Below are 72089 nucleotides of genomic sequence, written 5' to 3'. Positions count from 1 at the left end.
CAGCTGCGTCCTTTGAATACAGGCTAGGCGATCGTCTACCGTCATTTGTAGGAAGCGTGGACATATACGCACGGGGTGGTTCTTCTTCGAGCACAGATCGCAGCTTTTGGGTATCGAAACTAACCTTGTGTTGAAGGAACTTATTTTTGGAAATTCTGCCACTCGATTTGTGTCTTTGGACTGGACGTCGAGAAAATTGGCAGATCGGAAACTATCGACGGCCTAAAGAGTTCAATGGCGCTCCGTCAAATAGGAATCAAGCTCAAGCCACGTAGGAATTTCGGTATTATTATACCCGTTACTCGTAGAGTAAAAGGGTATACTAGATTCGTCGGAAAGTATGTAACAGGCATAAGGAAGCGTTTCCGACCCCATAAAGTATATATATTCTTGATCAGGATCACTAGCCGAGTCGATCTAGCCATGTCCGTCTGACCGTCTGTCCGTCTGTCTGTCCGGATGAACGCTGAGATCTCGGAAACTATGAGAGCTAGGCTATTGAGATTTGGCGTACAGATTCCTGAGCTTCTTACGCAGCGCAAGTTTGTTTCAGTAGACTGCCACGCCCACTCTAACGCCCACAAACCGCCCAAAACTGTAACTCCTACTGCTAGAAAGAAAATTTTAACTGAAATGTATTGTTCTCATCAATACCTATCGATTGACCTAAAAAAAAGTTTGCCACGCCCACTTAAACGCCTTCAAACCGCGAAAACCTGTGACGCCCACAATTTACATGCTAGATAAAAAATTTTAACTGAAATGTATTGGTGTCGTCAATACCTATCGATTGATCCAAAATAATTTTGCCACGCCCACTCTAACGCCCATAACGCTTAAATCTGTCTACCGCCGGTAGGTGGCGCATTTTAATTTCGCTTTGCTGCTTGCATATCTCCATTTCCCTTTGAGTAACGGGTATCTGATAGTCGAGGTACTCGACTATAGCGTTCTTCCTTGTTTTGTTTTATTTTTATAGTTTGTATTGTATTTCCATTATAATTATGGTTCTTAATTTATGTATGGCCATACGTGATATATATATATAAGAGAATTAAAGTGATTAGGAATTAAAAATTTTTAGTCTATCCTTATGTACTGTTTGTTTCTTATTTTTATTATTTGAAATTACTATGTTATCTTTTTCTTCTATACTTTCAACCTAATAGGGTCCAGTATATTTAAAGTCTAACTTATGCCCTGCTTCATTTTTCAATAAAGCCTGATCTCCTATTTTTAAATCTGTCATAGCTAATTATACCCGTTACTCGTAGAGTAAAAGGGTATACTAGATTCGTCGGAAAGTATGTAACAGGCAGAAGGAAGCGTTTCCGACCCCATAAAGTATATATATTCTTGATCAGGATCACTAGCCGAGTCGATCTAGCCATGTCCGTCTGTCCGTCTGTCCGTCTGTCCGTCTGTCCGTCTGTCTGTCCGTCCGGATGAACGCTGAGATCTCGGAAACTATGGGAGCTAGGCTATTGAGATTTGGCGTGCAGATTCCTGAGCTTCTTACGCAGCGCAAGTTTGTTTCAGCACAGTGCCACGCCCACTCTAACGCCCACAAACCGCCCAAAACTGTGGCTCCTACAGTTTTGATGCTAGAATAAAAATTTTAACTGAAATGTGTTGTTCTCATCAATACCTATCGATTGACTCAAAAAAAAGTTTGCCACGCCCACTCTAACGCCCACAAACCGCCCAAAACTGTGGCTCCTACAATTTTGATGCTAGAATAAAAATTTTAACTCAAATGTATTGTTCTCATCAATACCTATCGATTGACCCAAAAAAAAGTTTGCCACGCCCACTTTAACGCCCACAAACCGCGAAAACCTGTGACGCCCACAATTTTCATGCTAGATAAAAAAATTTTAACTGAAATGTATTGATCTCGTCAATACCTATCGATTGGTTAAAAAAAAAATTTACCACGCCCACTCTAACGCCCATAACGCTTAAATCTGTATACCGCCGGTAGGTGGCGCATTTTAATCTCGCTTTGCTGCTTGCATATCTCTATTTAGCTGAGTAACGGGTATCTGATAGTCGAGGTACTCGACTATAGCGTTCTTCCTTGTTTTTTGTTTCTGTTTATGAAATTCTAACATTAATTTAGCTCTCTTAAATGCTTGTTCTAGTCTAAACTTGGATTCTTTAGCGTAGTCATCTATATTATATAGCGGTTCTATTCTATCTACGCTATTAAAATGTTTTGGTAAATTCGAAGTTCTACCAAATACTAACTCATATGGACAATAATCATGTGCCATAGACGGTGTCGTGTTGAAGCAGTAAACAAAATATTTTAGCCATACATCCCAATCCGTTTAATCAGTTGAGATGTATGTACGTATAAATTCATTAAAAGTTCTGTGGCTTCGTTCCACAGTTTGGACAGTCTGATGATGGTGTGCTGTCGATGTTATATGTTTAATATTTAAGTTTTTGCACAGGTGCTCGATTAAGGAATTTTTGTATTCTGTTCCCATGATCGTAATGAACGGGTTCATTGGACCGTACTTTAGAACAAATTCTTCCAATATAGCCTTTGCTACTGTTTTTGCAGTTTTATTTGGTGACTGCATATTCATTTCCTTGATCTGATTTCGGCAGTGGACCGATCGTGTTCACAATTACCTTATCGAATACCATTTCGACATTTGGCATTTGGGACATTTACGTATGTACTGGGTTATGTCTTTAATCATTCCTTTCCAATAATAGTGTCTTTTGACCTTGGCCAAGGTTTTTGTTATACCTGAATGTCCTCCTTGAATAGGGTCGTCATGTAATGTAGACAATATTGCTTTTTTTCATTATTATTTGTTATTAGGGTCACCGGGCTGAGTAGCGCTACTCTTAATGATTTTAATATCTTGTTGCCCATTTTTTTAAATTAATCTATTGAAATATTTTCAAAGATATTATCCCCTGGTGCCACTTTAAGTTGGTTAATTTTTTGTTTACCAGCCTGCAGTTCAAGCCTTTGGAAAAACTGACCTAAGCCAAGGGTTCCATTAGTATACAAATCTCCAACATCAGATCTTGCTGTAATATTTGTTCCACGTTTGAAAAAACGTGGAAAACGTCACTACCTTACGTACTTCATCATTTTTAATGATTTCATATATGTTGGGCTTAGAAGCTTTTATTTGAGATTGCCTAGGCAATTCTAATTTATCTTTTCCTGCGCAGGAATTTTGTCTACGTTTTTGTCTTGTAGTGACTTGTAATATATTTGCCGTAATATTTTTAAGGTCTTTTATTCTGGGTATTCCCTAAACTGTTGAATTGCTGAATTGTTGAATTTTGATCAGCTTTTAATCAGCTGTCCCATACAAAGTGAACTGTCAAAAATTTCCGCAATTCAACAGCCTCGGGGCTGTTGAAAATTTTGTTTAATTGCTGAAAACCAGAGTTGTCGCTGTCCTCGAATAAAAGTTAGAGGGTAACTCTGGTCACTTGTTAACATGGAGCAATTGCAATCGTGTAAAATATGCAAAAAAGGATTTCTGATAGGATTCTGCCTGTTAGCAGTTCTAATAGTTTAGTTTTTTGGCTTATTCTCGGCATATTCCTTAATTTAAAATATAATCTTTGGTAAACACAGCCTGGCAATTTGACAATCTGACAAACCGCAGACATCTTAAAATTGAAAATTCAACAGGGAACTTTTAGGGTCGTTCCCTTATTTGCTGAAATTTTCTGTTGAATTTTTCAGCAATTCAACAGTTTAGGGAATACTCTGATTGTTATTCTAGAGAGCGCGTCGGCTATATGATTGTCTTTTCCCTTAAGATATTCCACAGTAAAATCATATTCTTATAAGTCTAATCTCATTCGCGTTAGTTTTGAGCTCGGATTTGTCATTGAAAATAAGAAAGTTAATGGCCTATCTTGACTGTGAAATGTCTTCCATAAATATATGGTCGAAAATGATTTATCGCCCAGTGGATAGCTGCTGAATCTTGTTCAGTTGTATTTTGGTTCCTTTCTCCTTTAGTAAATGATCTTGATGCATAGGCTACTGGTAGCTGTGTGTTATTGTAATCTTGAGTAAGAACAGCTCCACACGCTTGTTTGCTTGCATCTGTTGTTATACAAAATTCTTGATTAAAATCTGGATATTGCAGTAGTGTAGGTTTCATCAATTGAATTTTAAGGTATTCAAATGCGTTTTGACATTCATCTGTCCATTCGAATTTAACATTTTTTTTACATAATCTAGTTATGTGTCGTGAGTAATCGGAATTTTTTTTAATAAAACGTCTGTAATAATTGCAAAATGCAACGAATCTTCTAGCGCTGGCTGCGTCCGTTGGGACTGGGTATTTATACCCGTTACTCGTAGAGTAAAAGGGTATACTAGATTCGTCGGAAAGTATGTAACAGGCAGAAGGAAGCGTTTCCGACCCCATAAAGTATATATATTCTTGATCAGGATCACTAGCCGAGTCGATCTAGCCATGTCCGTCTGTCCGTCTGTCCGTCTGTCCGTCTGTCCGTCTGACCGTCTGTCCGTCTGTCCGTCTGTCTGTCCGGATGAACGCTGAGATCTCGGAAACTATGTGAGCTAGGCTATTGAGATTTGGCGTACAGATTCCCGAGCTTCTTACGCAGCGCAAGTTTGTTTCAGTAGACTGCCACGCCCACTCTAACGCCCACAAACCGCCCAAAACTGTAACTCCTACAGTTTTGATGCTAGATAGAAAATTTTAACTGAAATGTATTGTTCTCATCAATACCTATCGATTGACCTAAAAAAAAGTTTGCCACGCCCACTTAAACGCCCACAAACCGCGAAAACCTGTGACGCCCACAATTTGCATGCTAGATAAAAAATTTTAACTGAAATGTATTGGTGTCGTCAATACCTATCGATTGATCCAAAAATAATTTTGCCACGCCCACTCTAACGCCCATAACGCTTAAATCTGTCTACCGCCGGTAGGTGGCGCATTTTAATTTCGCTTTCCTGCTTGCATATCTCCATATCCCTTTGAGTAACGGGTATCTGATAGTCGAGGTACTCGACTATAGCGTTCTTCCTTGTTTTCTATTACATCGTATACTGTCTGGCAAAATACCTTTGTCAGTACACTTGTGGCCAAGGAAGGTCACTTCATGTCTGAAAAATGTGCACTTTTCTGGGTGCAATTTAAGGTTGTGCTTCCTAATCATATGTTTTTCTGAACAACCGATGACAGTTAGGTAATCCATATATAAGAATGCCTGTGAAGGTTCGATACCTGAAAATGCAATTGTCATCATTCTTTGGAAAGAATTGGGCGCTGTTTTTAAACCATTGCGTGAAGCGATAGGAGCCATTGCTCGTGGAAAAGGACGTTATGTTTCTAGACGTTTCTTCGAGTTCTATTTGATGAAATCCTGACATCAGATCTAAACATGAAAAGTATTTAGCTATACCTAATTGGTCAAGAATATCGTCTATTCTTAGTAGAGGAAATTTATCTGAAAAAAATTGTTTGTTAATTTGACGGTAATCAATTACTAAACGCAATCTTTTAGTATCGCAAATTGGTAATGATTTTTTCGGGACGATTAATAATGAACTGTTGTATTCAGAAACTGAAGGCTCTACTATTTTGTCTTTAATTAATTTGTCTACTTGTTTTTCTACTTCATCTTTTTGACTGTGGGGAATTCTATAATTCTTTATGTATACCGGTTCATCATCTTTCATTCTTATTTTTTGTTTGTAAAAATTATTAGTTGATATCGATTTGGATTTCTTTTCGAATATATCTGTGTATTTCGTGCATAATTCGTTAAGTATTTCCTTGAACTGAGGTGAAAAATTTTTGTTCAGTTTGTCTAAAATTTCATCTTTGTTTTCGGTTTTATTAGATCTAATTATGTCGTAATCATCCAATGGTTCAACTTTAAATGTACTTAATTGAATGATTGCAGTTCTATCAGTTATATTCAAAATTCGGACAAAAGTGTTTTTAGAATCTGCAATGGAATTTCCAATAAATACACCATTTTGGATTTCTTGATTTGGTATTAATATATACCTGGTTGCTGAATTTATAGCAATTTTTCGGACTACTTCGGATCTTGCTGGTAGAATTGTCAAATTATTTTCTAGTGTATGGTTTATTGGAATATGAATTGGATTATAGAGGTTATCTGGTCTCAGTATGAGCCAATTGTTTTCTGGTTTTAAATCTATTTGACAATTGTATTTTTTCATAAAGTCTTTGCCTATAATTCCATCACATGGTATAGGAAAATTTGTTGTTACTATATGAAAATTATGCAGTATAGCATAGTTGCTTGAAAGAAGTTCTATTGATATTAATCCCTTTGAGTTGGTTGTTCCTTCACCAACACCTGATATTTGGGTAATATTTTTATAATCAACATTGGTAAAGGAGTCCGAAGTTTTTTTTATTAAAGAGATGTCTGCACCTGTATCAACTAATAACGTATATAATTTATTTGTGTGTTCATTTTTAAGAGAAACAAAAAGATTGAAGTTAAGATTAAAAGTATGACCCGTATTCTTTACTGGGTTTTTTACCTTAAGGGTCTTTATTGGTTTTCCGACGTGGTTTGTACCTGTCGGACAGTATTATTATTATTATTATTATTCTGTCTGTTGGTATTCGTATTTGAATTGTTGTTATTATATCTGTTGTTATTGGTGTTACCACCAGGGTTGTTTCCTCTATAATAACCACGACCTCTATAATTGTTGTTGGTCTGATTATTATAGTTTCGGTTATAACCGTTATTTTGGTTATAAGCATTATATTGGTAATATCCATTATGCTGATAATTACCTCGGCTATTGCCCCTACCGCGGTAATTGTTTCGGAAGTTGTTACCGCGATAGTTGTTTCCTCTTTGGGTGTACAGTATTAAATTTGCATTGCCTGTCATTTCAGTACTGCATTGTATGTACTTAGTGACGGCTTCATTCATAGTTGTGAAGTTGCCTGCCTCTAAAATTGTTTTTAGGCGGCCATGCTCACAATTTTTAACCATTGTGGTAATGGCTTCTTTTGTGCTGAATTTGTCAGCGTGTTCGGCTGGTACGCCTTCGTCAATGTACGAAGCTTCAAGAAGCTTTCGTAAGCTGTCTATTTCTGATGTAAATTTCTCGGCCTTCTTTCTTTTCTGGCTGGTTTTCGCCATTTTCGCTTTGACTACGTCGGATGTTTTGCCGACCATAGTGTCTTGCAATTTCTTTATTATTGAATTTATTGTTGTTTCGTTCTGTACTTTGTAAAGTGTAGATCCTATTATTTTGGATTTAATGACTTCTACAGCCAAATCTTCGAATCTTCTTGATCTATTGTCAAAGGTGTATTTAAAATGTCGGTATCGATATAATTAAATTATACCTATTTTTGACAGTTATTAAATTTGTACGTAATTTGATCAGTAATTAAGATAAATTTGACTAATTCGTTTTATTTATCGCTGCCCTATTTTCATGTACTAAAGTTCTTGCAGTATTGAAAGAATATACAAGAATGTTTGCCTTTTGTCTTTATGTATTGGCCTATTTTGGCTTATACATTTGTAAGACTTGTCAAATGTTTCCTTTAATTCTCGTATGTGGAGAGTTAATTGCTCCCATTCCATACTAAGAATTTATTTGTTTTAATTTTTTTTTGTATTATTTGTGCATAATTTTTAGTACATTTATATGTATGTCCTAGCACTGGGTGTATGTCTACTTCAGAGAATACTTTACAGTTTCTTACTGTAGACAGTACTATTGTTTTTTGCGTAGCTAGGCCGTACCTATTCATATATTCGTCTTCAAAATCTGAAATTGATAGAGGCTCTGCTCTGTTTCTAAGTAAGTCTAATACCCTATTCTCAAAATTTGCTTGGTTGGCTATAGTACTTCTGATACAATCTGTGGTATTCACTTTAATTTGTTAATAATTATACACGTTACTCGTAGAGTAAAAGGGTATACTAGATTCGTCGGAAAGTATGTAACTGGCAGAAGGAAGCGTTTCCGACCCCATAAAGTATGTATTTTCTTGATCAGGATCTCTAGCCGAGTCGATCTAGCCATGTCCGTCTGTCCGTATGAACGCTGAGATCTCGAAAACTATACAAGCTACAATACTGGGATTAGGCATGCAGATTCCTGAGATTGCTGCGCAGCGCAAGTTTGCTTCAGCAGAGTGCCACGCCCACTCTAACGCCCACAAACCGCCCAAAACTGTGGCTCCTACAGTTTTGATGCTAGAGTAAAAATTTAAACTGAAATGTATTGTTCTCGTCAATACCTATCAATTGACGCATTTTAGTTAAAATTTTTAATCTAGCATGAAAATTGTGGGCGTCACAGGCTTGGGCGGTTTGTGGGCGTTAGAGTGGGCGTGGCAAACTTTTTTTTGGGTCAATCGATAGCTATTGACGAGAACAATACATTTCAGTTAAAATTTTACTCTAGCATCAAAACTGTAGGAGCCACAGTTTTGGGCGGTTTGTGGGCGTTAGAGTGGGCGTGGCACTCTGCTGAAGCAAACTTGCGCTGCGCAGCAATCTCAGGAATCTGCATGCCTAATCCCAGTATTGTAGCTTGTATAGTTTTCGAGATCTCAGCGTTCATACGGACAGGCGGATATGGCTAGATCGACTCGGCTAGTGATCCTGATCAAGAATATATATACTTTATGGGGTCGGAAACGCTACCTTCTGCCTGTTACATACTTTCCGACGAATCTAGTATACCCTTCTACTCTACGAGTAACGTGTATAACAATAGTTCTAGAAGCTCGAAAAGAAAAGCTTCTGGACGAGGTTCGTTAGACAAGAGCATGAAATTAATCTGGCACTTCATTTTCGAATGAGATTGGAATCGGTCGAATAATAAAATAATAACTAATTTTTCAAAAACGTGTAACAGGTAGTCAACAATAAAATATTTAACACCAAATTAAAAAATATCAATTGATTTTTTTTAACTCAACCAAAAATGATTAACTTTATTTGCATTTGTAATTCAAGTCATTGCCCTAGATTTGAGATTGTGGCGTAAGCTTCCTTCGCTACAATGGTACAATTATACAAAATTTTAACTTAAATGTATTGCTCTCGTCAATACCTATCGATTGATCCAAATAAAGAGTTTGCCACGCCCACTCTAACGCCCACAAGCCGCCCAAGCCTGTGGCGCCCACAATTTTCATGCTATATAAAAAATTTTAACTGAAATGTATTGGTGTAGTCAATACCTATCGATTGATGCAAAAAAAAAAATTCTCAAGCCCACTCTAACGCCCATAACGCTTAAATCTGTCTACCACCGGTAGGTGGCGCATTTCAATCCCGCTTTGCTGCTTGCATATCTCCATTTCCCTTTGGTCCCATTAGCTGAGTAACGGGTATCTGATAGTCGAGGTACTCGATGAGATTGAATTTCAAAAATAGTTCGATTAATTCCATAAGTGACATCGTTTCATGGGCTGGGTAACTCCAACCGTCTTGAGTATTTGTCTACCCAAGTTAGCCTTGAAGTGGCTTTTTCCGCTTTTTCCATATTATTCTTTTGTTGGCGCTGTCAAATTTGCCTACGAGCCCAATTCGAGTGGTCTGCAGGCATGGCGATTTAAGTTACGGCGGTATCATTCAAATAAGCGAAAAAACGCATTATGGTTTTAGGATCCTGGACTTAGGATTATTGCATTAAACTGTTCAAGACTTACAACCACTTGTGGAAAACCCTTGAGCTTGGCAAAAAGTTCGATTTATTTTGGCATTAGGAAATATAATGGCCTTGAGATTCCTTAGCCTTTGATAAATCAAACAAAAACACCTCTTAACAAGCATAAAATAAAGCTAAGCAATTTTAAATTCGGGTAAATAATTACAATATCTGAAATTTTTTCAGCTAAAGGTGGTGCATGCCAAATCTCTCTCTCTGAGTATTACGAGCTCTGTTCCCGGGGGTAGGAAGTACATTTACGGAGTTATAAGTTGCTTTAATAACTGATTTATTCTTAAACAGATATATGCTTAAATACTTATTATAAACATGCATCTTTGCGACATCCTTATCATATACACGGAAGTTAAGTGTAATGAAAGGGTGAAATGGGATGTTTTCTACAGAAGGTAATTTGCTATGCTGACACTGCAGAATGTATTGATCGATTGGTGGGTGAGTGTACCATCGAGTCGTACGGTGAGTTACTGAGACTTCGAGTCATGCGTTTGCCTGGCAAAACTGGGTGCCTGGTACTGTGACCAACTTGACTACTTGGGTGCGGGTCATGTTGAGCAACCTTGGGTACGAAATTTCTCTTCCCCCATGGAGGGGTGCCCTCAATTTAGACGTGATATCGGTCAGCCCTTGATCGAATTTCATAGTATGCAGCTAACAAATAATTGACCATTGCGGATCCTTCATACAACTGCGGGGGGGTCTTGTTTATGACTAAAGTCATTCATATCTTCTTGCTGCTGATAGCTTCCTTTTGCGAAAAAAATGGCATTGCATCACATCCAGGCGTTTTCTATTTTCTTAATCAAATTGGTTGTCATCCACCGAGCATTCATCTGTCGTTGGCTCGCAAGCACGGTTAGTTCCTGAAAGACCTTCTACGCCTTCTACTGAAATATGTTTGATTTTCGACCCGCATGAGGTTTCTTTATTGAGAAAACCTGTGACTACATAAACAAGCCTTGTGCCTTGCGCAGGAGGCTTATTAAGTCCTAGTCTAAGAAATTTTCCGGTCATTGGGCAGGAATACAGACCAGCCTCCAAGGTTAGATCAATGGGTCCATGTTGCCGGAAGTCACGATACGGTTACGGCCGTCTCTCGGAAATATTAAGATCGGTCGCAATTGGTAATGACGGGGGCCAACTTAGTAATGACATTACAAATAATAAATACCTCTACTATAGTTTCTAAATCTGATGTATATGACTAGATCTTTAGAATTGAACTAATTGCTGTTGTTATTTTCCCTCCGATTCCAGATATTTCGATTGGTGACGACGTTTCCTTGAGAGATATCAGATCTGCAATCATCCTTGAAGCTATATGCACCTGTGAACTCTTTGAAGTTGACTAGTTGGCCCCTGTAATGATACCTTGGCGTAGCCTCTAGGGTTGTCGTAGCCCGTAGTGGTTACTGTGCCGGACACTGAATTGCTTGTCGGTCCTTTGAGGAACATTTAATGATGGCTTTGTTGTTAGACTCGATAAGTACCCAGATATCCATAGCTTTCAACCTTATGTTATATTATGAGCTGTAAACAGGCAATCTCCTACTTGAATAATAGCTTGGCGCCGCGTTTTGGATCCATATACTGAAAGCCGCTAAACACCTAAAGTGATGTGGTCCTTGGTGACAAACCTTGCAGCTTTCTTCATTGGGCACTGACTGATTGCAGAGCTTTGTTGTAGGTTGTGCGGCAGTAAACTCCATAACACTGATAATTAAACACAGGATTGGACCCCATAATTTTATGCTGATATCGAGGTTTAAGACGGTGCTCAAAATCATTCGCACTGTATCATGAAGTGCTCGAAGCTGTTTGTAGACCCGTTAATGGACAAACAGTCGACGATTTCACACCTTGCAGCAAAGCCAAATATTTGGGCGATTCGCTACCTGGTTTTTAGTCGTTGCCAGGTGTCGTCGTGTTGTGAGAAGGCGGATATGACCTTTGAGCGCCGCTTGCTGACGCCATGTTGTCTTTAAATACTTGCAGATATTTCTCTACCTGCTCCTTTAACCCTGTTAGTCTTAAGGCATGCTCATCACCAGTGGGTACTGGCGCTTGCTGGACTTCTTCTTCTAAGTCACAAAACCGCTGCCAGAGATCGTTCAAATGGCTAAGCTTTCCGAAATATTAGCCGTCTCCGTGGCGTCGTTCGATAGAATCCGAGACATAATTATTGATGAGCTTTTGGATTTTTACGTGCAGCTCATTTTGGTTATGTAAATCGATTCCTGCGCGACTTATTTCCTCTATGAATGAAGTTTACATAATGTTTAAAGTTAAAACACGCGTTTGCAAGACGAATAATCCTGTGTAGCCGGATGAAGTTGTGTCTTGTAAAATTGGGCGATGCTCGGTATCCTGTGAAGCTGGATGAGCTCTGGCTCCCAATTTGGGTGTTCGATCCCCTGAAGCTCGGTATAGCTGAGTATCCTGTGAAGGTGGATGAAGCTGTGTATCCTGTGAAGCTGGATGAGCTATAATTCCCTACTTGGGTGATCGGTCCTGTGAAGCTGGATGAGCTATGTCACCAATGTTTATGTACGCCGCGAGGGGTAGTTAGAAAGTCTGTCTGTCTGTCTACCTGTCGTACTTGAGGGTTTTCAATAAGTGGCAGTAAGTCTTGAAAAGTTAAGCAATAATCCTTATATTTCTCCAAAGCTCCGACTGGCAATCCGCGTTCACAGCCCATACATCGTTCTGCTATGATCTTATTTTAGGCACTTAGAAGGGTCAGAGGAAATCGCAAGCGCATGCGGCACCACAAAGAGCCGCATCACCGTAGCCACTAAGCCGTAACTTAATCCAAGCCACTCTTTAAGACTCATACAACGACTATTTTATAGGTTTTATATACAAATCATTTTAAATGTATTATAAGTTATTTTAAAAATAAAAAGTATAGCCTCTTTTCTAATTATAAGCCTTTTTGATCTTGTTTCCCGTTTCCGGAATCTCAGCTTTTATACGGACAGATTGACAGACAGACTAACAAACGGACATGGTTAGTTCGGCTAGTGAGCCCTGGCAAGAGTATCAATACATGAGCAGGGTCGGAAACCTTTCCTTTTATCTTTTACATAATTTCCGACAATGAAAATATAACATTTTATTCGGCGAGTGACGGATATAAAAATCAGTACCCCATGGGAAGTAGGGCGGTAAACTTCATTATTTAATTTTATTTATGGAGCAAAAACGAGCCTGTGCTTTTGAAATAATTACATCCTTATGTTGGACAAGCATTTAAACTGGAAAATGTCGATGCCAAACACCGATTTGCAAGCTAGATTCCATAGGCAGGAGACGGTAGGGAGGACCTTAAAAATTCACGCTCGAACGAAAAATAAAATGAACAACGAAACCATTGGTCATGCCTTGTCCAGCGAAATGTCAGAGAGTATTGATCAAGCCAGCGATAAAGTCAAAAGCACAGGCAAGCGTCAGTGCCCACCGAGAAAGCACCCGAAAAAAAAAACACGGGAACAGAAAACCATTGAAAAGTTTCGGAACATCGATTTCTTTGGGCAGCGCGACAACATACTAACGGTCCAGAACTTGGAGTTTCCGGACGCCAACATCAAGCGCACCGAGATGCACAAGCGTGATGAATGCGGTAAGAGCATAATCCGTGGCAAAGGATGGGACTTCGCCAGCTCGAGCAATTCTCACTTCAGACACGGCGTCGAGACGGTCAAGATACGCAAGAATGTTTGTTCTACCACCAGTACAGTGCAGAATTTCCGGATCGACAATGTGCCTAAGACCAAACAGACGCGAACGGTTTTCGAGGACGAACCCGATTCGGAGGAGCTTGTTGACTCGATGCACGCGCGCTCGTCGCGTCCTCCCAATTTTAAAGGCGAGGAGTGGAGACGCCCGTGCCCTGCCAGTTTTGTGGCCGGCGCATCACGGCCCCGCATTGGACGTTGCCCGAAAAACTACGAGCAGCTGGCCAAGCTGACGCCCGCCCGACAGAAATTTTTCCTCACTCAGGATCCGCGAAAGTTGCAATGCCTGGTCAATCCTGTGGCGATGCGCCACACTCCGCTGACGAAGGAACAGGAGTTCAGTCTGATCAGCAAGTTAGTCAAGCACGGGGAAAACCTCTGCGCCAGCACAGGATCAGAGACCTCCGATACGCACATTTGCGAGGTGATCGATCTGCAGAATCCCCTGAGATTAGATTTTCACGGCATGGACTACAAGACCACTTACGAGCAGGATGAGATCGAGCAGCAGAACGCACTGACCTTCTGGCGCGTTCAGCGCTTTATGGCGCGGCGAAAGGCGAAGAAGAACACCAAGGTGAACGTCGAGGCCGAGCTAAGGGCGGAGCGGCTGGCAGTGCCGCAACGCTACAGCACGAAGATAAAGGACACGCCTGTTGAGGAGGTGTCGCCGCCCCGATCGCCACGTCTTGTGCACTTATATCGGAGTCCGGACAAGCCGGCAAACCAGCTCAAGATCGAGGAAGAGCGCAGGCGTCGAGCTGCTCGCTACAAGGATATCTTTCTGCGGAAGAAGCATCGCGAAGAGGAGCAGCTTGAGGAGCGCCGAAAGCAGAAAGCGTCCGTCAAGGAAATCGAGGGTCGGACAGTGGCCGAGGGCGATCTGCGCGCCGACTTGGCGGTCATCGATGACGCCATCGAACGCAGCTTCCGCAAGCATGTTGAGCTCAAACCCGTCTTCCGGAAGCGGAAGGTCTTCCCCAAGACCCTCACCGAAACGGAGAGGCTGATGTCGATTATGCACCGCGAGGACTGTGTAAGGCGTGACAGGGCCCAGGTGACACAGCAGTTCTTCCTGGAGCGCACTGGCAAACAAAAGTACCTTCCGGACGCGGAGCAGCATCTGCGCTGCGAAGAAAGCATCGATGGTAGCGTGGGCTCCACACCCAGCGAGCAGAGCAGCGACGACGGGGACTACCTACAAGTGGGAAAAATTGGCGACAAGTTTCAGCTGCGGGGCTTCCACTTTAAGCACGGAGACGGCCTACGCGGTAAGTTGCACCGGCACCAAATTATGCAGGGCCAGCGAACAGTGAAGGGATGTCTTACGCGCGAGGAGTGGCTTAACCAGCTGGTGCCGCACAAGGAGCCCATCAAGATGGACGTGGAGCGCGGCATTATCAAGGTGGGTAATCATGGCATCTGGCTTTAACGTTTGTACACAAACTTTCTCAAAACACGGATATTTTTTATAAATTAGGAAAATGTTCTGGACCTTAAATCAATATAGTACTTGAGCGAGGCCTTGCGGGTAGGGGACTTTGAGTTTGAAATATTAGCTTAGAAGTGCTATACCTAGCCCAAACCCACGAAAAGACTTGGTAGAAATATTTTATTTCCTCCGTCGCTCTAATGAACTTTTTTTTTCTCTTTCTGTGTGTATATAAAGAGTACATAGCCTAGTGGTTAGTAAGTTTGCCCAGAGTTTTTCGTAAATATAGCTTGTATAGGTATTAAAAGGCTTGTAGGTCTTTTCCTGTTTTCACTTTGGAAATATTAACCCGAAATCCATGTTACCTTTCTAAATTCTCTGTTAACGAAACAATTCCAAAAGGCATTTGAAACTATTTATTTAAATTAGTTTTTTGTCACAATCATATTAAACTTATTATTCGATTTTATACCCGTTACTCGTATAGTATACGGGTATACTAGATTCATTGGAAAGTATGTAACAGGTAGAAGGAAGCATTTTCGATAATATATACATGTTTTTGATCAGGATCACCAGCAGAGTCGATCTAGCCATGTTCGTCTGTCTGCCCGTCCGAATGAACGCTGAGATCTCGTAAAGTGTAAAAGCTAGAAAGTTGGGAACGCCCTTAACGCTAAAACCCTCGCTTTCCGTGAGTTTTTCCAGCTGAGTCGATGGAGCCATGTCCGTTCGTCTGACGCTTTGCCACTTGCGTATCTCTATCTCCCTCGCACTCCCTGACTGCTCGCAGTACATTTAGCTGAGTAACGCGTACCTAATATTCGATGGTATTGACTGTAGCGTTCTCTCTTGTTTAAAATAAAGCGTTCTTAGCGGCCATACTTTAGCCAATGGGACCAGAAAACACCGACTCAAATCAAAACCATATTCAAAATCAATCAGTACCAAAAGTAGGAAGAAGTAAGCGTTTTTGACCCCTACAAGTATATAAATTATCAATTTGTCGTAGTAGTCCCACGCCGCGGTCTGTGACGTCAGCAGCTGGGAATGGTAGCGGCGATCGGCGCGCCGGGCGGTTACCGTTGCCTTCTTCCTTATCGTGCCTTAAGGCACGATAGCCTATTTGTATTAATTAAGTGAATAGTGAATCCAAGGCCGGAGTTTCGTTTTCGAACAAGTACTCTTTATTCAATATAAAAAGGAACTAGGTCTAAGGTTAACATAAAGTCAAATACATGGCCGGACGCTTGGGGCAGACCGCTGACCAAGCACAAATTGCAAGTGTCGTACAATTGCTGGCTCAGCTCTCGGGTACCATAAGGGTGGTAGTATATTAGGGTGGAACCATAAATGAGTGAACAAAAAATATAACTGTGATATATAAAATATCGTATATGAGGGTAATATATAAAAAGTATAAAAGTGATATATAACAAGAAAGGAAGTTAACTTCGGCAAGCCGAAGTTTGAATACCCTTGCAGTTATAAGAAATAATCAATGTTAGTAACACAATGTTAAATTTTAAGGATTGTTGCTAGCTTAAGTGATATTAAAACAATTTCACGTACTTAGCCCCCACACCACGTCAAGGTCACAATCCACGAGGGGGAAAATATTATCATTTATATATATATATACAATTTTGAAAACTACGTTGATAGATAGAAATAAATAAATTAATAATATCATAAAAATACATATATACAGTTTGCTATATACAATTAATTATTTTTTCTAACCTATTACAATTTTACAATTTATATATTTAATTATATTACCTACTACAAGCTATTCTTAAAAAATATTCCATCGTGGTGGCTATATGGTGTCTCATAAGTAATGGCAATAGCTTGTGGAATTCGAGGATCTGAAAATATCCAATCAATTTGTGTTATTTGTTTTGTTGTGGGAGAATCATTGATTGAAAAGAGGTTATAGGCATTCAAGTGTTCCTCCAGAATATCAGTCCCTGTGGACCTGCAAATATTAAAATCTCCTAATATTACTACTTTAGTATTATCCAGTCTACGCACTTTTTCCACATCAGCTTTAAATTAATTTCGAAATCTTGCAATAGGAAATCCGGGACTCCTATAAACAATTGTAAATGACGTGTCAAGATATTTAAATGCAATCGATTGATACGTTGCCCTTGTGTTTGTGGACTTCTTTGCCTCAAACAGAAATAATACATTTTGCGAAATGTTTTGTTTAGCATAAATAAGTATTCAGTTCTTCCCAATACCATTCAAACGATTACAATCTATTCCTCCTATAATGTCGAAATCCCTTAAAGTGTACTCTTCTTGTGGAAGAGTCCAGGTTTCAACAAAACATAAAAAGTTGGCAGAACAAATAATGTTGTCGTTGGCAACATTTTCCCGATGAGCGCGAGGAGATTCCACGTTGTGGTAATATAAAGAGATATCCTCATTTTCATTGGCCAAAAATTCATAATGCGTAGTCAAAGCTTTTTCCCCTCTTAAACGTTCAAGTTCTACTTGGACATTTGTAGCTCCAAATCTAGTTGGAGGGACAAAGTCTCCTAAAAGGAACAGGCCCGATGCGCTAGTTGCTCTGCTGCAACCTACGTACAACGAAGCTCGCTTAATGCCTCTTTTAAGATGCACTGCGACTTTGCTGTAGGTTTCTCCTTGGCTCTTATGGATGGTAATAGCCTCAGCAGGAACAACTGGAAATTGTTTTTGATCAATAAAAGAATGTCCCGAATTTCCGCATGGGAATACTCGGGCTGTTTTATAAATTGGAGTCCAGTCTGTGTGATCATTTCCTCGAACTTTTGACCTAGCTATAGTACCGACAGTGGCATCTGTAAACTTAATCCACAGTCCAGTAACTAATAATGAGCCGTTAACCATACAGTTGTCAATTCGCATTAATTGACCAGTTGCCCCATTTACAAGTCAATCAATTGTGTCAATATTGACGGTAACCATTTATTTTGCAGTAGCCTTCAGGTGTAAAATATATGGTAGACCCTGAGTTTCAGAGGTCTTCATGTTTTAGGCATGCCTAAGAGTTGATTCTCGACTTCTTTCAGACATATTAGCTGACTTAACTGTATCTACTGCAGTTGACACAAATTCAGTTCTAATTTGGGCAAGTTTTAGGGAGTTGTAATGGTTTACGTCAGCATTAAAACAGAATAAGTGAATTGCATCATCAGGATTATCGGTTACTGGAAGAACTCTTGTCCTGAAAAGCTCAATATCTGCATCTGTCATGTTGGCTTCAGACATATTATTCAAAGCCAAAGCAAAAGCGTGGTCGTCACGTTGCCGCATTATTTCCGTTAGCTCGAAAAACTTAAAGTTATTCCAAAGGTTAGCTCCTGCCAGAATATTATAGGGATTAAATGTATTTTCTGCGAATATCCGACGATCTCCAACTGGGCTAAGCTGCTTCAGATCTCCAAACACTATTATAGACTTGCCCCCAAAACTTACATCTTGACTTCTAAAAATTGGACAAAATCGTTGATCTAAGTATCCAAGCATTTTTGATCCGACCATCGAGATCTCATCTATAATAATTAATTGGATATCAATCAACTTGCAATGCATTGTATTTAAAGTGTCATTGCTTAAGGGTCTTAAAGGACCAGATGTTTGATTAACAGGAAGGGAGAAAACTGAATGAAGCGTTAGTCCCCCAATCCCAAAAGCTGTTTTTCCAGTAGGAGCACAAAGTAAAACCTTTGCGGAATCTGTTGCGCCAGGAAGTTTATTTGCTCGCCAAGTTATAGACTGAAATATTGTAGAAATCAATCTGCTTTTTCCCACTCCGGCCACTCCACCAACATATTCATAAAATGTTTTTATGGCTGCAACATTATACATTACGTGGGCGTAATACTGGCGTTGCTTAAAGTTGAGAGACCGGGTAAGCGAGCAAAGGTTATCGTCAGATACCATCGCAGGAAGTCTTATAAGAGGAAGTACGCCATTTGAATCATTTTCATCTTGGAGTACATTTACGTTTTGGCCGACGTCGGGTGCTGCCAAAGCCCTGAACTCTTCTTCAAGGTATTGAGAGGCTTGCCCTTCGGGAGGGGGGCCGTTTTCTTCTTTATCCACATTTTGCAGATCTTCAAGAACTCTCTATAACTCCATGTCGTCAAACACGTCATACTGCTCTTTATTGCTATTAACAATTTCAAAATTGTTTCTAAATGTGCTTTCATTGTCGTTTGAAATGAGTTCCGTCTCTTCACTTCTCCATTGTAAAAAGACCATTAAGTGCTCTCTAAAATAATCTGATGGAGAAGAGCTTAAACTGAAGCGAACCCACCTAAGAATTAGGGCATTATTACGTCTTTTTACCCTACCAGTCCCAGCATTTGGTAACTTTGTGCAGCAACGTTATTTTCTTCATCTGCATCAAAGTCGATTGGCTCGTCATATTCTTCGTTTGACTGTTCTGACCGTGCATTTAGCTTGGAGAATTTGAACCGCAATTTCCGCAAGACATAACGATTCTAGTTGTTCATGTCTTTGCACGTATCGATAAAGTAAATTTCGCTCAAAAATATCTGTTGAGTTTGCGGGAAGCTGTTCTAATTCTCTGTTAGATCGGACTATCCGGACTATCCCTTTTATCTGGATGGCAAGTGTTAATAAAAACATTCCCTTCACTAGCCTCAGACAAGTGTTAGCCTAAAATGTTGTATGCAGCTTCTTGGGCAGATATTTCTGTAGCGTTAATAAACTTGCTCCATAAATGCTGCAATTTTCTTTTGACGTTAACAATTCTATGGCTTATTTCTGTCATTGCTTCTCGAAGCAGTTGCGACACGCCACGGTTGGATTTATTTATGTAGTTAATAATATACCTACAACAGGTGTAAGCATCTAGAATGAATTGAATATCCATGTTTGCTCTATGCAAGCCTAAAATATGCGTAAGCATCTAGAATGAATTGAATATCCATGTTTGCTCTATACAAGCCTAAAATATTTCTGTTGTAAGCATTTAGCAACCTATCAGAAAATTTGCGACGAAGAAATACTTGGGGCTTTTTTAAGCTAGACCGAATGGCGAACTTGTACTCCTCATATGAAATTTCAAGATGGCTGAGAAAATATTAAAATTATTAAACTTGGCCGATTCTTCTTCGGAAACAGACTTTAGGAGCTCTTTAACTTTTTTAAATATTTCTTTATATACTTCAACATTGGATTCGATTTCTTCAAATGGATACAAAACCAGAGTTTCAGGCATTGGTAGGTATGGCACATTAAAACGGCAGAATTGTTGTCCTCGCAGTTCCCTTAAACATGAAGCGCTGTGCTTATGGCGCTGATATTGAATTACTTCATGAATTTCAGGATCGTCCCCGCTGACCTCTTCGGCGTTATCGGGTCCTTCTAGCTTTGGGGCACCAGAAAACCAATACATGCCATGAGAGTGCGGCGATCCTCTGTGATGGAACTCGATCCTCCAATAATAATGGACGAGTCTCAACTCACCAAATATCTCGGAGCTTTTAAATAATTTCATTATATGCCGGAACCTGTAGTCGAAGTACCGGGAGCACGTTACTGGGTCAGATCGAATTAATCTAGCTTTTTCGGAGCTAGAAAGAGCTGCTGCCTCTTCCTCAGTAATGTCTCTGCTATCCAATAAAAGAGATAGAATAACTTAGAGTTCGTTCCATTTAGATTCAGCAGCAGAGAAGGTTATGAAGAAAGTAGGCAACCCAAATTGTCTTATCATGACTAAACCTTTCTTTTTTCTGCCTCCCAGTGTACTGGAGCTGAACGGAGGCCTTTTAGAATGTGAAATCCATCGTCATGTTGTACAAGACTGAAATTTGAATTCGTTGCATTTTATAAAATTTATACATCTAAAGGAGTTTGGGCACTACTGCGTAACGAAGGTCGTAAAAGCGAATTTGATTGAAGTAAAAGCAGTTGACTGAGCCAATCACCGTGAAAGGAAATGTTGTGCTTTCTGTAGATCTCAGTGTTAGCCAAGTATCGCACAGCTTGAATAAATGAACCTGTATTACATGGGTCGAATCAAAGGTGCGAGGGAGTACGCTTACAGTATCAGGTACTGAAATTGGAACATTGACTAGAGCGCCTCTTATTGCGCTTTACCTTTCAAATCCAACGGATATAATGCGCATGAAGGAATTCGAGGAGAAATAAGGCGCTCATCAAGACATGTCAAGTTTTTAAGGCATTCATGTATCTCTGAAAAGTCGAGGCCATTAGAGAGACAAAGGGATGGTATCCTACCTTTGGAAACGCCTTGACGACATGTACTGCAAAATTGAAATGACTCGGAAACTTTCTACTTAAATAAAAGGCATTGTCTAGACTAAAGTTGGGGTATTTAGAAGAAATAGTACGTATGTTCAAACCACTTACCTGAGATGGAAACCACGTTCCTCCACATCACGTACAAAACTTAGTTGGTCCGTCCTTAATGTTAGGAAGATATTGTTCCCTTGCCGTAGCTCGACTCCTCCGTCGCTGGCGTTCCCGTTGATCCTCTCGTTCATCCTCTGAAAGTTGGGCTCTTGCAGCAATATTCTGTCTGTCTGGAAGATTCCGCCTGTCGATTTTGTGAACTCGACCTGTATGTGAGAAGTCGCTCGTCAGCCATTTCCTGAATTTGTTGTTCCCGAAATCGTTGCTGAAGTCTTGTGTTCCGATGATGCACTGTGTTGGTCCTTTGCTCCTGTGTCCTAGTGATAGGGTTATTCCTGGTGATCCTATGAGCTGCAGCGTCCCGTGTGCGCTCGAGTCCTCGATTTTTCTCGATCGATCTCCAGGTAGCATGATCAGCAGTTTTTCGCGACTGCTCTCGTCGTCGCTCCTCGGAATCCGACCAGACCATTGCACGCGCTGCAGCGTCCCGTGCGCGGATTTCCTCGATTTTCTCCAAATGATCTCCAGGTAGCATGATCAGCAGTGTTTCGCGACTGCTCTCGTCGTCGCTCCTCGGAATCCGACCTGACCATTGCGCGCGCTACAGCGTCCCGTGCGCGCTCAGGTCCTCGATTTTCCCCGATCGATCTCCAGGTAGCATGGTCAGCAGTACTTTGCACCTGCTGTCGTCGTCGCTCTTCGGAATTCGACCTGGTGCTTGCGTGCGCTTCAGCGTCCCGTGTGCGCTCGAGTCCTCGATTTTCCTCAATCGTTCGCTGGCTCGAATTCTTTCGCTTCTCCTTCTCTGAGAGCGATCAGCGGAATTTCGCGAGCTTGGCGGCGCTGCTCTTGAGATAAAGAAGATATGCGCGGCATTCTCTTTATTTTGCTGTTAAAAATTATTGTATAAAAGTTAAGGAATTATAATTTGTCAGAGATTTTCAAAATCTCTTTGGTCGGGATTCTGGTAAATATTTGTTGATGTTCATTGATGTTTCACCCGAATTTCACCAGAAGAGTCTTATGTGATACGAATTTATGAATCCTGTTTTACTTTATAGAAATACTTACCAAAGGAAAAAAGTATAATTATACCTTATTATTTTGTTACACACTTTTTTCACTTTTCACCTTATACCTTTTGGAGGATTTTTAATCACTTTTTACCTTTTACTTTTTTATGGGCTTATATTCACATTTCACCTTGTACTTTTTGGTGGATTTTCATTCACTTTTCACCTTATACTTTCGGTGTGTTTATATTAATTGATTATAAAGATACACACAACAATATATACGTTGTCACTCGGCAACTGGTTTTCACAGACTAATCCGGGGATTAGGATTACGAGTCAATATATAGCTTTGAATCATACCTGCTATTAACCTTCATATAACCCTTTCGTAGGCGGACAATGCCTGATTTTAGGGACAATTTCTAGGTAAATTAGGTAAACCAAGTTGATTACCTAATTTAAGGATTGCGTAAGAACTGCATTATTACCTGTTATCTAGCTTCGTGGCAACCTTGTTAAGGTACCTACCTAGGTAGGTATACCCGTTTTTCCTATTTTAGATTACAGAAATAACCTACCTTATAATTTGGACACCTGTATCCATGTTATTCGTGTCCTAACACCACCCCATTCAGCAAAATATTATAGTCGTCAGTTTTTTGTGTAATATTAATTTCGTAATTCTGAAAAGTTAAAATATTCTATACCCAGAGTAAAGGAAAATACGATCAAAATCAACAAAGCAAAATTTTTTTTTTTAAATAATTATTTCATTATTTCGCTGACCGTTTCTTTGACAGCTATATGTTAGAGTCGTCAGATTTGTATTAAATATAATTCGAAAATTTTAAAAATACACAAAATGTTATTTCCGATGATATAAGATAATATATCAAAAAACACCGAAGCTATAATTTGTTTCATATTATTTTCCCACCAATTTTCCGATCGTTCCTATAGCAGCTATATGATGTAGTCGTCCGATTTTGATAAAACTTAATTCGAAATTCAAAACTAATTAAAAAAAATGTCATTCCCAAGCTTAAGAGGTTTTATGTTAAAAAAAACACCGAAGCTATAATTTGTTTCATATTATTTTTCCACCAATTTTCCGATCGTCCCTATGGCAGCTATATAGCAGCTTTAGTCGTCCGATTTTGATAAAATTAAATTCAAAAAAATTCAGAACTAATTAAAAATTTTATTTCCAATTTTACGATCGTTCCTTTGGCAGCTATATGATATAGTCGTCCGATTTTGATAAAATTAAATTCGAAGTTCAGAATGAATTAAAAAATGTTATATACAAGCGTAAAAGGTTATATGTTAAAAAAAACACCGAAGTTATAATTTGTTTCATATTATTTTCCCACCGATTTTACGATCGTTCCTATGGCAGCTATATGATGTAGTCGTCCGATTTTGATAAAACTTAATTCGAAATTCAAAACTAATTTAAAAAAATGTCATTTCCAAGCTTAAGAGGTCTTATGTTAAAAAAAATCACCGAAGCTATAATTTGTTTCATATTATTTTCCCACCAATTTTCCGATCGTCCCTATGGCAGCTATATGATAAAGTCGTCCGATTTTTATAAAATTAAATTCAAAATTCAGAACTAATTAAAAATTTTATTTCCTACTTTACGATCGTTCCTTTGGCAGCTATATGATATAGTCGTCCGATTTTGATAAAATTAAATTCGAAATTCAGAACTAATTAAAAAATGTTATTTCCAAGCGTAGGAGGTTATATGTTAAGGAACACCGAAGCTATAATATGTTTCATATTATTTTCCCACCAATTTTACGATCGTTCCTATGGCATCTATATGATATAGTCTTCCGATTTTGATAAAATTTAATTCGAAATTCAAAACTAATTAAAAAATGTTATTTCCAAGAAAAGGAGGTAATATGTTCAAAAACACCAAAGATATAATTTTTTAACATTTTTTTCCCGATTATTCCTATGGGAGCTATAAGATAAAGTTGTCCGATCCGGCTGGTTCCGACTTATATACTACCTGCAAAAAATATAAGACTTTTGGGAAAGTTTCAGCCCGATAGCTTTAAAACTAAGAGACTAGTTTGCGTAGAAGCGGACGGACAGACGGACATGGCTAGATCGACTCGTCTAGTGATGCTGATCAAGAATATATATACTTTATGGGGTCGGAAACGTCTCCTTCACTGCGTTGCAAACTTCTGAATGAAATCATTATACCCTCTGCAAGGGTATAAAAATATATGAATGTAAAAAATAGAAATGGAATTTATGCCTAGCCGATGTTAGCTTTCGACTCCTGCGACTGCGACTCCCACGGCGAACCAAATCCTTGGAGATCCCCGGACCGACACGTCGACTCTAAACTTCTGCATAAGGCACAGGTTGTGTTCCATTATCAGCTGCAGTAGCGGAAGGTTTAGTATGTGGTCGTGTCCCGTGATATTAAGTAGGGATGAAGCCGCAATTCCCGGACTCTTACCAACCGAGTAGTTAAGGTTTAGGTAGACCAAGTCGTTTATAATCCCCATCCTCTCAAAGGTGATGAGATGGGCCCCTTTTATGGTTGTTGTAGGCCCGTCGTCAATGGTAATCCTCGTCTGTTCTTCGTTGACGATTATTATCCCATCATCATCCATGACTATAAGGGGTTCCAGATTGCTACAACGAGTGCGGCAGGCAGCCGCTCCGCCTGCGTGCAGTTGAGGGGCGCAGGTGTCGTGATAGATGCGCAATCGGAGACTGCTAGGATCCCGTCATCGCACTCCGCTACTGTGTTGTCGCAGGACCTTCTTAAAAATATCTTTATTATTGAATATAATAGGGTGTACAAAGTTGTTTATAGCGAAGGTAATAGGATTTCGGGCGTCGGGCGTACCCGCCATGACCTTGAGCCCTGTGCCAAAGAAATCAAAACTCCTGGCCGTCCTGTGGTGTACCTTTAGCTCATCTAGAATATTCTGGGCAAGGCTGATGTCGACTTCCAGCAGCTTTCTCATGTGCGACTGTGTGAACAGTTTGAGCATTCTGACCGTGGAGTCAATTATGCTGGAAAACTCGCACAAGTTTGTCGAGTGCCTAATCAGGCCATACTGATCCCACACTAAAGCATTCCCGTCTAACAACGGGATGTATTTCGCATGTGAGAAATCGGTGATGCGCGCGCTTGCGGTGGACAGCAGTAGTAAGGATATAAAAGGCAAGCCTATGCCTTGCCAAATTCGAAGACTTCTGTCTTGAATGGTTTATTCTGTCAAGGTTTGACTGTTGTGCTTTGTCAATTGATCTTGATCTCGTCGCTGTTGGCGTGGATGTCCTCCACAGGCCTAAGCTCCGTGACCGAATGTAGCTATCTATTGTATTCCACAAAATTCAATATAAGCACAGGCACAGTGGATCAACTCGTAAAAAAATCAAGAAAAGCGAGTGGCAAATTTCGCATGGGTGTAGAAACCAACACTATGAATATAGAATACTGTGAATTTATTTACTTATTCATATAAAAATTACTAGCTCTGGAACGAGGGTGCGTAACTTGAATTAGTTGATTTTATTGTTGCACCTCAAAAATCAAAATCAAGGATCGAAAATCGAGTCACTTTGTTTATTTTCATAAAATTTTTATTGCTGGATATAGGGAGTTGTATGCACTTAGACCTTAGCTATCGTTGGCCCTCACCTTCCCTGCGTTAAGTGTGCTGAGCGGTTGCCGCTGACTTCTTCCTTCTTATCAAGAAGTTATGGTGGGAGAAACTATCTCCGTTGCTATCGGCCCTTAAGGCACGATATCCAATTTGTATGAATTAAATGAATAATGACGGCAAGGCCGGAGTTTCGATATCAAGCTAGTGCTCTATTTTGAACATAAAATCGAAGTACCTCTAAAGTTAACATAAAGTCAAATGCATGGCTGGATGCCCGTGGCAGACCTCTGATATGTGATATATAAATATATAAGAACTAGATTAGTAATAATAATAATAATAAGTTGTCCTGCCTAGCCTGTGCTGGGAGCTGGTTGTTAACTTACATATTCTTGATCAGGATCACTAGCCGAGTCGATCTAGCCATGTCCGGCTGTGTGTCTGTCCGAATGAACTCAGAGATCTCGGTAGCTATGAGAGCTTCCTTCGCAGCACAAGTTTGATTCAGCAAGGTGCCACACCCACTTCAACGCCTGTATGGCGCCCACATTATTTAATGTTTTGTATTATTCTATTAAAGCCGAAATGAGTGATAGGTATCGGCGAGACAAATATATTTCAGGTACAATTTTTTTTGTTATTCTCAAAACTGTGGTCAGAGTGTGCGTGGCATGTTCGCGAAACAAACTTGCGCTGCGTACGAAAGTAAGGAATCTAAAATTGAAACCTCAACTCTCTACCTTTTATAGTTTCCGAGACCACAGACTTCGGCGGGGCAGACGGGCATGTGATATATACTTTATGTGGTCAGAACGCCTCCTTCTACCTGTTACATACTTTTCTCCGAATACAATATATCCTTGTACTCTACGAGTAACGGGTATAAAAAATGTCTAAAGAGGCGGCAATTTCACTCAGCATTTTCTGAGCACTCTATTTATTGCTCCTGACAACGTTTATCTCCCAATTTTGTTACTATAAATCACTGTGGACGGCAGTCACAGTCACTTAAAATACGCTTTGAATGACACCTCAACTGTAAAATCGGATGCTCTGTTCAAAAGTATTACGCAAAACAAGTTTTGGGGGACTTCTCAAAAGGACAATTTAATTTTGTTTGTCAGTTTGTCAGCTTGTCCCAATACGTTACTTTAGAGTCCTGAAAACTCTGGACGATGTTAAACTGCTCAATATTAGAAAAATTAGTTCTACCACTTTTGGAAAAACTATCTAGTTTGGCGAGAATACAGCTATAAATAGCTGAATTTTATACGAACGTACCTTGTGAACTACTAAAGCTACGGGCTTGTGCTGTATGTCGTTATACTACTTTGTACGCTTTTTCAACATTTTTAGTCTAAAAACAACCGTAAAAATTAAGGTTTAAGGTTTTTTTCATTTCGATTTTTTAAGCTTATTTGCTGATTCACCAAAAACGGCTCTAACGATTTTACATTAGATTTTAAGCTGAATAGCCATTGATTTCTCAACTTTTGACTTAGGACATATTGTTGTTAAAAGTCTTGCGTCGAAGTTTTTAATCAACAAAAAGGGTCACATTTACCAGTTCTGAACATCTTACACTGCCTGAGCATTGATCTTTTTTTGCGCGTATACAAACTCTATTTAAAACTCTTTTTGAAGGTCCTGGAAACATAAGATGATGTTAAACAGCTTAACAGAAGAAACTTTACTTCTACCACTTTTGGAAAAATTATCTAGTTTGTCGAGAAAACCGCTTTAAATATAAATATTTAGTACACCCGTAACTTGTAAACTAATAAAGCTACAGGCCTGTGCTATATATCGTAAAAATGAATTTCGAAATACTTCGTACATTCGTAATTCCTTCTTTGCGTAAAAAACTTCTGACGAAAACTAAAATGGGGTTTTTTTTAACATCACTGTGAACGGCAGTCCACTTTGTGACGAAGTCCACTGCATCACTGCTGTGATGGTCCGATCATAACTAGTGGTACAACAATCAATACATTTTGCAATCATAAAAGGATTGCGTATAAAGACTGGAACGATTTTAATTTGTTATATAAAAACAAGGAAGAACGCTATAGTCGAGTACCTCGACTATCAGATACCCGTTACTCAGATAAGATAAGTTAGCCGCGCACTTTGTTCTCTCCCCCTTGCTCTCATTTCTCGGCTCGTCTTTTGTTTCAGCCAGCGCCAAGAATGAGAAAGCAACACATAAAATAGACAAAAAACATTTATATTTATGTATGCTTGCTAAACATATACAATTTTAAGGCACATTCTGTGTTTCAAAATATTTTGTTGAATAGCTTTGTTTGAAAGAATTCTATTTGCCGCGGATATTAGTTTGCAATTTTTTACATCCACACACATGCATATATACATATGTATGTATGTATGTCGTTTTCTGGCTCTAGTGTCAAGGCTTGTCCTAACTACTTTGGTTTGAGAGCATTGGACTGAAAACGGAAAAGTTTTTTTGGGATCCTTAAAGGTTTTTGCCCGTCAATGGGACAAATGGATAAAGGGTTCATTATTCAATAGAATAAGTTAGCCGCGCATTTTGCTCTCTCTGAGCGCCGGCAGGGCTTTTTTCTTTGCCGCTAAGTTCGGCCGGCAGCTATTTACATACACACACATACACGCGTAAAAACATTTCGCATTGTCTGGCTCTGACGCATAGCTTTTTTCTTGGGAAGTTTGTGGGCGTTAGAGTGGGCGTGGCACTCTACTGAAACAAACTTGCGCTGCGTAAGAAGCTCAGGAATCTGCACGCCAAATCTCAATAGCCTAGCTCTTAAAGTTTCCGAGATCTCAGCGTTCATCCGGACGGACAGACAGACGGACATGGCGAGATCGACTCGGCTAGTGATCCTGATCAAGAATATATATACTTTATAAGGTCGGAAACGCTTCCTTCTGCCTGTTACATACTTTCCGACGAATCTAGTATACCCTTTTACTCTACGAGTAACGGGTATAATTAAGTAAATTGAAGCTGTATGAGATGAACTATGTGATTGATGTTTAAAACAAAAACTTTTGATATGAAACAAAAACACCTTAGGTTAGGTTGGGTTAGGGCGGCTGTCGGATTGTAGTCCGACACACTTCGACCGCTATGGGTCCATTGTGATACCGCATGATCTCGTTCTTTTCCTTCTCAAGGGTCCCATAACTTATATGTTTCAACCTGTGTTTAGCTGATCAGCATGTCTTCCACCCGGTAGATTTAATAAAAGCACTTACGATTTTCAGATTAATCCCCGATATTTCGGTAATATCGTCGATGAAGGGTTTCCTAATTGTTTCATTCTGAGTCTGAATAGGGCTGGGCAGAAGCAGAGAAGGTGTTCTACCGCTTCTTCTTCTTCTTCATTCCTGCAGCTTCTACATAAGTCATTTTTTGGGGCTTTTAGCCTGTCGGCATGTGTGCCAACGAGCCAGTGGCCTATAAGAGCTCGAATCAGCATGCCACACTATGTGCGGCTGAATTTGAGTAGTTCCGAGGTTTTTTTATTGTTAGTCACAGGCCATGTCTGGTGAGAGATACGACACTGTCGTGCGTTTTGCCAATCGGTGTTGGCTAGTTTGTTAAAGTAGTTTGTATACCCGTTACTCGTAGAGTAAAATGAACGTATGAACGCTGAGATCTCAGAAGCTATAAGAGATACAATACTGGGATTGGGCATGCAGATTCCTGAGATTTCAGGCCAAGTTTGTTTTAGAAATGTGCCACGCCCACTCTAACGCCCACAAGCCGCCCACAGCTATGGCTCTTACAGTTTTGATGCTAGAATAAAAATGTAAATGTTAAATATATTGTTCTTATCAATACCTATTGATTGACTCAAAAAAAAGTTTTCCACGCCCACTTCAACGCCCAAAAACTTCAAAAAATCGTCAATATGAACGCGGATATTTCGGAAACTATCTGTTCGTACCCAAAGGTACTCAACATGACCACACCCAACAAATCAAGCAGTAGCCAAGTTTGGGAACAGTACCAGGCGCTCAGTAGCACCCACTGCATATGAGAATTGCTGATCAGCATATTATATGTCTCACTAACTCACCGTCTCACCGACTCAACGGCACAATGACCGGCCAATGCAGTCAGCACATTTTGCAGTGTCAGCCAACTACGCAAAGCCAACTACGCAAACTGCTACCATAATCATTATTCCCTGATCTACTTTAGAATATAGCTTACTTCACTAATCATTACACTAAACTTCCGTGTTCCAAGTAGTATATAAACATGTTCCAAATTAAGAATAAAACAGTTATCAACACACCTCTTAACTCCGCGGTTCTACTTCCTACATCTGGGAATAGGGCTCGTAATACACTATCTCAACTAGCAGCTAACCACGTTAGCTTACCCTCAGCGCAGCTCCAGCATCGCCTGTGGTCCGGCATCACAGTAACCTTCGTTACCATTGCCGCGACGCGATCGTCCTGCCAGCAAAGCGTCCCCGTTCCAGCGACAAGTGCTCATTACCCCCTTGTCCCGCGGTGTGACCCGGAAGTGTCTACTTCGGTTAGGCACAAACATTGGTGACCCCGACGTGATCCTTTAACAACAAAGGATCACACTCAAGCAACCCCCTTCCCACTGAAGGACTCACAGCTTTATCCAGCTCCACAGGATACGCTTCTTCTTCCAGCGTCACAGGAACTTCAGCTTAATCCAGCTTCACCGGATTCGCTTCTTCTTCCAGCGTCACAGGAACTTCAGCTTTATCCAGCTCCACAGGATACGCTTCTTCTTCCAGCGTCACAGGAACTTCAGCTTAATCCAGCTTCACCGGATTCGCTTCTTCTTCCAGCGTCAAAGGAACTTCAGCTTAATCCAGCTTCACAGGATACGCTTCGTCTTCCAGCGTCACAGGAACTTCAGCTTAATCCAGCTTCACAGGATACGCTTCTTCTTCCAGCGTCACAGGAACTTCAGCTTAATCCAGCTTCACAGGATACGCTTCTTCTTCCAGCGTCACAGGAACTTCAGCTTAATCCAGCTTCACAGGATACGCTTCTTCTTCCAGCGTCACAGGAACTTCAGCTTAATCCAGCTTCACAGGATTCGCTTCTTCCAGCTTCAGCTTCATCCAGCTTCACAGGATACGCTTCTTCTTCCAGCGTCACAGGAACTTCAGCTTCATCCAGCTTCACAGGATTCGCTTCTTCTTCCAGCGTCACAGGAACTTCATCTTCATCCAGCTTCACAGGATACTCAGCTTCATCCAGCTTCACAGGATTCTTTGTTTCCAAGACACACAAAATGTCTACTTCATTCATTGAGGAAACAAGTCACACAAGAATCGATCTACACAATCGATTACTAGACACCCAAAACGAGCTGCAAGCGAAAATCCAACAGCTCATTAAGAATTATGGCAAGGATTCTGCCGACCGACGCCACCGAGACGGCTACTATTCCGGTAAGCTAAATCAGTTAAACGATCTCTGGCAGCAGTTTTGCGACCTAGATGAAGAAGTTCAGCAAGCGGCATTACCCACTGGAAGTGAGTACTCTTCACGATTAGTAGCACTTAAGGAGCTGGTCGAAAAATATCAGAATATCTTTCTGGACAACATGCCGAATGGAAGCGGGCTTCCGAAGGCCCCGAGACGAACGTCGGCCAACATCAAGATCACAACAAGAGATCAAGTCAAAGGAGATTCCGCAATTGATACGGTGATCCGACAGTTGCAGCGAAGATGCAACGAATTGGAGTCATCATTAACATTAGCCTCGAACGCCCCAACCGTCACCCCAGCCTTACAAAGGCACCTGGATCTCCATTGGGCGTTACTGAGGCAAGCCCACGACGAATTGGACAGCACACCTGGAGCCGCAGCCCTGGCAGAAGCAGAGCTAGCTCAATTCCACACATTATACGAGGAATACGAAATGAACCTGCTTCGAGAAAACGACGCGCCAATGAGCCTAAACTTGGCACTTCCGCCAATTAGCATTCCGGAGTTCAACGGCGAGTATCTAGACTGGCCACGGTTCCATGATCTCTTTGTGGAATTGGTACATAACAAACCATATTCGGCCAGTCAAAAACTACATATTCTACAGAGTTCGCTTCGTGGTGAAGCGAGGAACGTCTTGACAGACACAGCCTTCTCACAGGGTGGCTATGACGACACCTGGTTGCGGTTGAAGGCCAGGTACCAGAACGGCAAAATATTAGTATTCGCCGCCATAGCAAAAATTATTGACCATAGGCCTATAGACGGCTCCTCGCGCCAACTAAGGGCCTTACATGACACTATAAAAAACTCAATGAGTACTCTTAAAAACCTCGATATCAGCACAAAATCCTGGGATCCAATCCTGTGTTTTCTTATCAGAAGAAAACTAGACCAGCAATCTCTAGCTGCTCTAGAAAATTCAGCGGATGCACCAACGGAAATTCCAACGTTAAGGAGTGTACTAACGTTTATTGAACGGCGCGCTTGCATGCTGGAGACGATAAGCGCTCAACCTACAGCAACACTACGCCATCAGTCAGTTCACAACGAAGAGAGCTGTAAGATTTGTCACCTAGGACCACATAATCTTAGAGCATGTAGCCGGTTCCAGGAAATGGACCCCAAAACACGGCGCCAAGCCATTATTCAAATAGGAGCATGCACAAATTGTTTGTCTACAGCTCATATGGTTGAAAACTGTGGATCACCGACCAATTGTCGAGTCTGCCAGCAACGGCACCATTCACTGTTACACAAAGGACCAACTAGCAATCCAGTGGCCGGCGCAGTAACCATTGCAGGCTACGACAACGTAGGAGGATATACTCTGCTCGCGACCGCGAAGGTCTCATTACAAGGGCCAAACGGTCAGTTACAAACATGTCGCGCTGTAATAGATGGTGGATCACAGGTGAATCTTATCTCAAGGAGAATGGCAGATCTGCTATCTCTTAAGGAAGGTTCATCGATTGAAATATCTGGAATCGGAGGAAAGATATCAACAGCAATTAGATCAACACTAAAGCTCTCATCCTGTACATCAGGGTTTGAAAAACTATTAGAGGTATTTATTATGCCCACAGTCATTACAGACCAACCGTCAGTACCGATTACAACCGATCTTAATATTCCCGAGGGACTGCCATTAGCAGATCCTGACTTTCGGCAACCTGGACCCATTGACCTAACCTTAGGGTCTGAGGTGTATTCTCGTGTAATAACCGGTGAACTTCTTAAACTAGGACCTAATAAACCCTTGGCACAAGGCACTAGGCTTGGTTATGTAATCACAGGTTATCTCAATAAAGAAACCTCATCTGATACGGAAATCAACCCTATTTTGGTAGAAGGCAGATGTGATTTTGCAGGACCGAACGCTGCTTATGAGCCAACAAGAGATAAAAATCCGATGAATATAGAACCGACTTCTCATCAATTTGAAACCTACAAGAAGGCTGACTTTGGTTCACCATTTCTAAACTTAACCAAGAAAGATCTTAGTTTTGTTGCAGAACGTCCACATACCATAGACGTGCCAAATGATCGAGTTCTACGAGGGCACAATTTCAGTCCCCACGGTAATGTCAATTTTATCGCAAAGGGGAGTGTTAAGCAGCATCAAGAAGATGTGAAGGACCTGAATCACAAACATGAACCTCAGTTGAAGGAACGATCCACCTTGGTCAATGATTTGTTAGGTGCTTCCGATACAATTCGGTCAAGGGCTGACCGACATCACGACCTAATTGAGGGTACCCCTCAATGGGGGGGAGAATGTTCGTACCCAAAGGTACTCAACATGACCACACCCAACAAATCAAGCAGTAGCCAAGTTTGGGAACAGTACCAGGCGCTCAGTAGCACCCACTGCATATGAGAATTGCTGATCAGCATATTATATGTCTCACTAACTCACCGTCTCACCGACTCAACGGCACAATGACCGGCCAATGCAGTCAGCACATTTTGCAGTGTCAGCCAACTACGCAAAGCCAACTACGCAAACTGCTACCATAATCATTATTCCCTGATCTACTTTAGAATATAGCTTACTTCACTAATCATTACACTAAACTTCCGTGTTCCAAGTAGTATATAAACATGTTCCAAATGAAGAATAAAACAGTTATCAACACACCTCTTAACTCCGCGGTTCTACTTCCTACATCTGGGAATAGGGCTCGTAATACACTATCTCAACTAGCAGCTAACCACGTTAGCTTACCCTCAGCGCAGCTCCAGCATCGCCTGTGGTCCGGCATCACAGTAACCTTCGTTACCATTGCCGCGACGCGATCGTCCTGCCAGCAAAGCGTCCCCGTGCCAGCGACAAGTGCTCATTACCCCCTTGTCCCGCGGTGTGACCCGGAAGTGTCTACTTCGGTTAGGCACAAACACTATCAAAGATGGAGAAATGGGATCTCAGACTTAGATTCCGTAGCCTTGTACGCAGCGCAAGTCCTTAACGCAAATATGCCACGCCCACTCTAACGCCCACAAATCGCCCAAGACTGTGGCGCCCACAATTTTTATGCTAGATACAAAATTTTAGCAGAAATGTATTGGTCTCGTCAATACCTATCGATTGATCCAAAAAATTGCCACTCCCACTCTAACGCGGATAACGCTTAGATCTGTCTTCCGCCCACATAACCACATATTGAGATCACGGGTAGGAGGCGCTTTTCAATCTCGCTTTGCTGCTTGCATAACTTCATTTCCCTTTGGTCCCATTTGCTGAGTAACGGGTATCTGATAGTCGAGGTACTCGACTATAGCGTTCTTCCTTGTTTATATTTAGCTTGCATGTTGCCATGTGCATACCGACATTCTCCTTTCCTGGGAGGAGAGGCCTAATGGTGCCCTCCCTGGCTAACTCGTCCGCTATGCAGTTGCCTACTATATCCCGGTGACCCGGAACCCATATTAGGCTGATATTAAACTGATTAGCCATCGTGGAGAGATCTGCGACAGTCTGCTATTGTACGGGAGTTTGTGTTTGTCGAATAGATCGATTTAATAGACGCTTGGCTATCACTATATATACTAAGTGCTTCTTTTAGAGCGTGTTTGTACAGTCGATAATAAGTATTTCGGTTTCAAAATTGTCAATTTCCAGTTGCCTGTTTACATTTGTACATTCCGTTGTTTCATTGTTAAGTCTCATAGCTGTCTGACCGATATTTTCACTATTTCGTCTCGTAACTGTTTGACCGTCATTTTCACTATTTCGTCTCGTAACTGTTTGACCCGTTGTTTTACTGTTTCGTCCCGTAACTGTTTTACTCATTGTTTTACTGTTTCGTCCCGTAACTGTTTGACTCATTGTTTCATTGTTTCGTATTATCGCCCTGTGACCTATTCTTTTGTTATGATCTTTCACGACTGCATGTTCCGCTTTTACAACTTCAGTCGCCAATTCCAAAACATTCTCGGCTATATAGTCGTCTAAACACTCAATATTATGATTTACTTCAGCAATGCGCAACGACAGATACGTAGTATCACTCGTCGGGTTATGTTTTGATATATCTTCTACAGTTATCATCTTTAAAGTTCTTAAATCTAAATTTAAATCGCAAGCATCCATGAAATTTCTACCCAAAACCACATCATGTATCATAGACTCATTGGCAACAACTGTTAAATTGAAGTAACATTTTATTTTTTCCTTTTAATACAAAACATAACATATTTCCATAAATTTGTAATGGGCTTTTTTTTATACCAAAATAATGTTCTTTAACTTCATGTAGTTTGGCTCCCTGGGCAACAAAGATAATTTAATCAATGAAATTGGACTGCCAGAGTCTAAGATGCATGCTGCAACCATAGGAGATATAATTTGATTGTCAAAATAAATTTTAATACACCTTACATATTTATTTTCAGCATTCCCCTTCCTTTCCTCGCATTGGGCTACGAAGTGGCCGAACTTGCCACAAGCTTAGCAGGATCCTGGCACCCTTGCTGGCTTTCGACAATCCTTAGCGATGTGTCCTCTGGCGTTGCAATTACCGCAGCGGAATCCTCCGTTGTCGCTCCTATTCCTGTGTAGCTCCTTCAACACCTACTCCTTTGGCTTCTCCAAACGGATACCAGCAAACGCACGCAGAGTTTGCATCGGGTCTGTGAAGCATTGGATCCGGGCTTGATCACGCAAATTCTGTGCTGGTATTCCCTCGACTATCTGGTCAACCAATTCGTCCGGTTCGATGTTGATGCTGCTTGCTAGCATTGTCTTTGCCTCCAAAAATACACCGCGAACTTTTCGGAATGATGCCACTTTAAGTCTTCAAATTTGCGTCGCGCCTCTGCTTTTGAAAGCTTATCGCCGAATGCTAATATCAGCCGATTCAAAAGATTCTCTGCCGGCTCCATAACACGCGTTGCATTTGCATGCAACCAGCGCTGAGCGACACTCTTCAGTTTGGAAACAATCACCATCTTCATGCCCACTGCATCCAGGTTGTACATTTCAGCAATGTTGCGTACTTACTGGGTCCAAATGTTTGCACAAGAAGATCCATCAAAATCCATGATGATTTCCTTGGCAAATGAATGTGATATATTTGGAGCTTCTAGTCCTTTGTTTACAACTGCCACTCGTTGTTGCTCAACACTGTTTCTTACATCGATATCGGTTCCGCTATCGATATCAGCACTTCCATCGGTGCTTGGTATTTTTCCGCCAACTGCTTCCTCGAAGTTTTCGCCTTGCACTGCTCGCTTTACTCCCTCGCTGCTCACTGCTTGGTTGCAGTTTTCGGCCATGTTGATGACGTCATTGCCAACTGCTTGCGACGCGGCCCTTACTTGTGCAAGAATGTTCTGGAGCTCCTTTTTACCAGCTTCGATTTCAGAGCGTATTTGTTGTAGCGACAACACTCCTTCGGCTACAGCAAACCACTAGTCTCCCTTGGGCCTTGAAGCCGCTGCAGGAATCAGTCCCGACCTAGGGTTGGCATCCTCAGCAGAGAAATCCTCCCCCAAGTCATCTTCCGGCTTTAACTCCTGAGCCCGATCAGCAAGAAGCTCGTTTTCAGCGTACTGCGGCAGTGGGGACTCCGGGCGAGTTCCACGAACTAGCGGGTCCACGCCATTTAGTCGTGCCGCCAGTTCGGCCTTATTGCCGATCGTCGGCAAGTTTAATGCCGCCAACCACCTTTTGAGCTGGACGACCGTGAACTGTTGGACATCAATTAGATCCATTTTATGGGTCAGAACCACTTCTGAAGTTTATAGTAGTATAAACTGCTATACTTATTAGACACTTTATTAACTGAACTGTTCTCCTTCACTTCTTGTTCGCAATTGGCCGGTTTTACATAGCGTCGGTTTTACATTCGATTACGTGAAGTTGGTTGCGATCAATATCGATACTTAACATTTTAGCAGAGTTGCCAGGTTGGCCACTTTACAACAGGAGATTCTTTTAGATGCTAACGACTATTAAACAGCTATGCGTTACATTCAAATACTTGTTGATATACATTTACAACAAAGAGTTATACTTAATTATATACAAGACACTTATCCTATTACAAATGTAAAGTTGATAGGGATTGGGATGTTATGAAGGGAATGTAAATGGATTTCTTGCAGGCAGATGGCTTTTGGGTTACCACATTTATGTAATAATTGTAGTTGGTCGTAATTGTATATGTACCCATTACAGTTCCATTGCAGGATTAGTACCATTGTGATAATTTAAATATAATTCATTAGTTAATTTTGTTGTATTTATAGGCTTTGGTTTGTCTGATTTATTTTTGGCATTGAGAGGGGGTTTTGATGTAATTTTTGTCTTATTGTTATTTTGGCTTCTAAGCTTACGGTCGGATTCAGTCATATTCTTAGGGAGGGTCGTAGTGGAATTTGATAAAATTTCAGTCTCTATTTCTTCGATGACGGTGCGTTTGTACGAAGTGGTTGGTTGGTGATCCATGATGTCGTTATATGTCCTTATCTGACGATTGGTGCTTGTGCTGTTACGTCCCTGGGTGCTGGCGGTCGTTTGGGCTTCATTTTCAGTGTCCGTAGGTTGATGGGAGGACGTTATCTTGGAGTACGGAGTAGATTGATGAGTGGCGCATATTATACATTCTTGTAGCGGTTTTGTGGTCAACTTTTTGTAGGAATTTTATTCTTGTTATTTCGTGTTGTTTAATAAAGGTGGGATATGTTTTATCTAGTGGGCTGTGATTGAGCTGGTTGTTTATGTCATACTTGCAGTTTATGCAAAACTTTGGTCGGGTGTCCAAACTTCAGGCAGTTACGGCATTTCAGTGGGCGTGGAATATGTGGTCGAACTTTAACTCTCTCGTATCCTATCATCAAGGTTTTGGGTAGGGTCGTTGATCCAAACGTGACGGTTATAAGTCCAGATTCTTGTAGAATATTGTTTTTCATGATACGCATTTGTTCAATGTTAGTTACCTTTTGCGACTTAAGCTCGTTTAATATATCCAATTCATCTATGTTGCGTTGACTCCTTTTGAGAAATTTAAAGTTTCATGATCAGTTACGGATACAGTGAAGTTGTGGAATTGCGTAAGCCTTAGTAATCTAAATGCCTGGGTTGCGCCTTTGGACTTAACTAATAATGTTCCGTTTCTATTCTTGTTACAAGACTACACTTCGCCACCGCAGGTGAAGTCAATGACCTTTTTAACCACGATTTTTTTTTTAATGCTTTGCTATTTATTTTTTTGAATCTTCTCCCTTTGGATACTAACAATAAGTGTATCTAATCTTAAACTAATTAATCTAACTAACAGTCATATGACTGATATTATGCTAAAGGGGGCCGGAAAGTTATTGCTGGCTTCGTTGGCAGGTCGTTGCGCTGTAGACGTGATCGGCTGGAAACCCAAGTCAAGTCTCTTGCGAGCCGATTGGGGTACACAGAGAGTTTTTCATTGTAGGACGCTTTTTGTTTGTCTATTACATCTTTTACGGTAACTATGCCTAGGTCCCAGCGGATGTTTTGGTTGCGAATATACCATGGTGCCACAGTGATAGTTCGCAGGATTTTCGACTGAACGCGCTGTATAATGTCTATGTTGCTGCTGCTGGCGTTACTCCATAGCTGGCAGCCATATGTCCAGATGGGCTTCAGTGTGGAGTTGTAGAGCAAAACCTTGTAGTCCAGACGCAGGGGCGAACGAGCGTTAAGAATCCAGTGGAAGCTGCTGGCTTTTAGTTTTAGATGTACTTTCTTGCGTTCGATGTGTCTTCTCCAGGTTAGTCGTCTGTCAAGGTGGACGCCGAGATACGTTACATCGTTGACTTGGGGAATCTGCGTATTATTCAATGATAGTGGAGGGCATGTTTGCCTGTTGAGAATAAACGTTATGTGTTTACATTTTTGTTCATTTATTTTAGTCCGCCAATCAGATAGCCACCTCTCTACTACGTAGAGGTGGTTTGCTAGCTGTGATGTGGCTCGGCCTGGGCACCTCGAGCGACTTAAAATTGCTTAGTGCTTCTTTTATAGCGTGGACCTCCGGTTGGAAGACGCTACATTGGTCCGGGAGCCTGAATGACTTCATGAAGCAGATTGCGTCCGTCGTACCCGGTCGGCACTGCTCCCATTCCTCTCTATCTGGAATCAGGGCCTCAAAGAGTGTGTGACTGTATTCAATGGATTTGCATAGATCCGTTTTCTTCGGAATCGATTTATCATGCTGGAGAAATCTAGCATTTCCATAAAATTGGGCTTTCCACTGCCCGGTGTCCCTCAGTCGAATAGCTGCCGTTTTGGCCCTTTCCAAGCGTACTAAGTCCAGACTAGGGAGGTTCAAGATCGCATTCAGCTCTTCATTCGGGGTGGTCCGAAGGGCTCCACTAATACACAAAGCCGCCATTCGCTGTACTTTGTTTAGAGGAGTCAGTAGGCATTGTTTGTGTAGAGCGGTCCACCACAGAGCCACTACGTATAGTAGGATTGGCTTGACTACCGCTGTGTATATCCAGTTGACTATTCTAGAAGACATGCCCCATCTTAGCGCAATTGCTTTTTTACAGGAGTAAAGTTTAATGGTCGCTTTCTTGGTTCTCTCTTGGTTATCTAAGCCCCATTTGAGACGCTTATCTAATACTTACCCCAAGTATCTGGCGTGATCGCTAAAAGAAAGATTACAATTGTTTAGAATAGGTGATTGTGGAATTTTGTATCTATTTGTTAATAGAGCAAGTTCCGTTTTTGAGGAATTTACCCAAAGTCCGTTCTCTATCGTCCATTCCGATAGTATTTTAAGTTTAGCGGTCATAAGATTGCAAAGTGTTTGTGGATATTTTCCATTAAAGATAATGGCGACGTCGTCTGCGTATGCCACTACCTTACAACCACCTCCGTCTAGAATCCGCAGTAGTTTATTTAATGCGATATTCTACAGGAGTGGGGATAGTACACCTCCTTGCGGGGTGCCTCTGTTCACTAGTCTAGTCTGGGTAGAGGTCCCTAGTGTGGCTGTGACCATTTTGCTTAATAGCAATTGCTCTGTGAGAGATTCTGTTATAGCAATGGGAAGCACGTTATTGAAGGCTCCCTCTATGTCCAGGAAGGCGATCAGTGTGTATTCTTTGATGCCGAGTTATTTTTCGATGCTGCTTACCTCCAGGTGTAGCGGCGATTCGGTTGACTTACCTTTGGTTAAGCGTGTTGTGCCTTCTGTCGGGTCGATAGTGGCCCTTATGTGTAGGCTTACCATTCTTCCAAAGCTCTTAAGCAGGAATAATGTTAGGCTTATTGGCCTAAAATCCTTTGATGTGGTGTGGGTCTCCTTCCATGCCTTGGGAATGAAAACCACCTTCGTTTCTTGCCATGCTGTTGGTAGTTCTCCTACCGCCAGGATGGAGTGGAAGGTTTTTTTCAACCAGTTTATGGCTATGTATCCTGCTTGTTCTTAACCGAAGAAACTTTACTTCTACCACTTTTGGAAAAATTATCTAGTTTGTCGAGAAAACCGCTTTAAATATAAATATTTAGTACACCCGTAACTTGTAAACTAATAAAGCTACAGGCCTGTGCTATATATCGTAAAAATGAATTTCGAAATACTTCGTACATTCGTAATTCCTTCTTTGCGTAAAAAACTTCTGACGAAAACTAAAATGGGGTTTTTTTAACATCACTGTGAACGGCAGTCCACTTTGTGACGAAGCCCACTGCATCACTGCTGTGATGGTCCGATCATAACTTGTGGTACAACAATCAATAAATTTTGCAAAACATAAAAGGATTGCGTATAAAGACTGGAACGATTTTAATTTGTTTGGGAAAAACATCGGTGAAAGTGTAAATATAAAAACCAGGAAGAACGCTATAGTCGAGTACCTCGACTATCAGATACCCGTTACTCAGATAAGAAAAGTAAGCCGCGCACTTTGTTCTCTCCCCCTTGCTCTCATTTCTCGGCTCGGCTTTTGTTTCAGCCAGCGCCAAGAATGAGAAAGCAACACATAAAATAGACAAAAAACATTTATATTTATGTATGCTTGCTAAACATATACAATTTTAAGGCACATTCTGTGTTTCAAAATATTTTGTTGAATAGCTTTGTTTGAAAGAATTCTATTTGCCGCGGATATTAGTTATGTATGTCGTTTTCTGGCTCTAGTGTCAAGGCTTGTCCTAACTACTTCGGTTTGAGAGCATTGGACTGAAAACGGAAAAGTTTTTTTGGGGTCCTTAAAGGTTTTTGCCCGTCAATGGGACAAATGGATAAAGGGTTCATTATTCAATAGAATAAGTTAGCCGCGCACTTTGCTCTCTCTGAGCGCCGGCAGGGCTTTTTTCTTTGCCGCTAAGTTCGGCCGGCAACTATTTACATACACACACATACACGCGTAAAAACATTTCGCATTGTCTTGCTCTGACGTCATAGCTTTTTTCTTGGTAAGTTTGTGGGCGTTAGAGTGGGCGTACAAAAATTTTTTTTTGGGTCAATCGATAGGTATTGACAAGACTAATACATTTCAGTTAAAATTTTCTATCTACCATCAAAACTGTAGGAGCCACAGTTTTGGGCTGTTTGTGGGCGTTAGAGTGGGCGTGGCACTCTAATGAAACAATCTTGCGCTGCGTAAGAAGCTCAGGAATCTGCACGCCAAATCTCAGCGTTCATCCGGACGGACAGACAGACGGACAGACGGACATGGCTAGATCGACTCGGCTAGTGATCCTGATCAAGAATATATATACTTTATAAGGTCGGAAACGCTTCCTTCTGCCTGTTACATACTTTCCGACGAATCTAGTATACCCTTTTACTCTACGAGTAACGGGTATAATTAAGTAAATTGAAGCTGTATGAGATGAACTATGTGATTGATGTTTAAAACAAAAACTTTTGATATGAAACAAAAACACCTTAGGTTAGGTTGGGTTAGGGCGGCTGTCGGATTGTAGTCCGACACACTTCGACCTCTATGGGTCCATTGTGATACCGCATGATCTCGTTCTTTTCCTTCTCAAGGGTCCCATAACTTATATGTTTCAACCTGTGTTTAGCTGATCAGCATGTCTTCCACCCGGAAGATTTAATAAAAGCACTTACGATTTTCAGATGAATCCCCGATATTTCGGTAATATCGTCGATGAAGGGTTTCCTAATTGTTTCATTCTGAGTCTGAATAGGGCTGTGCAGAAGCAGAGAAGGTGTTCTACCGCTTCTTCTTCTTCTTCATTCCTGCAGCTTCTACATAAGTCATTTTTTGGGGCTTTTAGCCTGTCGGCATGTGTGCCAACGAGCCAGTGGCCTATAAGAGCTCGAATCAGCATGCCACACTATGTGCGGCTGAATTTGAGTAGTTCCGAGGTTTTTTTATTGTTAGTCACAGGCCATGTCTGGTGAGAGATACGACACTGTCGTGCGTTTTGCCAATCGGTGTTGGCTAGTTTGTTAAAGTAGTTTGTATACCCGTTACTCGTAGAGTAAAATGAACGTATGAACGCTGAGATCTCAGAAGCTATAAGAGATACAATACTGGGATTGGGCATGCAGATTCCTGAGATTTCAGGCCAAGTTTGTTTTAGAAATGTGCCACGCCCACTCTAACGCCCACAAGCCGCCCACAGCTATGGCTCTTACAGTTTTGATACTAGAATAAAAATGTAAATGTTAAATATATTGTTCTTATCAATACCTATTGATTGACTCAAAAAAAAGTTTTCCACTCCCACTTCAACGACCAAAAACTTCAAAAAATCGTCAATATGAACGCGGATATTTCGGAAACTATCAAAGATGGAGAAATGGGATCTCAGACTTAGATTCCGTAGCCTTGTACGCAGCGCAAGTCCTTAACGCAAATATGCCACGCCCACTCTAACGCCCACAAATCGCCCAAGACTGTGGCGCCCACAATTTTTATGCTAGATACAAAATTTTAGCAGAAATGTATTGGTCTCGTCAATACCTATCGATTGATCCAAAAAATTGCCACTCCCACTCTAACGCGGATAACGCTTAGATCTGTCTTCCGCCCACATAACCACATATTGAGATCACGGGTAGGAGGCGCTTTTCAATCTCGCTTTGCTGCTTGCATAACTTCATTTCCCTTTGGTCCCATTTGCTGAGTAACGGGTATCTGATAGTCGAGGTACTCGACTATAGCGTTCTTCCTTGTTTATATTTAGCTTGCATGTTGCCATGTGCATACCGACATTCTCCTTTCCTGGGAGGAGAGGCCTAATGGTGCCCTCCCTGGCTAACTCGTCCGCTATGCAGTTGCCTACTATATCCCGGTGACCCGGAACCCATATTAGGCTGATATTAAACTGATTAGCCATCGTGGAGAGATCTGCGACAGTCTGCTATTGTACGGGAGTTTGTGTTTGTCGAATAGATCGATTTAATAGACGCTTGGCTATCACTATATATACTAAGTGCTTCTTTTAGAGCGTGTTTGTACAGTCGATAATAAGTATTTCGGTTTCAAAATTGTCAATTTCCAGTTGCCTGTTTACATTTGTACATTCAGTTGTTTCATTGTTAAGTCTCATAGCTGTCTGACCGATATTTTCACTATTTCGTCTCGTAACTGTTTGACCGTCATTTTCACTATTTCGTCTCGTAACTGTTTGACCCGTTGTTTTACTGTTTCGTCCCGTAACTGTTTGACTCATTGTTTTACTGTTTCGTCCCGTAACTGTTTGACTCATTGTTTCATTGTTTCGTATTATCGCCCTGTGACCTATTCTTTTGTTATGATCTTTCACGACTGCATGTTCCGCTTTTACAACTTCAGTCGCCAATTCCAAAACATTCTCGGTTATATAGTCGTCTAAACACTCAATATTATGATTTACTTCAGCAATGCGCAACGACAGATACGTAGTATCACTCGTCGGGTTATGTTTTGATATATCTTCTACAGTTATCATCTTTAAAGTTCTTAAATCTAAATTTAAATCGCAAGCATCCATGAAATTTCTACCCAAAACCACATCATGTATCATAGACTCATTGGCAACAACTCTTAAATTGAAGTAACATTTTATTTTTCCTTTTAATACAAAACATAACATTTTTCCATAAATTTGTAATGGGTTTTTTTTCATACCAAAATAATGTTCTTTAACTTCATGTAGTTTGGCTCCCTGGGCAACAAAGATAATTCAATCAATGAAATTGGACTGCCAGAGTCTAAGATGCATGCTGCAACCATAGGAGATATAATTTGATTGTCAAAATAAATTTTAATACACCTTACATATTTATTTTCAGCATTCCCCTTCCTTTCCTCGCATTGGGCTACGAAGTGGCCGAACTTGCCACAAGCTTAGCAGGATCCTGGCACCCTTGCTGGCTTTCGACAATCCTTAGCGATGTGTCCTCTGGCGTTGCAATTACCGCAGCGGAATCCTCCGTTGACGCTCCTATTCCTGTGTAGCTCCTTCAACACCTACTCCTTTGGCTTCTCCAAACGGATACCAGCAAACGCACGCAGAGTTTGCATCGGGTCTGTGAAGCATTGGATCCGGGCTTGATCACGCAAATTCTGTGCTGGTATTCCCTCGACTATCTGGTCAACCAATTCGTCCGGTTCGATGTTGATGCTGCTTGCTAGCATTGTCTTTGCCTCCAAAAATACACCGCGAACTTTTCGGAATGATGCCACTTTAAGTCTTCAAATTTGCGTCGCGCCTCTGCTTTTGAAAGCTTATCGCCGAATGCTAATATCAGCCGATTCAAAAGATTCTCTGCCGGCTCCATAACACGCGTTGCATTTGCATGCAACCAGCGCTGAGCGACACTCTTCAGTTTGGAAACAATCACCATCTTCATGCCCACTGCATCCAGGTTGTACATTTCAGCAATGTTGCGTACTTACTGGGTCCAAATGTTTGCACAAGAAGATCCATCAAAATCCATGATGATTTCCTTGGCAAATGAATGTGATATATTTGGAGCTTCTAGTCCTTTGTTTACAACTGCCACTCGTTGTTGCTCAACACTGTTTCTTACATCGATATCGGTTCCGCTATCGATATCAGCACTTCCATCGGTGCTTGGTATTTTTCCGCCAACTGCTTCCTCGAAGTTTTCGCCTTGCACTGCTCGCTTTACTCCCTCGCTGCTCACTGCTTGGTTGCAGTTTTCGGCCATGTTGATGACGTCATTACCAACTGCTTGCGACGCGGCCCTTACTTGTGCAAGAATGTTCTGGAGCTCCTTTTTACCAGCTTCGATTTCAGAGCGTATTTGTTGTAGCGACAACACTCCTTCGGCTACAGCAAACCACTCGTCTCCCTTGGGCCTTGAAGCCGCTGCAGGAATCAGTACCGACCTAGGGTTGGCATCCTCAGCAGAGAAATCCTCCCCCAAGTCATCTTCCGGCTTTAACTCCTGAGCCCGATCAGCAAGAAGCTCGTTTTCAGCGTACTGCGGCAGTGGGGACTCCGGGCGAGTTCCAAGAACTAGCGGGTCCACGCCATTTAGTCGTGCCGCCAGTTCGGCCTTATTGCCGATCGTCGGCAAGTTTAATGCCGCCAACCACCTTTTGAGCTGGGCGACCGTGAACTGTTGGACATCAATTAGATCCATTTTATGGGTCAGAACCACTTCTGAAGTTTATAGTAGTATAAACTGCTATACTTATTAGACATTTTATTAACTGAACTGTTCTCCTTCACTTCTTGTTCGCAATTGGCCGGTTTTACATAGCGTCGGTTTTACATTCGATTACGTGAAGTTGGTTGCGATCAATATCGATACTTAACATTTTAGCAGAGTTGCCAGGTTGGCCACTTTACAACAGGAGATACTTTTAGATGCTAACGACTATTAAACAGCTATCCGTTACATTCAAATACTTGTTGATATACATTTACAACAAAGAGTTATACTTAGTTATATACAAGACACTTATCCTATTACAAATGTAAAGTTGATAGGGATTGGGATGTTATGAAGGGAATGTAAATGGATTTCTTGCAGGCAGATGGCTTTTGGGTTACAACACTTATGTAATAATTGTAGTTGGTCGTAATTGTATATGTACCCATTGTTCGTACCCAAAGGTACTCAACATGACCACACCCAACAAATCAAGCAGTAGCCAAGTACCAGGCGCTCAGTAGCACCCACTGCATATGAGAATTGCTGGTCAGCATATTATATGTCTCACTAACTCACCGTCTCACCGACTCAACGGCACACTGACCGGCCAATGCAGTCAGCACATTTTGCAGTGTCAGCCAACTACGCAAAGCCAACTACGCAAACTGCTACCATAATCATAATTCCCTGATCTACTTTAGAATATAGCTTACTTCACTAATCATTACACTAAACTTCCGTGTTCCAAGTAGTATATAAACATGTTCCAAATGAAGAATAAAACAGTTATCAACACACCTCTTAACTCCGCGGTTCTACTTCCTACAACTGGGAATAGGGCTCGTAATAAACTATCTCAACTAGCAGCTAACCACGTTAGCTCACCCTCAGCGCAGCTCCAGCATCGCCTGTGGTCCGGCATCGCAGTAACCATCGTTACCATTGCCGCGACGCGATCGTCCTGCCATCATAGCGTCCCCGTGCCAGCGACAAGTGCTCATTACCCCCTTGTCCCGCGGTGTGACCCGGAAGTGTCTACTTCGGTTAGGCACAAACATTGGTGACCCCGACGTGATCCTTTAACAACAAAGGATCACACTCAAGCAACCCCCTTCCCACTAAAGGACTCACAGCTTTATCCAGCTTCATAGGATACGCTTCTTCTTCCAGCGTCACAGGAACTTCCGCTTAATCCAGCTTCACAGGATACGCTTCGTCTTCCAGCGTCACAGGAACTTCAGCTTCATCCAGCTTCACAGGATACGCTTCTTCTTCCAGCGTCACAGGAACTTCCGCTTAATCCAGCTTCACAGGATACGCTTCGTCTTCCAGCGTCACAGGAACTTCAGCTTCATCCAGCTTCACAGGATACGCTTCTTCTTCCAGCGTCACAGGAACTTCAGCTTCATCCAGCTTCTCAGGATTCGCTTCTTCTTCCAGCGTCACAGGAACTTCAGCTTAATCCAGCTTCACAGGATACGCTTCGTCTTCCAGCGTCACAGGAACTTCAGCTTCATCCAGCTTCACAGGACTCGCTTCTTCTTCCAGCGTCACAGGAACTTCAGCTTAATCCAGCTTCACAGGATACGCTTCGTCTTCCAGCGTCACAGGAACTTCAGCTTAATCCAGCTTCACAGGATACGCTTCTTCTTCCAGCGTCACAGGAACTTCAGCTTAATCCAGCTTCACAGGATACGCTTCGTCTTCCAGCGTCACAGGAACTTCAGCTTCATCCAGCTTCACAGGACTCGCTTCTTCTTCCAGCGTCACAGGAACTTCAGCTTCATCCAGCTTCACAGGATTCGCTTCTTCTTCCAGCGTCACAGGAACTTCAGCTTAATCCAGCTTCACAGGATACGCTTCGTCTTCCAGCGTCACAGGAACTTCAGCTTAATCCAGCTTCACAGGATACGCTTCGTCTTCCAGCGTCACAGGAACTTCAGCTTCATCCAGCTTCACAGGATACGCTTCTTCTTCCACCGTCACAGGAACTTCAGCTTAATCCAGCTTCACAGGATTCGCTTCTTCTTCCAGCGTCACAGGAACTTCAGCTTCATCCAGCTTCACAGGATACGCTTCTTCTTCCAGCGTCACAGGAACTTCAGCTACATCCAGCTTCACAGGATACTCAGCTTCATCCAGCTTCACAAGATTCTTTGTTTCCAAGACACACAATATGTCTACTTCATTCATTGAGGAAACAAGTCACACAAGAATCGATTTACACAATCGATTACTAGACACACAAAACGAGCTGCAAGGGAAAATCCAACAGCTCATTAAGAATTATGGCAAGGATTCTGCCGACCGACGCCACCGAGACGGCTATTATTCTGGTAAGCTAAATCAGTTAAACGATCTCTGGCGGCAGTTTTGCGACCTAGATGAAGAAGTCCAGCAAGCGGCACTACCCACTGGAAGTGAGTACTCTTCACGACTAGTAGCACTTAAAGAGCTGGTCGAAAAATATCAGAATATCTTTCTGGACAACATGCCGACTGGAAGCGGGCTTCCGAAGGCCCCCAGACGAACGTCGGCCAACATCAAGCTCACAACAAAAGATCAAGTCAAAGGAGATTCCGCAATTGACACGGTGATCCGACAGTTGCAGAGAAGATGCAACGAATTGGAGTCATCATTAACATTAGCCTCGAACGCCCCAACTGTCACCCCAGCCTTACAAAGGCACCTGGATCTCCATTGGGCGTTACTGAGGCAAGCCCACGACGAATTGGATAGTACACCTGGGGCCGCAGCTCTGGCAGAAGCAGAGCTAGCCCAATTCCACACATTATACGAGGAATACGAAATGAGCCTGCTACGAGAAAACGACGCGCCAATGAGCCTAAACTTGGCACTTCCGCCAATTAGCATTCCGGAGTTCAACGGCGAGTATCTAGACTGGCCACGGTTCCATGATCTCTTTGTGGAATTGGTACATAACAAACCATATTCGGCCAGTCAAAAACTACATATTCTACAGAGTTCGCTTCGTGGGGAAGCGAGGAACGTCTTGACAGACACAGCCTTCTCACAGGGTGGCTATGACGACACCTGGTTGCGGTTGAAGGCCAGGTACCAGAACGGCAAAATACTAGTATTCGCCGCCATAGCAAAAATTATTGACCATACGCCCATAGACGGTTCCTCGCGCCAACTAAGGGCATTACATGACACTATAAAAAACTCAATGAGTACTCTTCAAAACCTCGATATCAGCACAAAATCCTGGGATCCAATCTTGTGTTTTCTTATCAGAAGAAAACTAGACCAGCAGTCTCTAGCTGCTCTAGAAAATTCAGCGGATGCACCAACGGAAATTCCAACGTTAAGGAGTGTACTAACGTTTATTGAACGGCGCGCTTGCATGCTGGAGACGATAAGCGCTCAACCAACAGCAACACTACGCCATCAGTCAGTTCACAACGAAGAGAGCTGTAAGATTTGTCACCTAGGACCACATAATCTTAGAGCATGTAGCCGGTTCCAGGAAATGGACCCCAAAACACGGCGCCAAGCCATTATTCAAATAGGAGCATGCACAAATTGTTTGTCGACAGCTCATATGGTTGAAAACTGTGGGTCACCGACCAATTGTCGAGTCTGCCAGCAACGGCACCATTCACTGTTACACAAAGGACCAACTAGCAATCCAGTGGCCGGCGCAGTAACCATTGCAGGCTACGACAACGTAGGAGGATATACTCTGCTCGCGACCGCGAAGGTCTCATTACAAGGGCCAAACGGTCAATTACAAACATGTCGCGCTGTAATAGATGGTGGATCACAGGTGAATCTTATCTCAAGGAGAATGGCAGAGCTGCTATCTCTTAAGGAAGGTTCACCGATTGAAATATCTGGAATCGGAGGAAAGATATCAACAGTAATTAGATCAACACTAAAGCTCTCATCCTGTACATCAGGGTTTGAAAAACTATTAGAGGTATTTATTATGCCCACAGTCATTACAGACCAACCGTCAGTACCGATTACAACCGATCTTAATATTCCCGAGGGACTGCCATTAGCAGATCCTGACTTTCGGCAACCTGGACCCATTGACCTAACCTTAGGGTCTGAGGTGTATTCTCGTGTAATAACCGGTGAACTTCTTGAACTAGGACCTAATAAACCTTTGGCACAAGGCACTAGGCTTGGTTATGTAATCATAGGTTATCTCAATAAAGAAACCTCATCTGATACGGAAATCAACCCTATTCTGGTAGAAGGCAGAGGTGATTTTGCAGGACCGAACGTTGCTTATGAACCAACGAAAGATAAAAATCCGATGAATATAGAACCGACTTCTCATCAATTCAAAACCTACAAGAAGGCTGACTTTGGTTCACCATTTCTAAACTTAACCAAGAAAGATCTTAGTTTTGTTGCAGAACGTCCACATACCATAGACGTTCCAAATGATCAAGTTCTACGAGGGCACAATTTCAGTCCCCACGGTAATGTCAATTTTATCGCAAAGGGGAGTGTTAAGCAGCATCAAGAAGATGTGAAGGACCTGAATTACAATCATGAACCTCAGTTGAAGGAACGATCCACCTTGGTCAATGATTTGTTAGGTGCTTCCGATACAATTCGGTCAAGGACTGACCGACATCACGACCTAATTGAGGGTACCCCTCAATGGGGGGGAGAATGTTCGTACCCAAAGGTACTCAACATGACCACACCCAACAAATCAAGCAGTAGCCAAGTTGGGAACAGTACCAGGCGCTCAGTAGCACCCACTGCATATGAGAATTGCTGGTCAGCATATTATATGTCTCACTAACTCACCGTCTCACCGACTCAACGGCACACTGACCGGCCAATGCAGTCAGCACATTTTGCAGTGTCAGCCAACTACGCAAAGCCAACTACGCAAACTGCTACCATAATCATAATTCCCTGATCTACTTTAGAATATAGCTTACTTCACTAATCATTACACTAAACTTCCGTGTTCCAAGTAGTATATAAACATGTTCCAAATGAAGAATAAAACAGTTATCAACACACCTCTTAACTCCGCGGTTCTACTTCCTACAACTGGGAATAGGGCTCGTAATAAACTATCTCAACTAGCAGCTAACCACGTTAGCTCACCCTCAGCGCAGCTCCAGCATCGCCTGTGGTCCGGCATCGCAGTAACCATCGTTACCATTGCCGCGACGCGATCGTCCTGCCATCATAGCGTCCCCGTGCCAGCGACAAGTGCTCATTACCCCCTTGTCCCGCGGTGTGACCCGGAAGTGTCTACTTCGGTTAGGCACAAACACCCATTACAGTTCCATTGCAGGATTAGTACCATTGTGATAATTTAAATAGTTTCTTTTCTATATATCTACTTAGAGTTCTTCCTCAGAGCTGTTGTGATTGGCTAGTCTGCTTAATTCATTAGTTAATTTTGTTGTATTTATAGGCTTTGGTTTGTCTGATTTATTTTTGGCATTGAGAGGGGGTTTTGATGTTATTTTTGTCTTATTGTTATTTTGGCTTCTAAGCTTACGGTCGGATTCAGTCATATTCTTAGGGAGGGTCGTAGTGGAATTTGATAAAATTTCAGTCTCTATTTCTTCGATGACGGTGCGTTTGTACGAAGTGGTTGGTTGGTGATCCATGATGTCGTTATATGTCCTTATCTGACGATTGGTGCTTGTGCTGTTACGTCCCTGGGTGCTGGCGGTCGTTTGGGCTTCATTTTCAGTGGCCGTAGGTTGATGGGAGGACGTTATCTTGGAGTACGGAGTAGATTGATGAGTGGCGCATATTATACATTCTTGTAGCGGTTTTATGGTCAACCTTTTGCAGGAATTTTATTCTTGTTATTTCGTGTTGTTTAATAAAGGTGGGATATGTTTTATCTAGTGGGCTGTGATTGAGCTGGTTGTTTATGTCATACTTGCAGTTTATGCAAAACTTTGGTCGGGTGTCCAAACTTCAGGCAGTTACGGCATTTCAGTGGGCGTGGAATATGTGGTCGAACTTTAAGTCTCTCGTATCCTATCATCAAGGTTTTGGGTAGGGTCGTTGATCCAAACGTGACGGTTATAAGTCCAGATTCTTGTAGAATATTGTTCTTCATGATACGCATTTGTTCAATGTTAGTTACCTTTTGCGACTTAAGCTCGTTTAATATATCCAATTCATCTATGTTGCGTTGACTCCTTTTGAGAAATTTAAAGTTTCATGATCAGTTACGGATACAGTGAAGTTGTGGAATTGCGTAAGCCTTAGTAATCTAAATGCCTGGGTTGCGCCTTTGGACTTAACTAATAATGTTCCGTTTCTATTCTTGTTACAAGACTACACTTCGCCACCGCAGGTGAAGTCAATGACCTTTTTAACCACGATTTTTTTTTTAATGCTTTGCTATTTATTTTTTTGAATCTTCTCCCTTTGGATACTAACAATAAGTGTATCAAATCTTAAACTAATTAATCTAACTAACAGTCATATGACTGATATTATGCTAAAGGGGGCCGGAAAGTTATTGCTGGCTTCGTTGGCAGGTCGTTGCGCTGTAGACGTGATCGGCTGGAAACCCAAGTCAAGTCTCTTGCGAGCCGATTGGGGTACACAGAGAGTTTTTCATTGTAGGACGCTTTTTGTTTGTCTATTACATCTTTTACGGTAACTATGCCTAGGTCCCAGCGGATGTTTTGGTTGCGAATATACCATGGTGCCACAGTGATAGTTCGCAGGATTTTCGACTGAACGCGCTGTATAATGTCTATGTTGCTGCTGCTGGCGTTACTCCATAGCTGGCAGCCATATGTCCAGATCGGCTTTAGTGTGGAGTTGTAGAGCAAAACCTTGTAGTCCAGACGCAGGGGCGAACGAGCGTTAAGAATCCAGTGGAAGCTGCTGGCTTTTAGTTTTAGATGTACTTTCTTGCGTTCGATGTGTCTTCTCCAGGTTAGTCGTCTGTCAAGGTGGACGCCGAGATACGTTACATCGTTGACTTGGGGAATCTGCGTATTATTCAATGATAGTGGAGGGCATGTTTGCCTGTTGAGAATAAACGTTATGTGTTTACATTTTTGTTCATTTATTTTAGTCCGCCAATCAGATAACCACCTCTCTACTACGTAGAGGTGGTTTGCTAGCTGTGATGTGGCTCGGCCTGGGCACCTCGAGCGACTTAAAATTGCTTAGTGCTTCTTTTATAGCGTGGACCTCCGGTTGGAAGACGCTACATTGGTCCGGGAGCCTGAATGACTTCATGAAGCAGATTGCGTCCGTCGTACCCGGTCGGCACTGCTCCCATTCCTCTCTATCTGGAATCAGGGCCTCAAAGAGTGTGTGACTGTATTCAATGGATTTGCATAGATCCGTTTTCTTCGGAATCGATTTATCATGCTGAAGAATTCTAGCATTTCCATAAAATTGGGCTTTCCACTGCCCGGTGTCCCTCAGTCGAATAGCTGCCGTTTTGGCCCTTTCCAATCGTACTAAGTCCAGATTAGGGAGGTTCAAGATCGCATTCAGCTCTTCATTCGGGGTGGTCCGAAGGGCTCCACTAATACACAAAGCCGCCATTCACTGTACTTTGTTTAGAGGAGTCAGTAGGCATTGTTTGTGTAGAGCGGTCCACCACAGAGCCACTACGTATAGTAGGATTGGCTTGACTACCGCTGTGTATATCCAGTTGACTATTCTAGAAGACATGCCCCATCTTAGCGCAATTGCTTTTTTACAGGAGTAAAGTTTAATGGTCGCTTTCTTGGTTCTCTCTTGGTTATCTAAGCCCCATTTGAGACGCTTATCTAATACTTACCCCAAGTATCTGGCGTGATCGCTAAAAGAGAGATTACAATTGTTTAGAATAGGTGATTGTGGAATTTTGTATCTATTTGTTAATAGAGCAAGTTCCGTTTTTGAGGGATTTACCCAAAGTCCGTTCTCTATCGTCCATTCCGATAGTATTTTAAGTTTAGCGGTCATAAGATTGCAAAGTGTTTGTGGATATTTTCCATTAAAGATAATGGCGACGTCGTCTGCGTATGCCACTACCTTACAACCACCTCCGTCTAGAATCCGCAGTAGTTTATTTAATGCGATATTCTACAGGAGTGGGGATAGTACACCTCCTTGCGGGGTGCCTCTGTTCACTAGTCTAGTCTGGGTAGAGGTCCCTAGTGTGGCTGTGACCATTTTGCTTAATAGCAATTGCTCTGTGAGAGATTCTGTTATAGCAATGGGAAGCACGTTATTGAAGGCTCCCTCTATGTCCAGGAAGGCGATCAGTGTGTATTCTTTGATGCCGAGTTATTTTTCGATGCTGCTTACCTCCAGGTGTAGCGGCGATTCGGTTGACTTACCTTTGGTTAAGCGTGTTGTGCCTTCTGTCGGGTCGATAGTGGCCCTTATGTGTAGGCTTACCATTCTTTCAAAGCTCTTAAGCAGGAATAATGTTAGGCGTATTGGCCTAAAATCCTTTGATGTGGTGTGGGTCTCCTTCCCTGCCTTGGGAATGAAAACCACCTTCGTTTCTTGCCATGCTGTTCGTAGTTCTCCTACCGCCCACAAACCGCGAAAACCTGTGACGCCCACAATTTTTATGCTAGATAAAAAATTTTAACTGAAATGTATTTTTCTCATTAGTACCTATCGAATGGTCTAAAAAAAAGTTTGCCACGCCCACAATTTTCATGCTAGATAAACAAATTTAACTGAAATGTATTGGTCTCGTCAATACCTATCGATTGGTTCAAATAAAAAATTTGCCACGCCCACTCTAACGCCCATAACGCTTAAATCTGTATACCACCGGTAGGTGGCGCATTTTAATCTCGCTTGGCTACTTGCATATCTCTATTTAGCTGAGTAACGGGTATCTAATAGTCGAGGTAATCGACTATAGCGTTCTTCCTTGTTTTTAAATATATTTTCGAACTATTTTGTTTCCAATTAATTTGAGTGATGCCAGATCCCTAAAACAGAGTTATGGAACAAAGAGACACACATTTTCCTTTTGAAAAGTCCTGACTTTTGAAAGGAGCATCGGATTTAGCAACTTTTTTTATTTTTTTTTTTTTTCAATGCTTTGCTATTTATTTATTGAATCTTCTCCCTTTGGATACTAACAATAAGTGTATCAAATCTTAGACTAATTAATCTAACTCACAGTCATATGACTGATGTTGTGCTAAAGGGGCCCGAAAGTTATAGCTGGCTTGGCAGGTCGTTGCGTTGTACACGGGATCGGCTGGAAACCCAAGTCAGAAACTCTTGCGAGGCGATTGGGGTGCACAGAAAGTTTTTCGTTGTAGGACGCTTTTTGTTTGTCTATTTCATCTTTTACGGTAAGAATGCTTAGGTCCCTGTGGATGTTTTGGTTGCGAATATACCATGGTGCCCCAGTGATAGGTCGCAGGATTTTCGATTGAACGCGCTGTATAGTGTCTATGTTGCTTCTGCTGGCGTTCCCCCCTAGCTGGGAGCCATATGCCCAGATGCGCTTGAGAGTGGAGTTGTAGAGCAAAACCTTGTAGTCCAGACGCAGGGGCGAACGAGCGTTAAGAATCCAGTGGAAGCTGCTGGCCTTTAGTTTTAGATGAACTTTATTGCGTTCGATGTGTCTTCTCCAGGTTAGTCGTCTGTCAAGGTGGACGCCGAGATACGTTACATGTGTTTACATTTTTGTTCATTTATTTTAGTCAGCCAATCAGATAGCCACCTCTCTACTACGTAGAGGTGGCTTGCTAGCTGTGATGTGGATCGGCCTGGGCACCTCGAGCGACTTAAAATTGCGGTGTCGTCAGCGAACGTAGATGTCCTTAGCTGCTCGTTCGTGGGAATATCTGCTGTGTATAGGAGGAAAAGAGTAGGCCCTAGCGCGCTTCCTTGCGGGACTCCAGCTTTGATAGTGTAGTCTTCGGATGTTGTTGTGTTGCACCTTACTGCGACGGTGCTGTTGTATAGATACGACTCAAGAAGCTTGTGAGTGTAATCAGGCAAGTGTGTTTTGATTTTGTGCATGAGGCCATCTAGCCACACTCGATCGAAGGCTTGAGTTACATCGAGGAATATTGCGCTGCAGTATTTCCGATGCTCAAATGCTGTGCTTATTTCTGATGTTTTTCTGTTTACTTGTTCGATTGTTCCATGGTTTTGACGAAAGCCAAGTTGATGAGCAGGGATAACATTTTGTGCTCCTAGATATGGTATTATACAAGTTAGAAGGCATTTTTCGAACAACTTAGACAGGCACGATAATAAACTAATTGGTCTGTAGGATGACGGAATTGTGTGGTCTTTTCCGGGCTTTGGTATCGTAATGATAATAGATTTTTTCATTTTTTCGGATAGTAGCCGAGAGTTATGTTCCCATTAAAGAGGTTTCAAATAACCTCAATGGCAGAGTTTGGAAGTTCAATTATCTTTTTTGGGGTTATTTGGTCACCGCCAGGGGCCTTTTTCGGTTTCAGTTCCCCAATGACTTTCGCAATGGTGGTAGGGAAATAGATTCTGATTCGATTTGTGGTAGGACAAATGAACCAGTGGCAGGGTTCGGCCGGAAGACGTTTCTGAGATGTAAAGCAAAAGTTTCGGCTCTGTCTTCGTCGCTGCGGACCCAGCTGCCGGATGAATTTCTTATCGGAGTGACTGTTTCGATTGGTGAGCTCAGATTTGGGTGAGCCCTCCACAGAAGATGTTTTGTAATGGTTGGCGAAAGTTTTTTAATGTACCGCAGCTGTACATTTTCTGTTTCTTGCTTAAGAGCTCGATTTAGTGTGCGAGTGGCTTCCTTAAGACGTTGTTTTAATGACGCCAATCTGTTGGTTTTCCATGCACGCCGCAGGCGCCTCTTTTCTACGACTAGCCGTTCAATTTGAAGATTGGTTTTGAAGTGGTTGGTTTGCACGTCCCTGCCTTGGGGTGTTGAGACAGTGGCTGCCTGCATGAATACTTCTTCAAGAGCATCGGTAGAGCAGTCGATGTCCGCTTCGATGTTGAAGTGAGGGGTTAATTGGATGTGTGAGCTTACATACTTTTTATATTTTAACCAGTTGGTTCTGTGCGTCGTCAGCCTGAAGGGGACATCTTTTGTGCTTTGGAGAAGAGTTATTGGCACTGGCGAATGGTCTGACGACAGGTCCAAAGGCGCTTTGGCGCTTATTATATTGCGGGGAATTTTTTTGTCACTGCAAAGTCTATTAGGTCTGGAACTTTCCTGGGGTCTGTTGGCCAGTATGTGGAGCTGCCAGGGGAAACATAGTCTAATTTGTTGTTCGGCTTAGTGATTGCATTGTATAATTGCCTTCCTTTCGGAGTCACAAGGCGTGATCCCCAGTGCGTGTGTTTGTCATTATAGTCCCCTGCAGCTATAAAGCGATCTCCAAGCAAGTTGTAGAAGTCCACGAATTGTCCTTCAGAAATTGTAAAACGAGGCGGACAGTTGACAGCGGCTATGGTGAGGTTTCCGTTGCCTGACTGCACTTTGATAGAGGTGGCTTATAAGTAATTAGTTGCAAATCTTTGATGAAAGTGGTGCTTGATGCGTTACCTGATTAGCATGCCGGTTCCGCCGTGGGCCTTACCATCTGGATGGTCTGTGTGGTAGCAGTGTGGTGGTAGAAAGTGTAGCCTCTTATTTGGAAGTTGTATTTTTTTGTGAGGCGCGTCTCTACCAGTAGCATAATGTCGATATGATTATCATTTAGGAACTGTGTTACTTTAAGGTTGTGCCGTGAAACGTCATTGGCGTTCCACATTGTAATTCGTAGATTTTCCATCTGTTATTTAGACTGCTTAACTGCAAGTAGCTGTAACACCATGTTCTGGTTTTGAACCAGTCTTTGCATGGTCGCTTTCATGAATGACATGAATTCAATCATACTTTGCTGTATGGTGACCATCATAGATTCCAGAGTGCTTTGTGATTGTACTTGGATCTGCTGAGCGTTTCCTAGATTAGACTGGAGTGGGTTTTCCGTCCCTGATCGAAGGGCATCGGCGTATGAGAAGCCCTTCTGGGTGTTTAGTTGACCAAATGAGGACCTTGCAGCCGTGCTGAAAAATACTTCCGGCGTCGTACGCGAGTAAGTGTACGCATTTTGGGTATTCTGATAACGCGTTGGTGTCACTTTTCGCATGCGGTCCTTCATCTCCTTGTAGACCGGACAGCCCCTGTAGTTTGCCGTGTGGTTACCTTGGCAGTAAACGCATTTTTTCTTTTTGGGGTCTTCTTTGTTGGCAGGGTAGTTAGCCGAATTGTGGCAGTCTCCACAAGCTACACAAACTGTTCAAAGTGAACAGTATGCCCTGGTGTGTCCTTATTCCTGACAATTTGTGCATTGCACTGGGCCGTTCCTTTTATGTGGCTCTTCCACGTTGATTCTTCGGTGCAATAAGAATTGCAGGTTATAAATGGGGTGCACTTCATTTTTCTTAAGGACTCTGCTGTCCTGCTCCAGCTCGACCCTGAAGAGTGGTTGCGGCTGTCTGTTTATAATGATTCTGACGTTCTTAGCAGAAAACCCTTTTTCCTTAAGAGCATCGATAACTTCCTTGGCGGTTACGTCGGGCTCCATTCCTTTTAGTACCACTTGCAGGCCCTTGCCGCTTTTAAGTTGGTACGTGGGAAAAGCTACTTTCCTAGCTTCCTCCAGGTATTTGGATACAGATCGGAAACGTTCTTAAGATTTGTTCTGAAGCTTGGTTTCATGGATAACCCCTTTTGTGACCGGAACAACATGAAAGTTTCCGTTCCCGGTCAGCGCCACAATTTTGTTGACCAGGGCGTTCGAGATTTTCTCCCAAATGTAAATTGGTGGGGGCTTAGGTTTCGGTTGGGTCTCCTGAGCCTGTTATGGTTCATTTTCACCTAGAACGGCAAATCTTTTGCTGTTGGATATCCCGGGAAATTTATTTTCTATTTGGACACAACAACCGTAGATGTGGTTGTTGTTGTTTTCTTTGACGTAGCTGTAGTTGTTGCTGACAAATTTAGTGCGGATGCAGAAGTTTTACTGTTGTATGTTGTTGGTGCGCCAGGAGTAGAAACTGATGGTGTTCATAGCTTATTGAGCTTTTATTAGAGTGGCACTTACTTATTATTATAAGATAAAATGCTTAGGGTTTTAGCATCTTTTCGCTTATTTGAAATTAACCAATTTAGGTTTTGTGTTTTGTTTGCATTTTGCTTATCAACTTTCTTGCAATTTTCGCGGAGCTCGCACGAGACACGTCCGCTCTCTTCAGAGAATGAAAAAAATCAAGAATGGTGAAACTTTTTCGAATGTATCATTGTAAGTTCTGGTGATAGTGAGAAATTTCGGTTCGCAAATTGTTTGTCCTTGTAGACAGAGGAGGAAGTCTAAGTCCGGTAGTCGATCCATTGTTGTTGTGCTGGGCTGCCGCCCGATGCACAGGGCACTTATGCGCGTTTGTAACGGCTGCGATTTAATTTTTGTTTTTGGGTTTTTTTTTCAAATTTTCTTTGAGCAATTGTTTGTTTTTTCCAAAATTGGTAGAATTTTGTATTTATAACTGCTGGTACTCGTGAAGTTATGTTGATAGCAGAAAATTAGGTTCGGAATTCAGAACTAATTAAAAAATGTTATTTCCAAACATAGGAGGATATAATTTTGTTAAAATTTTTTTCCGATTACTCCTATGGGAGTTATTAGATATAGTTGTCCGATCCCGCTGGTTCCGACTTATATACTACCTGCAAAATAAAGAAGACTTTTGGGAAAGTTTCAGCCCGATAGCTTGAAAACTGAGAGACAAGTCTGCGTAGAAACGGACGGACTTCTGAATGAATGATTCGAAAATAATTCGATGACGCGTGCTAAGTTTAAATTGGTACAATAAGCGAACGAATTTTGCCAAAGGGATCTTCAAATGTGCTGTTCATAATTTTAAACCATGCCAGCAAATAACAGCACAAGTCCCCGATTTTTTTAGTGTGTGACCGAATACCAACAAAATACCACATAAAATACTTAAAAGGCTTTTTTTTAAAAGGCGTTTAATTGAACAAAGAAAATGTGCTAATAAATATAATCCAGGTGGAAAACTAATAAAAACTAAGAATACTGAAAACTGATATGCGTGCGTCTTTGTGTATATATATGCATTTTTAGCTGACAGGGGAAATGAGATTCGTCTAAATACAAGTTCTTTATAATACCCACTGATCTCATTATGCTAAACAAGGAAGATCGCTATAGTCGAGTACCTCGACTATCAGATACCCGTTACTCAAAGGGAAATGGAGATATGCAAGCAGCAAAGCGAAATTAAAATGCGCCACCTACAGGCGGTAGACAGATTTAAGCGTTATGGGCGTTAGAGTGGGCGTGGCAAAATTATTTTTGGATCAATCGATAGGTATTGACGACACCAATACATTTCAGTTAAAATTTTTTATCTAGCATGCAAATTGTGGGCGTCACAGGTTTTCGCGGTTTGTGGGCGTTTAAGTGGGCGTGACAAACTTTTTTTTAGGTCAATCGATAGGTATTGATGAGAACAATACGATCCAGTTAAAATTTTCTATCTAGCATCAAAACTGTAGGAGTTACAGTTTTGGGCGGTTTGTGGGCGTTAGAGTGGGCGTGGCAGTCTACTGAAACAAACTTGCGCTGCGTAAGAAGCTCAGGAATCTGTACGCCAAATCTCAATAGCCTAGCTCTCATAGTTTCCGAGATCTCAGCGTTCATCCGGACGGACAGACAGACGGACAGACGGACAGACGGTCAGACGGACAGACGGACAGACGGACAGACGGACATGGCTAGATCGACTCGGCTAGTGATCCTGATCAAGAATATATATACTTTATGGGGTCGGAAACGCTTCCTTCTGCCTGTTACATACTTTCCGACGAATCTAGTATACCCTTTTACTCTACGAGTAACGGGTATAAAAATAAATATTTAATTTGCAAATCTTAAAAAGATTTAACACAATATATTCAAATAGTTACACGGCCTTTTTCCTCATGTCGATCATCCAAGTATCATCTAATGAAAGCAAGACTTCTAAAAAAAAGTTATATGCTATTACAGCGAACAGGGGAAATGAGATTTGTTTGTTTATAAGTGCTTTCCTTGATATCCTTTTGTAAAAAAATTTATAATTTGCAAATCTTAAACAGCTTTAACACATTTCCGGAAAAGTTAATTTCAAATAATAAACTCAAACTTCACATTGAAATTTCATTTCTATGTTTAAACAAATATAAAACATAAATGTTTAAACAAGTAGATTCACGGCTTCTCCTCACACATTTCCGCTCCATTCTTATTTATACAACAAAGAAGAACGCTAAGGTCGAGTACCTCGACTATCAGATAACCGTTACTCAGCTAAAGGGACCAATGCTACGGAATCTAAATCTGAAATTCCAATTCTCTATCTTTGATAGATATCCGCGTTCATATCTACGATTTTTTAAAGTTTGTGGGCAGTTTATGGGAGTTAAAGTGGGCGTGGCAAGCTTTTTAAAAACTGCAGAAGCCACAGTTTTGGGCGGTTAGTGGGCGTTAGAGTGGGCGTCGCACCCTGGTGAAACAAACTTGCGATGCGCAAGGAGCTCAGGAATCTGCATTCCAAATCCAAACAGACTAGCTCTTATAGTTTACTAGATATCCGCGTTCATACGGAGGAACGAACAGACGGACATGGCAAGATCGACTGATCCTGATCATAAATATATATACTGTATGGGGTCGGAAACGCTTCCTTCTGACTGTTACATACTTCTCGACGAATCTAGTATACCCTTTTACTCTACGAGTAACCCGTATAATTATTACCTAGCACCAGTGGGAAAAGTCAAAATAATAGTATATAGAAAGGTCCAGCAGAAGTTGTATAATTTTGAAATTAAGAGTTTAATAAAATATTTTCATTGTGGAACAGGTCTTTGGGGAAACCACAAATAACAAGAAAGGAAGTTAACTTCGGCAAGCCGAAGTTCGTATACCCTTGCAGTTATAACTATTAAATTTAAAAATACAAAAAATGATATTCCCAATAGTATAAGATAATATGTCAAAAAGACCGAAGCTATAATTTGTTTCATATTATTCTTCCACCACTTTTCCGTCGTCCGATTTTGATAAAATTAAATTCGAAATTCAGAACTAATTAAAAAATGTTATTTCCAAGGAAAGGAGGTAATATGTTCAAAAACCAGTTTCACTCCAGACCTCATTGAGTAAAGACGTGTAGCTACGGCGATCTAAAATCACCAACAACCAGTGCTTATCAGCAAAACTTGCAACAACAAACAAGTGTACAAAAGAGACACCCAAAAAATAAAAAAAAATACAACAACAAACAGTCACGTGATCACAACAACCACAAGCAGGGGGTTCGCCCCACGAAAGCAAAATGTTACCACCAGACAAAAACAAACTTTTTTCTAAAAACTCAATAATTGAACATTAATTTATTGTTATAAAAAGAAAAGACAATTTATCCCTGGAAAACACAAATCCATTTATCATAAAAAAATCAATCGACTTCGTGTGCGGAGGTGAAGTCGAAAAATGCAAAGTAACAAGAGCAGGTACAATTCTGGTTCAAACAAAAGACACCCAACAAGCAGAAAAATTACTCAAAATTAAAAAAATTGGTGAAGTAGACGTAGAAGCATACGAACACAAGAACCTTAACGAGACCAAGGGAGTCATTTATTGTAATTTGCTAAGGAATGTCTCAGAAGAAGATATTCTAGCCGAACTGAAGTCCCAAAAAGTTTCTGAGGTCTACAAATGGACCAAACTAGTCGACCAAACCCGAGTCCCAACAGGCCTTATAACGCTAACGTTCAACTCTACCAATCTCCCTGAAAAGGTGTTTATTGGCTATGAAATAGTATTCACGCGCCCACACATACCACGCCCTATGCAATGCAAAAAATGCCTTCGCTTTAACCACCCCCAACCTGGCTGCAAGCAAGAAAACCCTTCATGCAAAAACTGCTCTGAAACCACTCACAGCAACGACAACAACGAATGCAAACAGCAACTAAAGTGCATTAACTGCAAGGGCAACCACACATCCATGGACAGAAAATGCCCAATATTTCTCAAGGAACAGGAACTCAGCCATTAGAATCACCGAAAAAGTAGACCATAAAACTGCCCGCTCCATTTACTTCACAAGTCACAACCCTATCCAAGAAACTTCTTACTCCCAAGCCCTAATAAATCCACCACCTACAGAAAACCCCACCAGATCAACAGAAACACAAATCCATAATAATAACGTAATCCATAAGAAAACAACCGGATTAGAAGACTTTCTTAAAGAGGTTGACAAGAAATATGAAGAGATCTCTAAAATAGCACGTACCCCCGCAGCCTACGACTTATTCGATGAAGAAATGCGCTCACTTACCAATGACGACTCTCAAAAACCCTCGACATCAACAAACGACCGTGTACTTAGAAGCCAAAATAAAGAAAAATCCATCCTATCTAAAAACCTCAAAGCAAAAGAACATAGATCAAGCCTTTCCAGCACTAACGTCATAAAACAAACACATAAACTCCATTAAACTATGTCCCTAAAAATATTACAATGGAATACAAAGGGATATTTGAACAATTACAACCAACTACTAATACTCATCAAGACACACTCTCCACATATTATCTCACTCCAAGAAACACATATACAACATTTTCACAGCCTACCGACACCAATAAACTACAATATACTAACAAACATTGCATCCAACAGATTTGGAGGAGTAGCCCTGCTAATCCACAAATCAATTCAACACACTCAAAGTAACATCAATGAAGATGTTGAAGCAATAGCAGCCGAAATAAAATCAAAAGAAAACTTTAAAATATACTCCATTTATATTTCACCCAACAAATCCTTTTCGCGCAATAACCTGAACAACGTAATTAACATCAACAACGAAACTGTCATGATAACAGGAGATTTTAACAGCTGGCACCAAAACTGGGGATCCACACACTCGAATTCCAGAGGAAAAACAATAGCTAAGTACATTGAACAGTCACAACTTACCCTACTAAATGATAAGTCACCAACACACTTTACTACACACAATACCTTCACACACATTGACCTCAGCTTTTGTTCTCCCTCTCTCACACCAATCACAACCTGGAATCTAATAGATGACCTTTTCGGAAGTGACCACTTCCCAATCATCATTACCCTTTTTTCCAACCGACACCATCATCAACAAAAAGACACAAATTTTTAAACTAAATACACATAACAACAACAACCTATATCCTCCCTCAACTAACATAAACAAAGAAACAGCACTAATTAACAAAATAATTATAAAAAGCGCACACCATGCAATACCACAAACACTACCCAACGGACACTCACGCACAGTTCCCTGGTGGAACAAAAACCTAGCAGAGCTACACATAAAGAAAAAACAAACATGGAAAGCATTGAAAAGAAACACAACCCAAGAAACGATCATTGCTTACAGAAAAGCAAACTCGTTCCTGAAAAGGGAAATTAAAATTAGGAAAAGGGAATCCACAACCACTTTCACATCAACCATTCATTCAAACACACCAACAACAAAAATATGGAACAACATTCGCCGATTTTGCGGTCTTAACCCAACAAAAAAAATACACTGCATAACAACCAACAACAACGTAACTACCAACGACAAAAACCAAATCGCTAACCTGCTCGCACAACACTGGTCCCATCTCTCAAAAGCCGCAAACTTCAGCCAAGAATTCACCTCCCATAAATACAACACAATAACCCTCAATCACATCCCAACCACATCTGCTTTAGAAATTGACAAACCCATAACCAATATCGAATTAACCATTGCTCTCCAATCACTTAAAGGCACAACACCAGGAATCAATAGAATCTCATACCCCATGATAAAAAACAGTTCACCATCAATAAAAAATAGAATACTTTCTCACTTCAACCACATCTTCAACCACTACATACCTCAATCATACAAAACCAGTCTGATCATACCAATCCTGAAACCTCAAATGGACAAAACCGACATCTCATCATACCGACCTATCTCACTTAACTGCTGCCTGAGTAAAACAATAGACAAAATAATAGCGAAAAGACTATGGTGGTTCCTTAACAACGACAAACTTCTACACCCACACCAATTTGGTTTCAAGAAAGGTAAATCGACTTCAGATAATCTGCTGCAGATCACATCATCACGAAGTCGCTCAATACTAGGAAACATACCTCACTCATCTCTCTTGACTTCGCAAGAGCTTTCGATCGAGTAGGTACTCACTCAATAATTGACCAACTTATAAAATGGAAATGCGGCCACAAAATAATAAATTACATTATAAACTTTACCAAAAACAGAAAGATAACAGTCCGAATAGGGACACACTACTCAAACATAACCCCTTTGGAAAACGGAATCCCGCAAGGATCCCCCATATCAGGGGTACTCTTTCTAATAGCATTCAATAAACTAGCCAACTTCCTGACAAGATATAAACAGATAAAATTCAGCGCATATGCCAACGATTTCCTTTTGCTGGTAAATCTAAACAATAAGAAAAACATTACCATCAACCTAAACCACCTCTTTAGGAAAATAGAAGACTGGGGAAGTTACTAAGGCCATCCCTGTCACAAACTAAATGTGAACATCTGCACATATGTAGAAAACACAGATGCAACTGCGAAATTACAACACAGAATTCTAGTATAAAAAACGTAGCATCATTTAAAATACTCGGACTAACCATAAACAAGAAATACAACTGGAACTCACACATTGACACTCTCATACCATCACTCTCCAACAAACTTAACATCATAAAATGCTTGGCCAGCCCCAAGTTCAACTGCAACACAAACACTCTACTAAACAGCACAAAAGCCATACTTATATCTAAAGTTGACTATGCACTTCATACATATGGGTACGCCCCAAAAAACATACTAAACAAATTAAAAACCACACTAAACGCAGCTCTTAGAGCAGTCCTAGGTGCGTTTCGCACAACACCAACATATAATTTACTTTACGAATCCAGCCTTCCAACCATCGAGCAACGGCGAGACCACCTCACAACCAAACTCTTTAAAAACCTCATTCGCTCTAAAGATACACCAATACACAAATTTATCAAACCAATAACCAGAAGAAAAAAATGGACCTCAACACTAGAACGAGCTATAGGAAATTGTCAACTTCTTAGCATACCCTTTCAATCAACAAAACTATACAAAACAAAACCGCCATGGCAACTACAAAAAAATTTAGTCAACACCTCGCTACACAACTACAAAAAAAACAACACCTCACCTGAAACATTCCAAAAACTTTTCAATGAAACAAAAGAAAACTACAAAAACCATACATTTATATACACGGACGGATCCCAACAAAATTCAAACACAGCCTTTGCTATAACCACCGAAACAGAAACACTGCACTACGGAAACCTGCCACCTTATTCATCAATCCTAACAGCAGAGATAATTGGAATCCTCGAAGCCATTAAAATTGCAATTAGTAGGAGAGGAAAATTTGTAATCTGCTCTGACTCCTTAGGAGCGATCAAAGCAATCCGCAATCCACAAAACCTCAACAAATACCCAGCACACATCAGATCACAAATACAATCAAAACAACCTAAAATAAAACTTTTATGGACCCCAGGACACTCCAACATCAAAGGAAACGAACTCGCAGACAAAACGGCCAAAGAAGCAACGAAAATGCCACTTATATATACGAAAAACGAAAATATAAAAGACATAAACAAACTTCTAAAAAATCACCTAACGCAAGAAAAAGAAACCCTAATAAACAAATGCAACACATGGTACAAAAACATTAACACAAACAACACCCACATATCAACACTCTCTAACATAATTCAAGAAGAAATTACCAGAGTTGACCAAATCAAATTTATGAGACTCCGCCTTGGACATTCAATCATAACACACAAACACCTTCTCGATCCAAACACCTCTCGCAACTCCCCTCTCTGCCAATCAACTCCAGTTAACATGGAACACATTTTAGATTCATGCCCAGCAATAACCCAGGACAAGCAACTACTTTTTAAAAATCTCAAAGCCACCGACTACCTCATGCACCCAACAGCAGAAAATATAACTACTATCATAAATTTTCTAAAAAAAACAAACTTATACAAATTAATCTAAAACCAAAATTTAAAATGTTCTTAAATTAAGTTCACTTAATAAAAATTACGTAGTCGAAGGCCCCGCAGCTAGTACTACGTTATGTTAGTTTTAGTGTTGTAAACTTTTCTAACATCTTTAATAAATAAATAAATAAATAAATGTTCAAAAACACCAAAGATATAATTTTTTAAAATTGTTTTTTCCGATTATTCTTATGGGAGCTATAAAATATAGTTGTCCGATTTGGCTGATTCCGACTTATATACTACCTGCAAAAGACATAAGACTTTAGGGAAAGTTTAAAAACTGAGAGACTAGTTTGCCTAGAAACGGACGGACAGACGGACATGGCTAGATCGACTCGTCTAGTGATGCTGATCAAGAATATATATACTTTATGGGGTCGGAAACGTCTCCTTCACTGCGTTGCAAACTTCATTATACCCTCTGCAAGGGTATAAAAACACCGGACGGACGGACGTACAGACGGACAGACGGACAGACGGACATGGCTAGATCGAGTCGTCTAGTCATGCTGATCAAGAATATTATACTTTATGGGGTCGGAAACGTCTCCTTCACTGCGTTGCAAACTTCTGACTGAAATCAATATACCCTCTGCAAGGGTATAAAAACGCGCCAACACCTTTACCACTTTGGTGGTGTGATATTGAGGAATGTTTTAAATTTAGTTTAAATAGCAACGATCAAAACAGGTCAAAGGTATATGGATATATTTACGAAATTTCCGTACGCGAAGCTGCGGTCTTCCTTGCTAGTATACAATATTTATACAAAAAGGCAAAAATTATAGTCTCAAAGACTTATTTTGACATTCCGAAAATAAGTGTTTAAAGGACGTTCTTTTTTCTAAAATAAAATAAAAGTCTTCATGCAATAAGATTAATATAAGCTATCATATTGTAATTGTGGGTTGATTTTTTTCATCTCGTCATTTTTAAAAAAATTATTTTATTTAATAGTATAGATTACAATTTTTTTATCATCGAGTTAGTAAAGACGTTTCTGAATTTTAATTGTTGAACTACAACAAATAAATACACCTCTTGAGTTTGCTTTAAGTTATTATTCACTTGCTTTAAACCAACTTGTCCGTTCTACGTGAAAGTCATAAAAAGGGAGAGCAAAAGACCAGTTTGCGCTTGGGCAAATATCTTTTGTTCCTGGAAATATCGAACTGGTATTTTTTCATATTTATAAAATAGTTATAAGTCGTAGATAAATGTAAAAACAACGTTATTAAGAAAGGAACTAACTTTGTCAAGTCGAAGTTTCTATACCCTTGTACCCTTGTATGTACGGAGCTTTCCGATTTTTAGAAAACTAAATACAGAAAACTAAGATAGTTTTCCATTTCAATTTACAACCGTATATGTTTACCAAAAACAATGATCCGAAATATTGATCCGTTCCCATGGCACCTACATGATAAAGTATTCCGACTTCATCTTTCATTTATTTTTTTATATCCTAACGCTACAAGTAAAGGCTTATATTTATTGCGTTAGTCACATCGGGTTGTGTAAAGAATTTTTAGATAAAATAGATTGTTTAAAAGTACTACTTAAAGTTTAACAATGTTATGTTTAAAATTGAAGTATAAGTTTAAGTTTGCAAGTTTTTTGAGACGCGCTTCTAATGGTTTTAAAAGCATAAGGTAGATTGTTCCATAGGCGAATAGCATTCTCGAGCATTAGGTTTTATATTTAAGAATAATAAACTTTCATGTTCTTTGCGATGAGCTGGAAGAAGTTTGTGAAACAAGTAAGACGGTTCAATCTTATGAAAATAAATTTTGAAATTATTTTTCCATATTCCGTAGAGTAGAACTTAATATTTCCAAAAACAAGAAAGGAAGTTTACTTGGGCAAGCCGATGCTTGTATACCCTTGCAGTTATAAGAAATAATCAATGTTAGCAACACCATGTTGAATTTTTAAGGATTGTTGCTAACTTAAGTGATATTAAAAAAAACAAGGAAGAACGCTTTAGTCGAGTACCTTGACTTCAGATACCCGTTACTCAGCTAAAGGGATCAAAGCGAAAGAAAGATATGACAGCAGTAAAGCGATCCGTGGATCCCAAAATATGGTTATGTGGGTGGTAGACAGATTTATGCGTTATGGGCGTTAGAGTGGGCGTGGCAAACTTTTTATGGGGTCAATCGATAGGTATTGACGAGACTAATACATATCAGTTAAAATTATGTTATTATATTATTATAATTATCGCGTAACAAACTTGCGCTGCGTACAAGGCTACGGAATCTAAATCTGAAACCCCAATTCTCTATCTTTTATAGCTTTCGACAGACAGACAGACAGATAGACAGATAGACAGATAGACAGATAGACAGATAGACAGATAGACAGATAGACATATAGACAGATAGACAGATAGACAGATAGACAGATAGACATATAGACAGATAGACAGATAGACAGATAGACAGATAGACAGATAGACAGATAGACAGATAGACAGATAGACAGATAGACAGATAGACGGATGGACAGATAGACAGGTAGACAGATAGACAGATAGACAGATACACAGATACACAGATACACAGATAGACAGATAGACAGATAGACAGATAGACAGATAGACAGATCGACAGGTAGACAGATAGACAGGTAGACAGATAGACAGATAGACAGATAGACATATAGACATATAGACATATAGACATATAGACATATAGACATATAGACATATAGACATATAGACATATAGACATATAGAAATATAGACATATAGACATATAGACATATAGACATATAGACATATAGACATATAGACATATAGACATATAGACATATAGACATATAGACATATAGACATATAGACATATAGACATATAGACATATAGACATATAGACATATAGACATATAGACATATAGACATATAGACATATAGACATATAGACATATAGACATATAGACATATAGACATATAGACATATAGACATATAGACATATAGACATATAGACATATAGACATATAGACATATAGACATATAGACATATAGACATATAGACATATAGACATATAGACATATAGACATATAGACATATAGACATATAGACATATAGACATATAGACATATAGACATATAGACATATAGACATATAGACATATAGACATATAGACATATAGACATATAGACATATAGACATATAGACATATAGACATATAGACATATAGACATATAGACATATAGACATATAGACATATAGACATATAGACATATAGACATATAGACATATAGACATATAGACATATAGACATATAGACATATAGACATATAGACATATAGACATATAGACATATAGACATATAGACATATAGACATATAGACATATAGACATATAGACATATAGACATATAGACATATAGACATATAGACATATAGACATATAGACATATAGACATATAGACATATAGACATATAGACATATAGACATATAGACATATAGACATATAGACATATAGACATATAGACATATAGACATATAGACATATAGACATATAGACATATAGACATATAGACATATAGACATATAGACATATAGACATATAGACATATAGACATATAGACATATAGACATATAGACATATAGACATATAGACATATAGACATATAGACATATAGACATATAGACATATAGACATATAGACATATAGACATATAGACATATAGACATATAGACATATAGACATATAGACATATAGACATATAGACATATAGACATATAGACATATAGACATATAGACATATAGACATATAGACATATAGACATATAGACATATAGACATATAGACATATAGACATATAGACATATAGACATATAGACATATAGACATATAGACATATAGACATATAGACATATAGACATATAGACATATAGACATATAGACATATAGACATATAGACATATAGACATATAGACATATAGACATATAGACATATAGACATATAGACATATAGACATATAGACATATAGACATATAGACATATAGACATATAGACATATAGACATATAGACATATAGACATATAGACATATAGACATATAGACATATAGACATATAGACATATAGACATATAGACATATAGACATATAGACATATAGACATATAGACATATAGACATATAGACATATAGACATATAGACATATAGACATATAGACATATAGACATATAGACATATAGACATATAGACATATAGACATATAGACATATAGACATATAGACATATAGACATATAGACATATAGACATATAGACATATAGACATATAGACATATAGACATATAGACATATAGACATATAGACATATAGACATATAGACATATAGACATATAGACATATAGACATATAGACATATAGACATATAGACATATAGACATATAGACATATAGACATATAGACATATAGACATATAGACATATAGACATATAGACATATAGACATATAGACATATAGACATATAGACATATAGACATATAGACATATAGACATATAGACATATAGACATATAGACATATAGACATATAGACATATAGACATATAGACATATAGACATATAGACATATAGACATATAGACATATAGACATATAGACATATAGACATATAGACATATAGACATATAGACATATAGACATATAGACATATAGACATATAGACATATAGACATATAGACATATAGACATATAGACATATAGACATATAGACATATAGACATATAGACATATAGACATATAGACATATAGACATATAGACATATAGACATATAGACATATAGACATATAGACATATAGACATATAGACATATAGACATATAGACATATAGACATATAGACATATAGACATATAGACATATAGACATATAGACATATAGACATA

At 40.6% G+C, this 72089-nt stretch overlaps 1 protein-coding gene across 1 annotated transcript; it reads left to right on the top strand.

The window, feature by feature from the left end:
* Positions 1-12816: 12816 nt before the first annotated feature.
* LOC108005945 (uncharacterized) lies at positions 12817-67174 on the top strand. Its single transcript, XM_065868404.2, has 2 exons — positions 12817-14869; positions 63202-67174. Exons 1-2 carry the CDS (start codon positions 12965-12967, stop codon positions 63247-63249), a joined length of 1953 nt encoding a protein of 650 aa, XP_065724476.2. The 5' UTR covers positions 12817-12964; the 3' UTR covers positions 63250-67174.
* The last annotated feature ends 4915 nt before the right edge of the window (positions 67175-72089 follow it).

Source organism: Drosophila suzukii, unplaced genomic scaffold (assembly GCF_043229965.1).
Source record: "Drosophila suzukii unplaced genomic scaffold, CBGP_Dsuzu_IsoJpt1.0 scf_16, whole genome shotgun sequence".
Taxonomy (NCBI): Eukaryota; Metazoa; Arthropoda; class Insecta; order Diptera; family Drosophilidae; genus Drosophila; species Drosophila suzukii.
Note: the sequence above shows the minus strand (reverse complement) of the source record. Positions and strands in the feature narration are given on the sequence as shown.

What these genes read in the sequence shown, in the direction of transcription:
- LOC108005945 (XM_065868404.2), top strand. Translation starts at nt 12,965, where the DNA reads ATGTTGGACAAGCATTTAAACTGGAAAATGTCGATGCCAAACACCGAT. An exon ending in TGGAGCGCGGCATTATCAAG is followed by an intron (nt 14,870 to 63,201) that starts GTGGGTAATCAT and finishes CACCACCTACAG; the next exon opens with AAAACCCCACCAGATCAACA.